At 38.6% G+C, this 72,089-nt stretch overlaps 1 protein-coding gene across 2 annotated transcripts; it reads right to left on the bottom strand.

Moving 5' to 3' along the window:
* Window positions 1–43,981: 43,981 nt before the first annotated feature.
* On the bottom strand, window positions 43,982–71,692 carry LOC136874985 (F-box/LRR-repeat protein fbxl-1). Of its 2 annotated transcripts, none has more exons than XM_067148707.2 (2): window positions 56,335–56,409; window positions 43,982–46,774 (listed from the first exon to the last, which is right to left on the bottom strand). In XM_067148707.2, the coding sequence occupies exon 2, from the start codon at window positions 46,757–46,759 to the stop codon at window positions 45,200–45,202; it is 1,560 nt and encodes a 519-aa protein (XP_067004808.1). In that variant the 5' UTR covers window positions 46,760–46,774; window positions 56,335–56,409; the 3' UTR covers window positions 43,982–45,199. The 2 variants fall into 2 exon arrangements, with proteins under 2 accessions (XP_067004808.1, XP_067004801.1); XM_067148700.2 differs by lacking the exon at window positions 56,335–56,409 and adding an exon at window positions 71,269–71,692 and having other exon boundaries at window positions 43,984–46,774.
* Window positions 71,693–72,089: the final 397 nt, after the last annotated feature.

The raw sequence follows: 72,089 nt of genomic DNA, 5'->3' as shown, positions 1-72,089 counted from the left end.
CTCGCTCTCCGAGTGTTAAGTTGGTCTGCTCGTGATGCCAACAATGGTCGGATCAAACGTGATAAGCAGGCTGGAACTTAAAATGCGCTTCTTGATCTGCGAATTGCTATTATCATGGATTTACTTGTTTCAAGGCTCGGTTCTCTGCTTGAAGTTATTATTTTGATTGAGGTATAGATTTCGAGACTCCTGATTGCTGCTCCCAGGTATTCATTCATTTTATTTCATTTTCATGCCAGTTACAAAAACTGTTCTGTGTGATTGTATTTCGGTAGTCTTATCACCTGTCTTTGCAGGCTCTTAATTACTTCATTTTATGTGTGTGTTTGTGGGTTTTGAGACCATGCATTTTGTTTTGTTACTCATCCACGTGAGGCAATTTGGATGTCCCGTGTAGCGGGTCGACGAGTGTTGTGATTGCTACGATTATATTTGGATCAGCCTTGCCTATATTTTGCGGCGGTCCAGCATTGTATCTGCGGTGTTCGAACCATGCTCGTGAGCCCATGACATCCTTCGCTATCCTGTGCGATAGTACCGGTATACGTCGCGTGCCTTTACACTCCGGCCTGATCTGGGTCGATTTTATATTGGGTCTCTCTTCTTGTTCATACGTGTGTGTGTGTGTGTGTGTGTGTGTGTGTGTGTGTGTGTGTGTGTGTGTGTGTGTGTGTGTGTGTGTGTGTGTGTGTGTGTGTGTGTGTGTGATCCTGTGCTGTCTGACTGTGTACGGTCTATAGTACTCTCCGTATCTCGTAATTTCAATTTTAATTTTTCTTTATTTTATTTTACTTTTCGTTTTAGTTGGCCGATTTGGGCCATGTGTAGTGTGCTATTTTAAATTTCTAGGCCGTTATTTGGTCCATTGTCGGCGATTAGTTTTGTTTTTGTAACTGTGGCAACATCTTCTTCTCCTTCGCTTCTGCTCCTTTTGGGAGGCTGTGCTTTGCTTTTGTTGGGACGCGCTGGCATCGAATGGACGCTCGCTTGGAGTGCGGATGCAAACTGTGATATGTGCGCGGCCCGTATTACCGCGACTGTATTATTCCTTTAGTGGTTCCATTTTCTGATTCCTTCGATGATGTGTTTCACGTCACATTATTTTTCTCAAACGAATTTGTAAATTCTATGTTGTCATACGTGTGTAGTGCGATCGTGTGTACTGGCGGCCTGTTACACGAAACTTACTATGTCATTGAACGGGATACTACTTGATGTTTCAATTTTCTACGGTTATGTAAGTAACTTTTAATGCAGCCTCACATTTCTGTTTTCATTCTTATATTATGTGTGTTTATAATAAACCCCAGTTTCCTTGATCCATTCTTTTATTCATGGGGGTTACGGGTTCATGCCTTTCTGTCCTTTCGCTTCGCTTTTGTCTACGCACGGATCCAGCTCCGAGCTGTTTTAGCTCGTTCCAGTCCATCCACGGCTATTTACGAAGAGAGGTAAGCGAGGTAAGTATCTGCGCGTATATGTCGTGTACTGTGTTGATGTGTAATGGTAACAGGGTATGGGGGTGGTAGACATCTCCATAACCAAGATACCCAATTTTCTCTTCTCAATAAATATTCATATCCCTTCACCCATCTTCTTCATTCAGCCACACCGCACTGCTCTCTTCACATCTCCCAGCCTGAGCGAGAGCGTCACTTTCTGGGGGGCCCACCCCGCCCTTCGGGTGGGGAACGAAAACAAAACAAAACAAAAAATACTGAACTACTAGTTCAGGTTCCATATCTTATCCATACTTCACATTACTTGTACCAAAATCTCCTAGTGTCTCCTGCAAATTTCTTAAAAGAGAACTCGTTAATCTGTCCAAGTTTTCCTTTCTAACTTTAATGCGGTGAGCCTTGCTGCTAGCTAAAATGCGCAATTGTCTTTCATGGAACCATTCCGGGTATTCAAAGATGGCGAATCTAGTAGCCGAATATGTTGGAAATGTGGGTTTGTTTTGGTTTGTAGTTATCGTATGTAGTCGGTGTAATTTCATTAAACTTGACGACAACTATTAGTTTCTTTGTATAGTATAAGTGTGCAAGTGTATTTACATGTGCCAATGGACACTTAGGATCTGTAATTACACGCAGTAATATGAGAATGAGTTTGTTTTGATCGTGCTGTGAACAAGGTGTAAGTCTAAAATTGGCAATGCCTCTTATACAACTATACCTAAGTTTTCGACGGAATAAGACATTAAGAGAGAAATGAATTACGAATATATATCGTTATTATTTTTAAGCCTATGACAAAACTCTAGTGTGCATACATCATTTTGAGAATAAGTCTGAGGTTAGGGAAGACGCTTCTCTAAGTTTTCGACGGAATAAGACATTAAGAGAGAAATGAATTACGAATATATATCGTTATTATTTTTAAGTCTATGACAAAACTCTAGTGTGCATACATCATTTTGAGAATAAGATTGAGGTTAGGGAAGACGCTTCTCTAATTCCAGATGGTGAACCTACTCGTGTTCCTCTAAAAATATTAATTTAGATAGAATATAATTAATATTGTGATATTCCGTCATTGTCTATGTGCTTGAAAGTGTCGAGTGATGTAGATGCAAGTGTATTTTGCAATAATCTGTGCTTGCCGGCGGAAATGTTTGGCTGGATCTTGGTGTATAACAAAACTTATAATTGTGACAGACGGAGCAATCAGTATATTGTTATACAGAAGAAATAGTGACTTTGAGGGATTAGGTGGGTTTGTAACGCAGGGGTTTATACTGCCAACACCTTCCAATTCACGCTGTGGTTATCTGTTATCAAGCAGACTACACCGAACTGAAGCTCGTCCATCTATTATATCTTGAGTGTCTGAACGTTTCATCATTAAGGTTACCATCATTGTATGAAGTGTTGCTATGCCATATGTCAACATTATGTTAGCGTTACCAGAGCCGTTCAATGTGTTAATATAATTATTTCGGGTGTACTTGGGCTGAATGACTCAGACGGTTAAAGCGCTGGCCTTCTGATCCCAAGTTGGCAGGTTCGATCCTGGCTCAGTCCGGTGCTATTTGAAGGTGCCCAAAAACCTCAGCATCGTGTCGGTAGATTTACTGTCACGTAAAAGAACTGCGGGACTAAATTCCGGCACTTCGGCGTCTCCAAAAACCGTAAACATGTTAGTGGGACGTAAAGCCAATAAAATTATTATTTCGGGTATTCTTCCCTTTCATTGGATGCTGAATATAAGAAACTGTCCACCACTTCAAAACTAAGGCAACAAATTATGTTTCATAGTTCTCATGAGGGCGAATAAATTGAGGAAATTCACACCTTAATTTATTTTGAAACATTCAAAATGATGTTATAAATATCATTTTAACAGTATTATAATGTATTTTTATCTATCCATCGAAGTGAAATCCAAGAGAAAACGTTATTTGAGTAATTTAATTTCTAAATAATCAGCTTGTTGTTCTCTTTTCTAGTAGAATATATGTGACTCTAGTTGATTATATGTGATTGGTAGTTGCTGCCGATGCGTTTTCGTACGTGAAACATAGTGGTTTTTCTTATGCTGTTACATTTTTCATGTTAAATTACCACCGTTGCATGTGATATTTTTGCGTTATCCAATCCCAGCAGTCCGGCTAATTCGGCCGGCATGTTTTTTTATATTACAGTCTAAGGACTGGAGTCGGTCTTGGCGCAGGAATGTTTCTCGCGAGAAATTTCGAGAGATCTCGAGAGCGTTGTCCTCACATGTGTGGCGAGCAGCGTGTTGTAGGCCTATAGGTAAACGGAACTGAATGTTGTTTGTGCCGAGTATGCGAATAGGCAACCACGTGCCTTCTCCACTCCGCAAATACGTGCCAACAAACGACTAGGACGTTCAATTCTTTCATTTCTACCGACATTTAGGAGTTTGTGAAAATGTAATAATCTTGAATAGATCCGTTATTATTGCACTGAGGGAAAATGAAATCCCAACAGCAAGGAGGAGTAGCGTTAGATAAACTAATTTCGGGAGACGTGTTTGCACATCTGAAAGATAACGCCTATTAAAATTTGCATGCTAATCGACGAAGAGTGTTGCCTGTAGCGCCACTATGACCTTGCAAAGCAAGTTTGCTTTAAATGCGCACTGTACACTTCGTGAGCGTTAGTCATCGTCCGGTGTTGACGTTGTGAGGTAAGTGTGAGTCAAGCATACCTTTAGGAAGACCAAGAAGACAGTATCAGCAACTTACTGAGTTTGAACGAGGCCGAATAATAAGGCTACGAGAAGGTGGATGTTTTTGATGCAGTACAACACATTATATGCATTATATGCATCGGTAAGTATACGAACGAGTAGGCTTAGTACAGAAACTGACGGCTACTACAGATGTACACTGTTATAAGACTCCACATTCAATATCCATATGACCAGTGCTTGTATCAGTGGCGTATACTGAGAGTTACCAAGACTATCGGTGAAGCCCAAACATCAAATGAGACAATGGAAATCCTAAAAGCAGATTATAATTTTAGCATCCGACTCATTGTTCCATTCACAAAACTTGAAAGCAACGAGAAAAAAACGTCGCTCGTAATTCTGAGTGCAAGGCATCGGAGACCGACATTGTAACTCTGGCGGTATATTCCTCTCCCCTCCACTCACCTCGAGCGGCTTGATGCTGTATATCAGATAGGTGAGGGGACCTAGGGGATAGGTAACAAAGTTTCGGTCCGTCAGATCGCCAATGCTAACCAGGGAGAGACAGAAAGCATGTGTTTCTTATCACATATACTTCCTCACCGCACATTTCAGACAATTATATACAATCATAGTCAAAAGTATTCCCACACTTAATACTGAAACAAAAATACGTACGTTGTATAACAAATAGGTTAGCTTTCTGTACAGTATCTAAATATATATAGGCTACAACCTACTTCAGCTGAGCTCATGCACACCCAAACTATTAAACAACCTCCACCATGTTTCACCGAAGGAAGCAGATGTTTTTCTTCGAGTTCTGCGTTCTTTTTCCTCCACATATTTCTGCCATATTTTTGAAAGGTAGTGAATTTATTTTCATCCGTAAAAATAACTCGATCCCAGAATTTTAGAGAAGTATGTTTATATCTGTAGCATATTATAGTATTGATAGACTCCTCTGCCATTAATACATGATTTCATACTCATAAAAAGTATTCGTACAGTCCGGTTTTACTTTCATCCCCCACTGATTTTAGTGGACATTTAGAATTTTGTTGGCAATACTTTTGAAGGTGAAGGTGGGCTCAATCTTACCTCTTTCTTTCAAAAGGGTCATTTTTAAAGCTAGCTTTGATGAAACATTTATTTTGCTCAGTTTCTTTTTAAGATAATCCACACATTTTCAATCGAATTCAGATCCTGGGATTGGGGTGTTACCATATATTTGGGTGTGTTGTATAAAATCCACAACCTTGTATAAAGGGCCGTATGCTTCGGATCATTATCATGCATGATTACGTAATGAACTCAACTGGTTCATGTCATGGGCATACAAATGTTGTAGTTGAAGAAGGGTAATATTATATGAGGTAGAGTCCCTATGTGAATCAGGATGTATGTCGCAATCCAGCTTGCTAAAATTATATCTTCAACAATGCACGTGTAAAGAACAGCGGATACTGCATCAGAAAGAGGGTAATGGAACTTTCCGCTCTAGAGAGAGAAACGAGAGATCAACATGCGACAGAGATACTAAATTAAGTTTGCAGAACTTTCAAACCAACGAATCACAAGAGAGCGCGCGAGGGAAGAAACGAGGCAGTAGCAGGGACACTAATGTGAAGGCACTGTGACATAAGTTTTAATCCAGAAGAAGTGAATATTAAAGACAAATAAGACTTTTACTTATTTATAAAGATGCAATTGCGATGTCCTGGCAAAACCTCTTTAGTTAGATATGTGGCTACTAAAGACAGGATATGATGAAACTGGTCTGGGGAATCCCGAGATGGTTTGTTCCACGAGGCACGCGGACGGATTGACGCCAAGCGGTGAAGAGGGGAACTCTACTCTTAGCTTCGTGTATTTTATACATATATTCTGCGTATGATAATGTTATTTTAATCCTTAGAATATATTCCTAAGTGTGTGTTATGTTACATTATCTTCTGAAATGATCAATGCGTGTGGTAATGATCTTCTGAAATAATATCACTATGTGTTAATATTCTAATAAGGATATATGGCATTTAGTACATTTTAAGTAGTTCTTGGTTAGTAATAGAGGCATGCTGCATGATTATTTTCAATCTTCAAGAGAAATTCATTTATATTGTGCTAAGGATTTGAACCAGCCACCATCAGTAAACATTACAGTGTATATTTAGATTCTTTGTTCATCGATAAGTGATTTGATATTTGTCAGGTTAATGAGATGTGCTGTGCGTTAATTCAGTTTTAAATATTTCATTATTGTGTTTATTCTTCTGCCTTGTTGAGATAGGATATTTTAACACGCAGAACGCTAGTGAGAGGAAGAGAACCAATGACAATGTGGAACGGAATATGTTGAAGTTGATTTGAGTGTAAAGAGTGTTCTCGATGAATAATAGTTGTGACTCCTGGTGAGGTTTGAACTAGTGAATATGGTAATTGAAGGCAACATATTGTGTGTTCCGAAATGTAGATTGCAAGGATTATTTTGTTACAAGCCCAGTGAAGGCTGGATTATTTGGAAGAGGCTGAATGAGCTTGCCGAGAGCACGAAGATATCGTCAAGTGATGACAGTTATATAGACGAGGCGCGAAGGAAATAAGTGTGTTTATGCTCAAAGTCGAGATTTCTCCACAGCATTGTGTTCTCGTGTTTAAGCCCCGTTGAAATACGGTCATCAAAGTCTAGTTACGATGTCATTTATTATATAATTCTAATTGATCAGGAAGACCACAGCACATAGATATTTAAAGATTTAACGTAATTTGTATCACTCTAATTAAAGGTAGAGATTTTCAACTCACTGTAATGAAACGTCTTGATGAACGTTGGGATTTACTAATGATAATCATAGCTGGATTTCTTGTTATGTGTGAATTATATTTATTATGTATTTTGGCAACACAAAGTTTGATTTGTGATTGTAGTAATGTTTGATTTGTGGAATCAGCTCCATGCGGTTGCTATGTTTGAGGCAGGGGTTCTATTTCGCTGCAGTAGAGTCAGTGTAGATGTACGTTTTGGGGGATTTTGTATTATTGGTATTACGTAGGGTCCATCACTACAGATTGTGTTTGTTTAGTGTGATTATAAATATAAAACATCTGATTATGTACGTGTGGAGTTAGTATTTCCTTTGTAAAAAAATCAGATATTCTCACGTAGTGGTCGTATCTTATGTACTCGTCCGTCCGCGTTCGTTTCATGATAGTTGTTGCAGATGGTATGTAGTAAACCACGATAGATGATGACTTAATGAACACGATTAATCAATAAAATAATGTAACTTAATGTGTTTAATGAAATGTCACTCAAATTAATTGATAAAGATAGCAGAGGTCAACTACATTTTGGAAATAACGTTAATGAATTAATAACGAAACAGAATAAGAGGTAATCAATATAAATTAAACTGACGTCGGCAAAATCTGGTTGTAACGAAGTAGTAAATTTGGATTTATCGAATAATGTAATGATGTTTCAACCACTCAAAATGTATTTCTTTGGAGTTGGAGTTTACGAAAGAGTGTTGTTTTTTGTCAGTAATTTAATGAGTGGAATTGGATTAAATTTGAAACAGGCCGACGTATTAAACTTAACAAATACAGCATTGGCGTTTAATGGAAATAATATTAAATGGATATAACTTAATCATTTCGTAACATCGATTAATTGATGTGGGTTTCAGTTGACCTAGTGAGAGTGAATGACTTTTTTGTGTTATCACTTTCATTTTTCGTATTCTTTTTGCCAAAGTTTTCAATAAATTTGTTTGCAAAAGGGTATTCATTCATATTTTTTTTATTTTTTCTCTCTCTTACCCTTCCTGCTTAGTAATTTAAGATTAGTTTACTTTACTCGAAGATATCACGTGGGATCACCCGTGCACGACCCTGGGATTATAGCCGGCACCCATAAGCATAGGCTGGAAGGGTAGAATAATTACCCAGAACCCCCATTTTCTGGCACTAGATGCCAAATGCTTCTTCAGTTTCAATATAGTATTTAAGGTCCATCTTTCCATCTACGAATTCTAAGGAACCTACCCCGGCTGAGCTCATGCACCCCCAAACTATTAAACAACTTCCAACATGCTTCACCGAAGGAATCAGATGTTTTTCTTCGAGTTCTGTGTTTTTTCCTCCACATATTTTGTCGTGTTTTTGAAAAACAGTGAATTTACTTTCATCCGTAAATATAACTTGATCCCAGAATTCTATAGAAGCGTGTTTATAGTCTGCAGTAGTGATGGGCAGTCTGAGACTAGGTCTCGAGATTTTCGGGATTTCTCGAGACTAGCGCAGGCACTGCTTTTCACGAAAAATTTCGAGATCTCGAGAGCGTTGTCCCCACATTGTGCGGCGAGCAGCGTGTCGTAGGCCTACAGGTAGTCGGAGCTGAATGTTGTTTGTGTCAAGTATGCGAATAGACAACCACGGGCCTTCTCCATTTCGTAAATACGTGTCAACAAGCGACTAGGGCGTTCATTTTTACCGAGTTCTATTTTGACGCAGTATAACATAATTATAAAGAATAAGCATTCTGGCACTGTATGCACTGGCAGGTACACGAATGAGTGATTTAAGTACAGAACCTAACGGCTACTGTAGATACACGTACCTGGATACTAGAGGCGTGCATTATTCGAACTCGAGACGAGGCAAGATGCACCTTGCTGCGTATGCAACCACGATTACGCATGAGTGGAATGTGTAATTTAAAGTGCTTCAGTTCGTTCCAGTTCTTTAGACAGATAGGTGTACATCGTTATCAGACCCCACATTCAATAACATATGACCAATGCTTGTGTTTACCGATATTTTGGTGACGAAGGATGTAATTCCTTACAATGTTATAAAGTATTCCCGGCATAATTAGGTACTTCGATATATGACGGTGCAATGTGAAATTGTACTAGTTGCACGCGACAACTTGAAGACGATATCCGAAATGCAACGTAAGTCGTGGATGTTGGTTATTTTGAAGAGATGTAACATAGCAGAGCCCACTGTGTCGCTTCTTCAAAAGAAGTAAAATACGTCGGCAGAAATAATACTTCTGGAATGACCCGGTACTAACAAGCGCATAATATTAATGAAGAGGAATAGTCACAGAACACCTCAGGCCCGGTCTGCATCACAAGAAGCTACCCTGTCGACTAGTGATGGGGCATCTGAGACGAGATTTCGAGATTTCCCGAGACTAGCGCAGACACTATTTCTCGCGAGAAGTTTCGAGAGATCTCGAGAGCGTTGTTTTCGCCGAGTATGCGAATAGCAAACCACGATCTTCTCCATTCCGTAAATACGTGTCAACAAGCTACTAGGGCGGTCATTTCTCTCATTTCTAGCGAGGTGTATTTTGACGCAGTATAACATAAAGGATACGCATTCTGGCATTGTATGCAGTGGTATGTACACCAATGAATAGGCTAAGTACAGAAACTGTCGACTACTGTAGGTACACGTACCTGGGTACTAGAGACGTGCATTATTCGAACTCGAGACGAGACAAGATGCGCCCTGCTGCATATGCAACCACCATTACACATGAGTGGAATGTGTCATCCAAAATGCATGAGTTCGTTCCAATTCTTTCGACAGGTAGGTGTACACCGTTATCAGACCCCACATTCAATATCATATTACAACCACTGCTTGTGTTTACCGATATTTTGGTGACGAAGGAAATAATTCCTACTCTAATCGCGTCATATGTAAAGTTAGCATAATTACCCAACAACAAGAGTGTAACAAGCAATTCCGTGGAAAGGAAATATTTCAAGAAGTACTGCTAATTTAACATTCTAAATCCATCATCATCATAAATAAATTCAGTATTTCCAGTGCTTAACACTACCGCTTACAATACTATAGGTTGAGCTTTCTACTAGCTTAACATCGCAAGTGATAATAAAGTGAAGTTAAACCATCATTACCCTACAACTATAACGAAAATAACAAGAAAATATGACAGTAAATACTACTAGTTTAAATGTCTAAATCCAGCATCATTATGCACAAATTCACACACTACTTAAGTATGTCCATTACTTAACACTATGGCTTACAATACTATAGGACACTACAAATGATATTAAAGTTAAAACATAACTACCGAACAACTACAACAACAAGAGTACAACAAGCAATTCTATGGAGAAAAAATATTAGAAGAAATATTACTAGTTTAACATTCTAAATCCAACAGAAAATCACAAATCAGTGTTCGTCGTTTACAGCTTTTACTTTTCACTAGCACTAATCATCATCTTAAAGGATTTGATACCGGAAGAGAATGTATCAAATACTGCTGCAGGTAATTTATTCCAATCCCTTATGGTTCCGTTGACGAAGAAGAACTTGCCCACATCAGTATGCTGGTTATTATTACACTACTGTAAGTGACCATTGCCAACGGGGTATTTTCCATTTGCGACGTATTTGTTAATAATAATAATTAGGTACTTCGGTATATGACAGTGCAATGTGTAATTGTGTGTAGTTTTACGCGACAACTTGAAGACGATGTCTGAAATGCAACGTAAGTCGTGGATGTCGGTTATTTTGAAGAGATGCAACATAGCACAGCCCGCTGTGTTATTTATTCAAAAGAAGTAAAATACATCGGCAGAAATATTTCTGGGATGATCCGACACTTAAAAACGCATAATATAAATGAAGAGGAATAGTCACAGAACACCTCCAGCCCGGTCTGAATCACAAGAAGCTACCCTGCCGACAACGATTGTGAGGCATCCAGGTAGGTTTACATCCTAATAACAGTTATTAACAAACTGTAGGAGTTATTCAGCTAAGGAGTCCACCTAAAATAACTCGTGAACAGTTTAAGATACTGGCATTTTGTATTCACTTTCGTTAATGGTATTAAGGAGCTCATAGCTCAACATGCAGAGCTTTCCTAGGATTTTGACAAAATTTATCGCCACACACGTTTCAATATGAGAACTGTTGATGATAACTACCAAGCTTACACTCGTAGTTCCTGGGACGTCGTGTCGCAAAGCTCGCAGCACACGAGAATCGGTCTCGAGAGCGTTGCCCATCACCCCTGCTGAAAGAATTGGAGCAAAGTCGGGCATTTTAAATTCCACGTTCCACTCGCATGTAATGAGGGTCGCATATGTAGCAAAGCACATCTTCCCCGTCTCAAGTTTGAATAATGCATGCCTCTAGTATCCAAGTAGGTGTACATCACATCTGCAGTTATTCACAAATTATGCAGGGCTATTCAGCTAAGATGTCTACCTCAAATTAGCCGTGAACTGCTTTAGATACTGACATTCGATAATCACTTTCGTTAATGGTATTAAGTGGTTCATAGTTGAACATGCAGTACTTTTCCAGGCTTTTGACAAAATGTATTTGTTCATAAGTTTTCGTATGAAAACAATATACTATCAAGTTTACAGTCGTGCTTACTGGTACGTAGCACAGCTTGCACTACAGGAGGATCGGTCTCGAGATTCTCGCGAGAGTCTCGAGATCTGCGACGTCAGTGGCAAGAGTCTCGAGCGAGAGCGTTGCCCACCACTAGTCTGTAGCATAAAGGCATTTGTTGAACATCTTCCACTAACTTTTTAAATACAAATGTTAAAAAGGTTTTAAAAACGTTGATATTATACCATGAAAAATATCCTTGCGCCTATTTCTTTTAACACTGTTGGAGATTGAATTTCAATTTTCAGAAAAATTGATTTGAAGGTTTCTTGAAAAATGTACATAAATTGGTATTCAAAATTGAAATTTCAATATAAACTTGAAATTTTTAGTTAGATATCTGAAAACTGCAGAACTTATAGCTAGTTGTACTAGCAATGGAACTATCAGTTTTCACGTGTATGTGAATTGTGGAGTGGGAGATATATGGTATTATCCGTGAACATGTATATTGGTTGACGTCCTCAATTAAAGGTTATCACCTGGCATTTCTACCATGATACCCATTCGTATATAAAAACTTCTCAATCATTGAAGCATAGATATTAAGTTTTAAATCATTTCCTGAGATTTGTAGCACTGATTCTAGGATTTTTCTTAACTTTCCTGAGGATTAGTCTTTTAGTTCGATTGTCTAGTTAGCATGGATGTCCACATCTACGTGCATTTTTGGAAGATTTTCTTTCACCATACCTGCCAATAATTCCCTGAATTGTACATCTTGGTCTCTTCACAAGTTTCGATATTTCCGAGAGCGATTTACAGGAATTATGAGCCCAGATTATAATCCTTCTCTTGTTTCTTTCATTTTCCGGCCCATCTTATTGATCGACTGTGTCACTTGTTTAGAACGGCTGAAGCACATTTAATATGGTACAAGGCGTGACCTTTACTGCTTACCTGCGTTGCAAGGGATGTCATCAAGGACTTGGATGTGTAGATAAACCATCTGTAAGAATACTTTTTATGCATCTATATTTCGAACTTACTGGATGATACGTTTATAAAACATTTCTAAAATACTATTGTTATTTCCGGTACCTATTCATATTCATGTTTTGCGAAATACCGAAACGTAGTGAAATTTCTAGCGGCCTATGGACAATGCGTCAACTACAAACGACAACATTGCTTAACGTTTAAGGTGTACGTATGCTTTTTCCCCATGATTGTAGATAACAGAGTGCTGGTATTTCACTTCCGTTAACTTCTATATCCTTCGAGGACCAGTTGCGGCGATTTGGAATTAAAAGTGGTCGGGTAAAAGAATGTACAGACACCAAAAACTACCCGGTTTGTGAAATATAACGGGCGGAGGGGGAGGAGGAGGGTATATACATCTAAGTCGAAAGGGAAAAAAGCTTCAAAATTGTAAGTTTCTTATGTTCTGTGAGCAAATTTCGATAGATAGGTAAAGGTCGACAGTTTACCAATTTAAGTGCGGTAATAATAGTTGTTTTTGAGAGTTTGATTCCATACCATACAATAAATCTTTCACCAAATGAACAATATTACACATGTATTACAATTAAATAGAAGTACGGCATGACTAAACAATTAAAAATAATTTAGTATTTGACTACAAACTAACAGACACTGAAGAGACTGCCAAACTGACGAATGCGCGCGGCAAGCGGTTGAATCATAAATCAGTATCCATGACTTAAGCAAAAAAATATACACCCGCTACTCTTCCTCAGCCGGTCTAGAAAGCCAAGAATAACGTCCAAGAGGATTCGTCGTGCTGTTCACACGACACCTCATAATCTGCAGACCTTCGGGCTGAGCAACGCTTGCTTGGCAGACCAAGGCCCCTCGGGGCTGTTGCACCATGGGGAGGTAGGTGCCCTTCCTCACAATACAGGCAAAGTCTCCACTACTTGCTGTGGCGCGTACAAATCGGTTAGCCGCGATGAACGATATTTTTTGCATATTTCCGCTAATAATTTTGTTAATAATTATTTGATAAGACAAGAGGGGTGACTGCCTCCTTCCGAATCGCCGCTACTGTGTACGAAGACACTGCAATGTCTGCTGGTATAGGAGTAATACTTTTCTTTTTATACGTAGATCTGCTGAAATGAAATGTAATCTTTCAGGCTCAGTATTCTCTTTTGTTATTTGGAATCGAACCCGTAATCACGGGTCGGGCATCACCACTGATCTACCGAGAAAGCTAATAAACCTGTGAACAGCGTGTAGGACTGCTTGTAACGCTGTAAAATTCCACACGTTCATTTGATAATGGTGATAATAATGTGGTGCATAGAGACTGAAAAGGCTTCGTAGTAACCCATAAAGTCATCAAGACTCAGTTCCGAAGCGAGGGAAATTGAGTACGAGGAGGTTGATTCTGAGAACTGAACCGGGGCCATCGGACCAAAGGCAAACATTCTACCCATTTAGACATAAAAGACTTTAATTTTTTTAAACGCGCAGCTACCGTTTCCACTGATCAGGTGTTGAGTACTGGCAGTGGCAGAGGCCAGGGCAGTAAGTTTTGAAACAGCATCGACAGCACAGCAAGATACTCGGTTGGCTCAAAACACTCAAGACTTGACGTTCACGAAAACAATTACCGAAAAGGAGTAACCTAAGTCTAGTAGTAGCCCACGTCTTGATCGCAACATACGCCACTCGGTTGTGTTTACCGATATTTTCGTGACGAAGGAAATAATTCCTTACAGTGTTATAGAATATTCGCAACATACTGTAAATAGGTACTTCGGTATATGTGCAATTCTGTCCAATTGTACGCGACAGGTTTAAGACGATGTCCGAAACGCAACCGAAGTCGTGGATATTTTGAAGAGATGCAACAGAGCACAGCCTGCTGTGTTGTTTGTTTAAAAGCAGAAATACTTCTGGGATTATCCAGCACTTAAAAACGCATATCAATGAAGGGAATCGTCACAGAGCACTTAGGCCTACGGTCCGGTCTGCATCACAAGAAGCTACCATGTCGACAACGATTGCGGGGTATCTAGGCAGGTATACATACTATCAACGGTTATTAACAAATTGTAAGGGTTATTCAGCGAAGACGTTCAACTCAAATAACTCGTGAACCGTGTAAGATACTGACATTCTGTTTTCCCTTTCGTTAATGGTATTGCAGTAGTTTCCTAGGCTTTTAATAAAAGTTATCGGCAAACACGTTTCCACATGAAAACGGCTGATGATATACTATCAAACTTATGCTCGTAGTTGCTGGGACGTCGCACAGCTTGCAGCACAGGAGAATCGGTCTCCAGAGCATTGCTCATCACCCCTGTCGAAAAACTGGAGCAAAATCAGGCATTTTAGAGCACACGTTCCACTCATGCGTTATGGTGGTTGCATATGGAGCAAAGCACATCATGCCCCGTCTCAAGTACGAATTTAAATCCACGCCTCTGGTACTCAGGTAGGTGTACACCATTCTACACTTATTCACAAACTAGCAAGATACCCGTGCTTCGCTACGGTATTATACTGAAATTTATAATTGAATGCTTATTGTTTTAGATATATAATCCGCCGAAATTCGCGATCTGACTCGTTTTCTGCGAGAATCCTCCAAAATTCCCGATCTGACTCGTTTTCTATTATTTTACAGCACGCTTCCTCCCATTTTTCAATATTCCTTTCCAACAATCAATTTCGTACTTCCCGGCTAGGCTCAGGTATTCCTCCTGGTCAGTTGGGTCCGTAAATCTTTGCCATCTTTTCCGTCAATCATTTTTAATATGGATAAAATCCATCAGGAGATCCGGCGTGGTGTCATATTGGGTGATTTGGCGGCACTGAACCCGCGGCCGGACTGCATTCTTAGTCATTACCCGTCCAGGAGCCGTTGTCAGCGCGGTCCGCACATTTGACGACGGTCCGGAACATTATTATTATTATTATTATTATTATTATTATGTGTTGCTCTAATGGCTGATGACAGGGAAAACCGGAGTATCCGGAGAAAAACCTGTCCCGCCTCCGTTTTGTCCAGCACGAATGACACATGTAGTGACCGGGATTTGAACCACGGAACCCAGCTGTGAGAGGCCGGTGCGCTGCCGCCTGAGCAACGGAGGATCCTTATAAGTACATTAAGAACAGTAAAATCAATAGGTTTCGCCTCCTTCTACACCCCACCACCGTTATGTTTATTTACCGCCATCCTCCCCCTCCCCCCCCCAAAAATTAAAAGAAGGCTTGTTTCTTTATGTTTAAAGGAGATTCCAAACACCAATGTTCACGTCTATTACCTTCAGTTTTGAGATATAAGTATCCCCATAAAAATAATTTTTTTTTTCACTTCATTTCACACTACTCCCCCCCGACCCCCACTAAGTGAATATTCCCGCAAAAAATACGTGTTTCTTTAATAGTAAAGGATCTTCTAAATACCAATTATCACGACTCTAACTTCTTCAGTTTTTGATTTATGTGTCCTCATGAAAGGAATTCAACTCCTTTACACTCCCGCCCTCCAAGATGGTTTCCCGCCCAAAACGCGTTTTTCTTTGTTTTTAAAGGAGATCCAAATACGAATTTTCACATCTGTAATAACTTTAGTTTTTATTAGATGTATGTATTCTCATACAATTAAGCCAATTAATTTTTCAATTCTTTCACACACCCTCCCCCCCCCCCCCCCCGCTTCATTGGATTTTTATAGAATACGTGTATTTTTACTTTTAAAGCAGATTGAAAATATCAAATTTCACGTCTGTAAAATCTGCATTTTTGATATATCAGTAGCCTAATTAAAAGAATTCAACACCATTTTCAGTCACTTTTACCCCCCCTCCACCCAGGTGATATTTCCGAAAACTAAAAATACACAATTCTTTATGTTTAATAGAGATAAAAAATACCATTTTTCACTTCTGTAACATGTTAAGTTTTTTAGATGTACTGTAAAAATTCTCATTTCAAAATTTCACCCCTTTTGAGTTCCCCTTAAGTGGAGTTTCCAAAAACAAATCACCTCTGTTTCTTTACATTTACAGGAGATTCCAAACACCCACTTTTTACGTCTGTAACATTTTACGATTCCAAGATATTCTGTAGATATAGTCTTTCAAAAAATTCACCCCAATTTGTCACTCCTGTTTAACCGCCATTAATTGGATTTTCCAAAAACAAAAAATACGTGTTTCTTTATTTGTAAAGGAGATCCCATATACAAATTTTCAGTTCTGTAATATCTTTCGTTTCTGAGATATATGTATCCTCATTAGAAGCATTCAACCCATTTTTCCCCCTTTTATACCCCTCCTATTGGGATTTACAGGAAACAAAAAAATATGCGTTCCTTTATTTTTAGAGGAGATTCTAACTACCAATTTTTACATCTGTAAATTTTAAAGTTTTAAGATGTAGACACACTCATTTTAAAAAATTCACCCCCCCTTTTCACCCCCAATATTTGGATTTTCCAAAAACGAAAAAATACGTGTTTCGTTACTTTTAAAGTAGATCCCAAATACCAATTTTCAAGTCTGTAATATCTGCAGGTTCTGAAATATATGTAGACTCATGAAAAGCATTCGACCCCTTCTTCAACCTTTTCTTCCCTTCTTATTAGGATTTTCCGAAAACAAAATATACGTGTTTCTTTATTTTTAAAGGAGATTCTAAATACCAATTTTCACATCTATAACCTTTAAAAGTTTTGAGATATAGATACCCTCATTTTAAAATATTACCCCCTTTTCACCCCCTCCCTTAATTGGATTTTCCAGAAACAAAAAATACGTGTTTCTTTATTTTTAAAGGAGATCCCAAACACCGATTTTCAGGTCTGTAATATCTTCAGTTTCTGAGATATAAGTAGCCTCATTAAAGGCATTCAACCCTTTTTCCACCCCTTTTCACTCCTCCTATTGTGATTTTCCGAAAACTAAAAAATACGTGTTTCTTTATTTTTAATGAAGATTCTAAATACCAATTTTTACATCTGCAAACTTTAAAAGTTTGGAGATATAGATTCACTCATTTTAAAAATTCACCCCCTTTTCACCCTCCCATTAACTGGATTTTCCAAAAACAAACAAATACGTGTTTCTTTATTTTTAAAAGAGATCAAAAGTACCAATTTTCAGGTCTGTAATATCTTCAGTTTCTGAGATATAAGTACCGGTATCCTGATTGAAGGCATTCAACCCATTTTTCCCCATTTTGACCCTTTTTCACCCCTGCTATTGGGGTTTTCAGAAAACAAAAAAATACGTGTATCCTTATTTTAAAAGAAGATTCTAAATACCAATTTTTACATCTGTAAACTTTTAAAGTTTTGAGATATAGATACATTCTTTTTAAAATTTCACCCCCCTTTGCACCCCCTTAGCGACGGAATATCAAAAAATCCTCTCTTAGCGAGCACCTACATCTTAATATGAATATATCCCCAAAATTTCATTTCTTTATGTCCGGTAGTTTTGGCTCGGCGATGATGAATCAGTCAGTCAGTCAGTCAGTCAGTCAGGACAAGTTATTTTATATATATAGATTATACACGGTTATTCAGCTAAGATCCCAACCTCAAATAAGTCGTGAACAGTTTAAGATACTGACATTCTGATTTCATTTTCGTTAATGGTATGGGGTTCATAATTGAACATGCAGTTCTTTTCCAGGCTTTTGCCAAAATTTATCGGCTCACAAGTTTCCATATGAAAACGTTATTTCACGCCGGCCGTCGTACAAATCGTAGAACAAGAGAATCGGTCTCGAGAGTATTGCCCATCATCCCTGTCGAAAGAATTGGAGCAAACTGGGGCATTTTAGATTACACAGTCCACTCATGCGTAATGCTGCTTGCATATACAGAAAAGCACATCTTGCCCCGTGTCGAGTTCGAATATGCCCGCCTCTAGTACCCAGGAATGTGTACATCCTATCTACTATCTACAATTATTCACAAATTATACAGTGTTATTCAACTAAGATGTCCACCTTAAAAAAGTCGTGAACAGTTTAAGGTACTTACATTCTATTTTCACTTTCGTTAATGGTATTCAGGAGTTCATAGTTGAACATGCAGTACTTTTCCAGGCTTTTGACAAAACTTATCAGCTCACACGTTCCCACATAAGAACGTTATTTCACGCAATAACTGCCTATGTTATACTACCAAGTTTACACTCGCTGTTACTTGAACGTCGCATAGATCGTAACACAGGAGAGTTGGTCTCTATTCTCGCGTCTCTAGATCTGTTATGTCAGTCTCGACTCGAGAGTATTGAGTGAGAGAGAGAGAGAGAGAGAGAGAGAGAGAGAGAGAGAGAGAGAGAGAGAGAGAGCAGTGCCCATCATTAATAAGGAGCGCAGCTACATGGGGTGATATGAATAAACATGAGTATTTAGTATATACTCAACATTTCTGAGTATATACTCCACTTCAATAGAATAAAAGTTCATGAGAATGTACTCACTATCTGAGTATAAACTCATGGCATCGAGGTGGTGTAGTATAAACTCACAATTGTAACAGTCTGAGAGTAGATTCTCATTTGTGGTATGAATAAAAGAGAGTACATTCTCAGATTGACGAGTTTAATCTCAGTCTGTTTTGAGTATGGCTGCTGTGTGTCTCAAGTATGAGCATTTACTGATTTATTGCCCTTAAAAGTATTATGCAAATGGTTGAGTTTATTAATAATGTGAGAACTGTTTCCAGGAGGGACATGGGCACGTGAATTCTAAGAATCTTACGTCTATATTAGTTTTCAAAATTGAATTTATTTGGGCAAGGAAAACAAGAGGTGCTATTTAGAATATAGTTAAATAAACGCATTTGTTAAGACTATTGAGTAACCCTGGATTTCAATGTGGCATATAGGACTTTGTATCCAACAAAAACTGAGTAAACTTATTGTTGAGGTTATGTACGGTACTTTGCGACTAAAGCTGCAGTGTGAATTGCATTTCCTCAAAATAATACAAAACTTGCTCTTACCAAACCACAGCGGCAGAAAGTATAAGTTATCCAGCAGCATCGACTGCTCTTGACTGCACTCATGTTAAGCCTACATATTAGGGTGGTGAGTCCGTAAACAAGAAAGGTAAATGTGTTTTCCTTCTAGACCTTTATGATCGCCCAGATGTCAAACAGATGTTTCATTTGGAACATTCATTACATAGACCCGTACATAACATACAAATTTATTTTTTACTCTCGCTTTCACACTGGGCCTATTTATCTACCGAGCGAGTTCGCTACGCGGTTCGGGTTACATATTCGTTAAATCCTGGATTCAGGATATAGGGATTTGATCCCAACTGTCGGCATCTCAGAAGATGGTTTTCTGTTGCTTATTTTCCCACTTGGCAAATCCTGGGGCTGTACCTTGATTAAGGCCACTTACCTATCCCATGTTCGCCGTAAGACCTATTGTGTCGGTGTGACATAAAACTAATAGGCCTAACAATAAATATTATTTATTTATTTATTTATTTATTTATTCATTCATTCTTTCATTCCTCCTGCACATTACTTGTAATGTGGATTGAGTTGGGCCTAGTCGCAAAGCCTCAGATATTTCCTTCCGAGATTTATAGTTGGGGACAAATCTTGACGACCTCGCCTCACAACTTTCCAGCGGCAGGTCGGCGTCTATTAGCGACTTATAGGATTTACTACCTCTACTGCAGCCAGAGTTGCCAAATCGGCTACTACACTCTACACGAAGAAAGGGTAAATACTACAGAGAGTGAGGAAGAAAGTGGTTTGGCAGCCTCTCCAAAACAAACAAGGATCACTTAGAACTCGTTAACTCAGCAGGGTGCAGGGAATGATTGACTACTGGCTTCCAGCTCGCTTCCAGGAACTGAGGTCGTCATGTTTTGTCCCCAACTATACTAAAATTATGATGAGTATAGCCTCCAAAGAAGGAAGATACCGATAATGAAAATAATGAACAAGTATGTGTGGTTAAAGCCACACATCTGTTTCACTCTAATTTTCGTTATTTATTATTTGAGCCATCGTGCACGTTTCTACATTCTGCCCACATGTGGTTTGTATTTTGGTTTAAACTATTTCAAAGCTTCGGATATTATGCTAATGCGGAAATACTATGAAACTGTTAATGTACAGTAGGCTACATGCTTTAAATTTACATTTTTTATCACACTCTCACTTTCGTATTACCGGTATTTATCTGTCACGTTATCACACATGTTTCTACCTTCTACAGTACGGTACCGGTACATTGCTTATAATTTGTTTTAAACGGACTCTGGAGCGTCGGACGTTAAGAACAGAAGATATTCCCGCGAGTATATACCCGTCTTACTAATAAACGGTGTATAACTTTTATACAAGGTTTATACACCGTTTATGTGAAATTCGTTACTAATAAACCGTGTATAAGCCTCCTGTGTATACATCTGTTATAGTTATTCATTGAATTGCTTATACAGACCAGGACCCTTGTATAAGCGTTGTATAGCAGCGAGTAGCGGTAAAAGAAACGAGTGAGCAGTTTATTTTCATGGTGTTTATTGTCTACAGTAATATAATCGTGGTGAAATATTCGACTTATCCATTTAATATTGAACACACATTGAAAGAATGGACGATAACGTTGATGATCTTCACGATATTTTAAACATAGAAGACATACACCATTCAGAGGTTATGGAGGCTAGATATCTTCGTAAAGTAAAACACTTTAAAGAGACGGAATGACAATGAATAACTATAAAAGAAATGATGGTTGGGCGTATTTTTGTGTAATAATGTGTTCTCATTTAGTGTTGCCACTGCCTTTTCGATATGCCGTGCTACTGTGCGACTTTCCGGAAAGTTTTGCTCGTAGATATCCAGCAGAAGCGATCATAAAGACGGTGAACGTGCGAAATACGTCAGTGAACTGCAGGAAGAGATTCCTACGCCTTGGAACGAGTGTATACGTGCTGTATAGTAATACTATGCGTACACCTCGTTTATTAGTAAGAAAAATGTAAAACGCTTATACAGGGTTTATTCACTGTATAACTAAACAAGAGTTAAACAACTGTATAAGGACTTTTTATTAGTAAGACGGTATTGGAGTATGAGCACTTAATAGGCGTATATTCTCAGCCCAAGTAGTATGTACTCCATTTGGTAAGAATAACAAGGTTCTCCTTCGATGTAGTAGGTACTCAAGCGCTCCGCCATGTGGATCATTTGAAACTGAGTAGGTACTCACGCTGCATAAGATTGTCATCATATATAACCTCAACTACTGAGATACGATTTCCGTACAGTCTGCATTCACATCAAGTTGTATTTCACACATAGCAATGGTAAATATTCCACCAAGAACATTTTGCGGGAATATTCTTTTCTGTTCTTACGGTCCGACGCTCCAGTCTGTTTAAAACAAATTACAGGCAATATACCGGTACTGTAGAACGTAGAAACGTGTGCGATAACGTAAAAGATAAATAATACGAAAATGTGTGATTAAAAATGTAAAATATTTTAAAGCATGTAGCCTGCGGTACGTTAACATTTTAATAGTATTTCCTCAGTATGATATCCGATACTTAGAACTAATTTAAACCAAAACACAAGCCATACGTGGGGAGAATGTAGAAACGTGCACGATGACTCAAATGATAAATAACATGATGAACCAATGTGCGGCTTTGACCACACGTGCATGTTAATACTTTCATTGCCGGTACCTTCCTTCTTTGTAGGCTATACTCATCATAATTTTAGTAAATCTCAGAAGGAAATGCTTTAGGCTTTGAAATTAGGCCTAACTCAAACCAAATTGCAAGTAATGCGCTGGAGGAAGGAATAAATAAATAAATAAATTTTATATATATTGTTGTTTGTTTTACGTCGCACCGACACAATAGGTCTTACGGTGAACATGGAATAAGAAAGTGGCCTTAAGGTACAGCCCTAAGATTTGCCAAGTGAGAAAATAAGCCACAGAAAACCATCTTCTGAGATGCTGACAGTTGGGATCGAACCCTTGTATCCTGAATCGAGGAATTAACCAGTATATGACCCAAACCACGTAGCGAACTCGCTCGGTAGATAAATAGGCCTAATGCTAAAGTGAGAGCAAAAAATAATTTTGTATTGGTCTGTGTACTAAATGTTTCAATGAAACATCTGTCTGGCATTCTGGGTGATCATAAAGATCCAGAAGGAAAAACATTTATTACCTTTCTTGTTTACGGACTAACCACCCTAATATGTAGGCCTAACATGAGTGCAGTCAAAAGCAGCCGTTGCTGCTGAATAATTATAATTTCTGCTGCTCCGGTTTGGTAACAGCAACTTTTGTACTATTTTGAGGAAATGCAGCTTTAGTCGCAAAGTACCGTACATAACCTCAACATTAAGTTTACACAGTTTTTGTTGGGTACCAAGTCCTCTATGCCACATTGAAATCCAGGGTCACCCAATAATCTTAAAAATGTGTTTAATTATATTCTGAATAGTACCTCTTGTTTTCCTTGTCCAAATAAATTCAATTTTGAAAAATTATTATTATTACCAAATGGAGTACCGGTACGTACTATTAAAAAAATACTTGGACTGAGAATATACTCCTACTAAGTGCTCATACTCGTGAGTATATACTTTGAGTAAGAACTGAGGTTTTATTCATACCACCCAATATTCCAGCTCCTGCTGGACAACAGCTAATACTGATATTTCTATTACCATCAAGCTATGGAAAAATAAATATGAAAAAATGCAGACGAAATGTTCTGTACAATACAAACCATAAGGACATCAAACTCGCCTCAAGACATACTTGTTTAAGTGGAAAATTTACAAACATTTGCCACATCACTTCTGCTTTCATGAAAGTAAAATTATCTCTTCTCTTTGACATTAATTATAAGTCCACTAACATATTTCTATCTTTTATTAATTCATTCTCAAAAATACTGCAACCTTTTACCAGCAGGAACCTACAAGTCATTTCTATGCCACACTTAACTAATTAATGAATGCCATCAGCACTGTCCTGTACTTAGTTGGGAATGGAGACAGCACGGTGCCACCAGTAAAATTTTCAGACCCGTGCATACCACCTATAAATAATCTACAAAATTGTGATGACACAGGTATTCATTCGTTGCAAGTTTCCGATATTGTTATACTCGATTGGTTGTTTGAGTCAGGAGCTAAACAGTCAGCAAAATCCCATTGGAATATATTGGTCAGCATAGAAAACAGCAGTGATTGCCTGCTTGGTGTCCTTGCCCAATGGGGAAATGTTCGTAAAAGAAGATTCCATCTCTGAGCCACTTGCAACAGATTGTGGAATAGAATCTTGACACAGCTGGTTAGAATTTAAATGTACTGAAATGAAAGAGGCCCTTATAAGTTAATTTACTGGTGCATTAAAGACCATTCATAATATTAGTAATATTTTATAGACGTAAACCTTCCAAACCAACAGATAAAGCAGCTATCTCTACAAATGAAATTTCAATGTTTATTTCAGGTTTATGCCATGATATACAAGACCAACTTCAAAATGATTGACTTTTTGCAAATATCTTTGCTCCGTGCCTTCTTTTCACATAGCACTGATCCAATAATAACAGGAACAATAATGCTATGTGTACACATTCCTTCAACTAACAGAAGTGTCAGATTCTCTAAAGTTAGGCGCATGTGGCAGTAATCAATCAATCAATCAATCAATCAATCAATGATCTGCATTGAAGGCTATTGCTCAGGTGGTAGATTCCCTATCAATTGTTTACCTAGCTTTTTCTTAAAATATTTAATATTTTCAAAGAACTTGGAAATTTATTGAACATTTCCCTTGACAATGTATTCCAATCCCTTACCTTACTCCTTGTCCTATAAATTAATATTTGCCCCAATTTGTCCTCTTGAATTCCAACTTTATCTTTTCCTACTTACTCGTCTACTTGTGCCATTCCACACCAACTCTCCACTGGCAGCTAGAAATGTACATCTACGGTACCAACACAGGTCTCTTGTATTTAAATACTCTGAAATGAACACATGAAATTTTATTTCCTATAATCATGTTCATAAAAACAGAACCTGATGATGATGCATGTTGTTTAAAGGGGCCTAACATCGAGGTCATCGGCCACTAATTGTACGAAATGAAATAACAAATTCAAATTCATCCACTGACTAAAATAAAATAAAAAATGTCATGAAGAATGAATGGATGGACATGAACCCTACAAAAAATACAAAAACAAACAAACACAGTGGATCAGACTCAAAAAGAAGGTAGTTAATTAGAGTATTACTGACTAAGGGACCATTTATAAAGCACAATGATGCTTGATGTCTGAAGGGGTGCTAAATTCACGTCTAAGGCCCCACAGAATGGTACATGTCGCGAGTAAAGTAGAACCATGGTATTTGTCATTTTGGAGTACTGATCAAAAGTAGCCAGGCTTTTTACTGCAACTAATCACAAACCTATTTCGTACCAATTTAGTGATACTACTCGCAAGTACATGCAACCCATGGTGTTCCCCGTATGATGGTACGAATCAAGAGTAGTTTCATGGTTCTAATTCAATCATCCCTTGGTCGCCTCTTACGACAGGCAGGGGATACCGCGGGTGTATTCTACATGTGCGTCCCCCACCCGCAGAGGGTAAAAACAGAACACCTTGAAAAACTAGAGATAGGAAGTTCATATTGACAAGACATGTTCATTAGTATGTTCTGCACAAAAGATTAGCATTTCAGTCACCTAGGTTCAGCATGTGTCTTGTTGACTACCTATAGAGCGTTCCAACCTTAAATTGCAGTCCAGCGTAGATGAAGCGCGCTGTTGCAAAATCGACTCGTGAAGATCACGCTCGAGTGTGACTCAAACACGGCGTCACAGTTCCACGTTTTTCGTTTGTAATTTTAAGTTCATTCATTCATTCATAAATTAATATTTGTAGGATGGTAAAATAAATACAACATACCTTAATCACTGGCGTTGCTCTCATACATTGGAGGTACATCTATCATTTCTGCAAGGCCTGATGTTCCCGATTTGAACTAAAGGATGATCCGGACGATGAAGAAAGTCGTATTAAAAATTTTTCATCGTCGACATCGTCCTGTAATTCGTCTGCTTTCCACAAATCTCTTTCATTTTTCTTTACTTCACGTAATTTGCCCAATTGTCTTATGTTTTTATGGCATAAAAATGTTAGTTCAGCATTTGGAACAAAACCGTGTTCGTTACCCGCGTGGACTAAGGCAAATCACGGTCCTCGCCTTTTCGGTGGCCTAAGTCCCGAACTCACTCCTTCAATGGCGGCCTGCCGTGCACTTTCCACTGTCGTATCCTTCCTTTCTTTTGTCACTGTCTGCCCAATATTTACCCACGATTCATCGGTGTAAATTATAGCTTTATTTTGTGCCCTCAAACAATTTATCTCCCTGAGATATCTGCGCCTCCAATTAATAATTTCATCGGTTTCAGTGAAAGCTGCTTTATTACCCCGTCTTAAATAACGGGAGCCTATATCATGTAAGAAGCGATACAACGTAGTTTTGGAAAATCGTAGCAAAGAATCTTCTCCATTTACCCGACTCAAAATCACGTCCAATGTCAGTGGTATGTTAGCAAATAAAAGAGAGTGAACCACCCGACGCACTCCGTTTCTAACAATTTCATCATATTTAATTTTTCTGCCGGCCTTCTATCTTTTTTTTTTTTTTTTTTTGGCGAGAGTTCGCAAGGGAACATGTGTGTGTTCCTTCCTTATAGCATAGATTGTTCTTTCGGAACAACCTGTAGCTTTAGCTGTTTCACTGATTGCGCTGCTCATATTCATAGTCTTTAAAAAATAATCCAGGACACTCATAATATTGCGTTATTTTCTCTTGAGTTTACCTACGGAACGTTTCTTAATTTGACGATCCATTATACATCCTTCTGCACTTTTTCTTCGAACTAAGAACCCCCCGCACGAGCACGAACTGACAACTACACAGACTACACAAACACAATCCACTTGTGCTCAAGAACTATACATTTATCACTGATCTTGTCCGGCTGCTGCATGGCTAAATAGTTAGCGTGCTGGCCTTTGGTCCAAAGGGCCCCGGGTTCGATTCTCGGCCGGGTCGGGGATTTTAACCTTCATTGGTTAATTCCAATAGCTCGGGGGCTGGGTGTGTGTGCCGTCTTCAACATTAGAATTCATCACATGTAGGGCCCCATTCTTATAGACGTATAGGTCGCCTATGCGGCGTCAACTGCAAGGACCTGCACTCGGCCTCTTCGGAGGCCACACGCCATTAAATATTATATATATATCACTGATATTTATTGAATCTTATAATACTGATTAAATGAACATCACTGCACACAGCTGTCAGTATATTTAAAAGCTCAGCCAGCCGAGTCACTCGTGAAACGTAAACAAACGAGACGTTCTCCGTCATAAATTAAGAGATAACGAGATAGGGACTTAAGGTATGATTTAAAAATAACTTCTATATTCGAAGAGCGTTTGCTTTGCTTTAACCACGCCATGATCCTTCTGCAAATTTTCTTCGAAATTAGATCCCCCACGCACGAGCACGAGCTCACGAACCACACAAACGAAATACACTTTCCCTCAGAATTGTACATATGTCACTAATATGTATTTAATCACTGTTATACATACTACTGACGAAATGAGCACGGCACTGCATGCGACTGTCTGGAAATGTTAAAAGCGCATGTTTGGGAGATCACTACCGGTACTTCAGCCAGCCGAGTCACGCGCGAAACCAAAATTAAGGAGATATTATTCCTGTCACGCATTAATAACTAAGCAAGATAAGAACTTCGGGATTGTTTTAAAAATAACTTCCACATCTGAAGACCATTTGTCTCGCTTTGACCCCCCCCCCCCCACCATGCAAATTCAATAGGAAAGACGCTGGCCAGCGACTGATTTTTTCGTGCCTACACATAACATTCCCTGAACATGACTGAAAATAATAGCATATACTGCATTTTGTTATCATTTAAATTTAAAAATAAACTTATCTACATCGAGCTGAAATGTTTCTTTACCAGCAGTGAAAAAATTAGGAAAATAATGAATATAAAATAGGAGTTATGACATGATAAGTTCTATGCAATGAAGATTTTGCATTTGGCGAAACTTTCCATTATATTACCATTTTTGCACTAACATTTTTTAAAATTTTTTTGTTGACGGCATCAAATGCGCCTTGAAATTCTGTACATAACACGATATTCACCCATTTTAATCGATAACATTCTGATTCACGGATATTTGGCAAACCCGCTGCATTAGAGTACGATAGCGCTACCCGCAAAACATGGGAGAAGGAAAGAGACGGAATTATCCCATTACTGCTTGTACTGCAATTTAAGGTTGGAACGCTCTACAGTGTGCACTGGGTTCTACACGGGCACTGATAACTTGTTCCACGAGTGATGGCATCGACACGTATAAGGCGCGAATGGCGTCCTGAGGTATAGCCATCCATGCTGCATTCATCTGGTTCTACAGTTCATCTTTGGTGGCTGGCAATGGGTCACAGCGCCTGCACCCGTAGTTTCACCATATCCCACACATTTTCGATTGGCAACAAGTCCGGTGATCGGGCAGGCCAGAGAAACAGTCTGACATCCTGTGGCAGCAAGAAGGCACGTGTTCGCGCAACATATGGACGCACATTGTTCTGCTAAAATACGGCCCCTGGGATGTCTTGCAGAAAGGGTATGGCTACGGGTTGCAGGATGTCATTTACGTACGTCAAACTGATCACAGTGCCCTGTGATTTGTGGTTGTACCCAATAGCACCCCACACCATAACGCCTTGAGTTGGTGCAGTATGTCTTATGCGAATGCAGTCAATGTGATGCCTCTCCCCCGTCTGCGGCAAACCAAAATGCGGCCATCATTTTCAAACAAACAGAACCTGGATTTGTCCAAAAACAGTACAGTGACGTAGTTCCATACACCATTGCAGCCTAACATGTTTATGCACGTTAGTCAAAGGTAGGCGGAGAAGTGGACGACGCGCCGGTAACCCAGACCGTAATAAACGGCGACGGACTGTCACTCCTGATAGTGTACCGATGTGTTACACTGGTCCACTGTTGCGCCAGAGCCGAGGAGGACGCATGTCTGTCCTGCAATGGCATTCGGATGAGGTGTCAAATTCTTGGGGGGAGGGGGGATCTGAGTGGTGCGACCAGACCCATCTCGTTGTATTCTATGGCCTTCTCTAAACCGTTCTGTACACACCCGCTGCACTGTCGACACACTTCATCCCGAACAAGCAGCAACTTTGGATGGATGCATCACGTTCTCTCATGCGAATAATCCGCCCTCTTTCAAACTCGCCCATTTGACGGTGTGGTTCTCGTATACGTCTGCGAGGTATCCTGCACGTCTGCTCAAGTTTATAGCGACAACGAGAGCCGCAGGCACATTTTACCAGTCGGTGGTGATACGCAGAGATATCGATATGGACCTTGAACCTGAGGGCCGACATAGTTCAAATGCTATAGCTCATTCCATGTTAAGAAAACAGTATTGCTCTTATGGACCTACAACGAATGAGCACACCCCCTTTGAGACACCAATAATTTCTCGTGATTAAGGGATATTATACTGTATTTTGTGATGTATTATGAATGACAGATAAAAATGATGAAATATTTTTGTCTGTGAGTTATTAAAATAACTACATAACATTTTCTTTTTCATAAATATATTCGTAGGGAGGAAGCACAATGGCAGGAACAGCCATCGCTTCGTTGCCTTCCTTCATTTCCCTTCATCTGTGTTGCTCTGGTACAAGCCTCGTGTAGTCCCACACTGTGAACCACCTGCAGCTCACTTCTGTAGTGAAGTCATCTGCAATATTAATTTGTTGCGTGTGTGTTTTTATGCTTGAAGTCAGTGAGTACTTTTCTTGCATTGAGTGAGTTGGTTGTATATTGCATTGTATTTGTGCGTGTTCCATTTTTTTTCGTACTGTACAGAAGCTGTTACTGAAGATGTTGGTGTTGCAGGGTGCAGCGATACGTCATGGCATAACTTGTACTGATTTAAGAAAATGCCGTGTGTTTTATTTGAGCTTGGTTTTGTTATTTAGCTGTTCTTTCTTAAGCGCATTTTAATTTTACCACTTTTTTATGACCGCATTTAATTTTTACTATTGTTTTTGTGAGCTATATGACAGCACAATAGAACCCCGCGTTGCCTGGGGAAATTTATTAAATGCAATTAAATGCCTCCCTCACCTGTCGATTACATAATATTATTATTTTTCTATTTTCTCCCCTAATTTACCTTAAACTTCAATGCTGAGTTTTTTATGTACCGTAGTTTACCTCCAATTTTGTACAAACCAAAAATAGCCCTTGTAAATTCTCTGTCCCCTTTAGTTTGTAAAAATAATTTACAGCTTAGTTTGTTCCGCTTTTTGTCATGAACTTAAACATTGAATTTCACAAATGTATGTACCGATGTTTTCCGTGATGGTGTTAAGCAGAGCTGTTCATTATGGCAACCCTGTTTTCTTAACATGGAATGAACTATAATCATTTCTTCAGAACATACCAATTCACATGTCCTGTGAATATGTACTTCCGATCTCTAGTCTTTCGAGGTGTTCTGGTTTTTATGAACATTAATGTGTGTGTGTGTGTGTGTGTGTGTGTGTGTGTGTGTGTGTGTGTGTGTGTAGCTAACAGCTGAGTGTGAAAAATGTGATACATTAGCTTGTTGAACTACTTCACTGTTGCAAGGTTACTCACAGAATATATAAGAAAATAATTGTATTAAAACATACACAGGTATATGTAGGATTTGAGAACCTTCAGCCAAAATTGAGGTTAATTTGATAACTACATCATACCCAGCATATCTATGATTAAAATAACAATCTATGAACACAACCACCAATTTCCCTTATAAATCACCAAGACACTAGTATAACAGCTTCACCTAGGCTCCTTGAAGTTACCAACTTCCCTCTCGTTCCTTTCAAATAAATTCAGCAGATAAATCAAAAAATGGTCAAAATTTATATCTGAATTCTTTACCATGACAAATGAAGTACGGTAACAGTTCAAGAGGATTTTTATGTAACGTAAGTCTTTAGAACTTTGTAAAAAAGAGAAAGTCATTATCAATCACAGCCACAACAGCACCACAAACACCAAGTATCTGTAAGTATCACACTACAATGTTATATACAATTATATTAATTATGCTCCCTGCTTATGCACAGACTTCCACAGCCAACATCAGTATCTGATACTGAATCTTCTGATGCAGATAACAAACAAATTGCATACATGTACATTTTCAAGTAGGCTACTTTAAATGAGATACCAAAAACTTTCCATGTACTTACAAGAACAAATTATACAGTTACAATTCAGATTATCATGATCAATTACATAGTAACTACAGTAAAATGCCTAAAGGGCTTGCACCATAAAAGTTTTGAAGAGGGAATTTGTACATATAAAAATTTGTCAGTAACAAAGGCCTACTTAAGATCAACTTGTCTTTGAAATTCAGCAAATGATTTTTCTCATATTTTTTGTAATTGTTGACTTTTTCTAGGCTGAAGTATGATTGTTATAAACATTTCCACATGCAATATGTGAATTAATTAGAGGAAACATTAACTTGCTCTTATTCATCTCTAATGGTTCATGGTGTGGGTTTCTGTAGTCAAGTCTGAGTTTGTGATCCATAGGCAACGGCTGAGTGGTCTAGTAAATGGTCCTGAGAGTCAAGATACCAGCTGTTAAGAAATGGGAGTGAACATCTCATACATATTCTGAACCATGACCTTCCTTGTGCTCAGGCAGCTAGGACTATACAATCCACGGGCAGTCCCTAACCTGTTAGAGGAGAGATCCTCACTTGGACTGTGTGTAAGTAAGGGCAACATTCTGCTTCACAGAATTTTCACTGAGCACCCTCGGAACGTTTTAAGCAAGCATCAGACCTATGGGAGTAACAGTCCCACTCCCATTTGACAGGCGAGTTGAAAACAACTTGGCAAACAAAATGGAATTCGATGGGGATCTTTCAATATTACTGGGGCTTACGGAAGAAGGCAGAACTGGCTGAGTCAGCAAAGAGGATGTATCTGGATATGTGACATTCGGGTAAAGAGAGAGAATAAGGAAGAGATAAACGATGATAAAGTGCACTTGACGGGTGTTAAAAAGGGGAAGACAGAGAGTGGGGTACGGCTTTTCATCAGGAATACTACTGCACACAACATAGTTTCTGTTAGGCACATAAATGAGCAAATGATGTGGGTAGATTTGGCAGTTGGAAGAATTAGGATGAGAATTATCTCAAGCGCCTTCACCATGTGAGGGTGCAGATGACAATGAAGTTGACTGAGCGACATCATAGTCAGGGTCAACAGCAAGGACAGGGTAGTACTAATGGGAGATTTCAATGCGAGAGTTGGAAATAGAACCGAGGATACGAAAGGGTAATTGGTAAGTGTGAGGAAAGTATGGAAGCTAATAAGAATGGTAAGCGTTTGCTGGACTTCTGTGCTAGTATGGGTTTAGCAGTTACAAATACATTCTTCAAGCATAAGGCTATTAACAGCTACACATGGGAAGGTAGGAGCACCAGATCCATAATAGACTATACCTTAACTGACTTTCAATTCAGGAAATCTGTTAGGATTGTGCGGGTTTTCCAGGGATTTTTCAATGATTTTGATCCCTGTCTGATCTGTAGTGAACTACTGTAAGTATCTCTAGGCCTAGGATAGAGAAAGTGAAATCTGTCTGCAGACGAACAAGGTAGAAAATCTCCAGGATAAGGAAATTAGATAGGAGTACATGGATATGATTAGTGAAAAGTTTAAAACAGTGGACAATAAGCAGGTTTAGGATATGCACAGTGCGCACAAAGTCCATATACCCCAATATTAAATTAAACTCAAACTAACATGATATAGAAGTACATTCATTATACTCATTATTTATTTATTTCTACTTACATCTTAGCAATCTAAAAACATCCATAGGTGTCCCTCGATGGTTTTTGCACAGCTGAATACGCTGCCATGTTCTGATGCTCATATTAAACAACATCCTTGGGGTCACGGTCAAGAAAGCTTCCCGAAACGCATTTTTCAGATCAGCAATTCCAACATATCGCTGCTTCCTCACCTGTTCCTTGATGTAACCCTAGAGTGCGCTATCGGTTGTTTTTAGATCAGAGCTCCTTGATGGCCATGGAAGAGGAGCTGGATCAATGTCTGATCTTCAACCAATCCAGCGATTCCCAAAAACTGTATTCAAACATTGTCGAACAGGCAATGTGAAGTAAGCCGGCACCCCATCATGTTGAAACCAAACAACGCAATAGATGCGTTTGTGTCATTCCAGCCCAGATCAAGAAGTGATGAAGGTTTCACTTTAATACTTGAAAAGGATGTGGATTTTCTTCTCCCCAAAATTAAACATTATGACTACAGGTGCTGTGATAAATCACACATTCGTCAGTGAACATGACTTGTGCATTCTGAGCCATTGTTTGCAATTGTTGCAGCATCCAACAGTAGCATCAACAAGTCTCTCCAAATCATCATCTGATAATTCATTGACTCACTCACTCAATGGACGCCAACATCTCACTTTCAGACCCACTTTGATGTGTTTCCTCATGGTTGATTCCGGTATCACCAACTCTGAAGTACGTTTCCGTATGGATTTGACCGTAGATTGTTTGACAGATTTTTTTCATGTCGGCACAAAGTTCAAGCCCAATGGATGGTCTGCCACTTTTTGACAAGCTGTGAACACTGCTCGTTAAAAAGGCTTTCTTTTCCCACGGTAACAGTGTCGACATTGTTGGTGCTCCTTTCACAAACCGTGCAACAAAATCCCTCCCTCACATTTTTGATTCGTCAATAATTTTATGCTCATGAATCCACACAGCGGCCGGCAAAAGTTCCTCAATCATATAGTCACTTGTATCTGCCATTCTTTCAATATCTTGGCACCAACTACTGTCAACAATCGAAGTCTATAACAACAGTGAGTATTTGACAAAATAAATAAATAATGAGTAGGGGTATACGGACTTTGTGCACACTCTGTACAAAGAGAATGGGTGGCATCAGGAATGCTGTAGTAGAAACAGCAAGGGAATGCCTAGGCACAACTGTGTACAAAGATGGGAAATGGTGGAATGATGAAGTGAGAGCAGCTTGCAACCATAAAAAGAGGGAGCATCAGAAATGGCTCTAAACAAGGACTGGCACAGAGAGGATATTGTATGTAGATGAAAGAAACTGAGAGAGAAACAAATAGTTGTTCAATCCAAAAATGAAGTCGTGGGAAAATTTTGGTAATAACTTGGAAAGGCTAGGTCAAGCAACATGGAAACCTTTTTGGACAGTAATAAATAATCTTAAGAAGGGAGGGGTAAAAAGGAAATGAATAGTGTTTTGGGTAATTCAGGTGAATTCCTAACACTGTAGATCCCAGGAAATCACTGAACACATGGAAGGAATATTTTGAAAATCTTCTGTGTAAAAGGAATTCCTTGTGATGTCGCAAACAGGGGAGCTCATGGGGAGAAGGACAATGATGGTGAAATTACACTTAATGAAATAGGAAGAATGGTACATGAACTCCATTGTCATAAAGCAGAAGGAATAGGTGTAATTAAACTTGAAATGGTGAAATAAAAGCAATAATTTTCATTTTTAGCCCATATTGATCGATGTAACTCACTTTTAACAATCTTAGTTTGTAACTTGATGTTTTATTCCACCTAATTAATAGATATATTTTATACAAATAGGACTAATTTTGACCGTATGACTCTGACACCTTCAGTTATTAATCAAATTTAAGCCTAAATCCAAACTGATTAGGGAGCTTAAACCTCAGAAGTAGTACACAGTTTTTACACAAAACAACAGCAACATTCATAGTTTAACCAACCCCTTGAAGAAATATAACATTCAGTTTGCTTTCAAGACCTCTAACAAAAACTTTCATAAAATTTACAACTCTAGTTCATTGAATTCTGTCAAATTTGCACGTTCAGGTATTTACAGACTGACAAGTTTTGACTGTAAAAGCATGTAGCCTACATCAGTCAAACAGGAAGATCTTTTAATATCCGGTATATGGAACATATAAACGCTGTCAAATAACAGATACTCCACTTTAGGTTTACACGTTAAAAAAGCTAATCATCATTTCTCCACAATACAACAGTACATGGACATTTTTTCTTTTAATCAACAAGGCCTTCTCAATGCCCTAGAATAATATTTTATATCATTAGATCAATATTCCAACCCTGCATTCTATCTGAATGAAATCTTTCTATTACAAAAAAAAAAAAAAAAATGTATTTACTGATTTAATTATCCCCATAATTTCAAGTATTATGCCCAAATGTCTACCCTTATCCTCTACCTGCATTTCCCCCTCCACCCAATCCTCTTCCCCTCAACCCCCCCCCCTCCTCATTCTTTGCCATGCTGCTACTAGCTCTAAGTTAGTGTGTCTTTGACAGCTGGGTGGGCCAGATATCACATAGTGACCTCTAAGGGCAAGTTCAATTCCTGTTATTTGTTTAAAAAGTTTTTTCCCGTGACTGTTAGTATTGATTAGTAAATATTTTTCCTATTCTTTCTTATTTCAGATATCCCCATTTAACGCCTTTAAGGATGGATGCAAACTCGCTTTTAAAACAATAGGATATCCTTCAAATATTCCATCTTTGATGATTGATCATTTTGGCTACTTAATTGTTTTATGAACTACATCAAATACACTATAGAGAATACTGGACACTTCCGCACTCTCCCATACTGCAAGACATGTTGACAGTGGCGCACCTGGCTGCCCGACCTTAAACGTTGGGTGATAAGTTTGAAACTACACAAGTTGCATGTCAAAATTGAAATAATGAAACTAAATAATTTTGTTTGCGTTGTTCTTCTAAGAAAGTTGAATGTTAATACTGATAGAAATAATGGAACGCAATAATGATTTCATTTTGTCCAAATTCTTGACTGAATGGTCAGCATTGAGGCCTTCTGTTCAGAAGGTCGTGGATTTGATTCTCGGCAGGATCCGATATTTTAATCGTGCTTAATTCTTCTGGTTCGGGGACTGGGTGTTTGTGTGTGTTCCAACACTTTCAACCATCACAGGAACATGCAATAGTGATTACTAGATCTCAGATTTTTAGGTGCTAAAATGTTATATAGATGCCTAAAATAGGCTCTCAAATAGGTTCTAAAATAGTTTTAGGCAGCTTCAATTTTACATATTTTAATAGGCATCAATTAAAATACCATGTCTATTGTGCTAAATTGATAATAACTCTTAGGGGGAAATATAACACGAGTTTCACTCACCTCTTTGCTGCAAACGTCACACAATATAATTTTATCATCCGATGTGCAATGGGGAAACTCACGAAACTTTTTAATTAAAGGCAACTTCGAACCTGGCACTTTTGGCATAACTCATACACTGAACAAATGGGAATACCGAAATGTTCTCACAGAATGGAGTTTTTATTCCAGCAGGTCAGTGGATAGTGTCTCCAGTCTCGTGACAGACTACGGAAGTATTCGTTGCGGGAGGTTCTTACGGCTTTCTGTGGTTGAGTGGTTTACAGCTTTCCGATTTTAAGATACTGAAAACGAGTCAGCAGATATTGTATTGTCTTGGAATATAGTAAAAGCATTTTAACCGATTTAGACAATAGGAATTATAGGAATAAAGGCAAATATAGGTTCTAACATCCATTCAGGCACTTTTAGGCACTATACAACTACCGTTTCTAACATTATAAATACATGAAACATGTAAACACAACTTCATTTTAAGTTCTGTCTTCAAGAACAAAATAGGCTTTTCCCTAAAATCTGAGGTTCTAGTGATACATCCCTATCTATAGGGTTGGCATGAGGAAGGGTATCCGGCCGTAAAATAGGGCCAAATCCACATGTGCAACACAGCTCGCACCCGCAACCATACAGCTCTGGGAAGAGTGTTAGAAAAAGATGAATTTTTGTTTTATGTATTTTGCTTTAATTTTCTTCATGCAATTAATCTAAGAATACTCGACAACTAAATGTTAACAATTAAACTGAAATAAGAAATTAAGTGGTTCAACCTATTCAATACAAGTAAATAAGAAATGTAGTGTTACATTCTTATTTGGTTAAAAGCGGTACCGGTTTCGACCACCAATCTGGGTCATCATCAGCCGATTAAAAATACAAAAACAATGCATAGGAAAACAAAGAATTAAAGGATAAGTCTTTCACAAAAGCAGTTCAAGAAGCAATATAAGACAATAGGGGTTAGCACTGCGCAATTATAAATCATAAAATCCAGAAGAAGTCTTAAGATCAGTCAGTTATATGTAGCAAGGCACAAGTCCCGGAAGAGTAGCACAACACATGCAATGTCCAGCACTGTGCCTTAAAATGTTTACGAGAAGAGGTGAACAGTTCATTAAACAAGCTTGCAAACAGTGCCAGGCGCGAAGTCGCAACACGATTTAATTTTGCTTTTAAATGCCGATGAAACTCAGTGAATAGCTTAAAGAACAAACCTGCAAATGCTTCAGTCGTGAAAATATATAGTACAAGTTAATATAATTGAAGTGTATATCAATGTTAATAGGATCATGTAGATTCGTTAGAGATGCGGAACAGTTGACATAAAAAACAATTATGAGGAGAAAAATGTTAAAGCGCAACATTGTAAACAAACGAAAAATGTATATGCATAGCGTGTTATTTCTTGAAGATAAGAATTCGGGTCGTAGTTGAGGTAGTGTAAGGTAGCGTAAGGTGGCGTAAGGTATGAGTTTAATTTTGAATGTTGCAATGATCTGAATTGCAGGTGGTATTATAGTATACAGTTCAATTCAGGAATTTTTTTTAAATCGAGAGGAGAGGTGAAAAGGAAAGACAAGAAAATAAGGGATAAGGTAATAAAGGAGCAGGATTAGTAGATATGAAAAGATTAAAAGAGAATTGGAAGTTAAAAGAAGATGGGAAAGTATAGAAACTATTGGGGTAGTTTAGGGTGGGTTAGGAGGATGGGTTATTGGAGGTAGAAAACGTGGGTAGGAACTGTGTAAGGCATGGAAAATTGAATTCGGGTTTAGAAATTTAGCATTTTTGAGAAGAATTAGGAAGTCAAATAGAATATTGGGTTTTTCAGAAATGTTGTTTAAATTGAAATTAGGGTTGAAGTATAGGTCAAGGTGAATAAAACAATTTTCAGTAGTGTTTAGAAGGGGGTTTTGTTAATGATTTTAAGTATTTTTATGTCTTTTTCAATATTGGTGAAATTATGTTTGGAGTCTTGTATGTGTTGTCCTATAGCAGAGAATCTGTTGTATTTAATTGCGTTGATATGTTCGGAGCATCTGATATTAAAGTTGCGTCCAGTCTGTCCAATGTACGAGGAGCTGCAGTTGTTAGTTACATTTGAATCTGTATACTCCAGATTTAGAAAAAGCATTAGATTTATTTAATGATTTAGAGTTGTGTAATATATCAAGATTTCTGTTATTGGTTCTAAAAGAAATTTTCATGTTGTGTCTTTTAAGAACATTGGTTATTTTATAAGCATCTTGAGTGAAAGTAAAAGTGGAAAAAGCAGCGAGTTTGGTTTTGTCTTTTGTTAAAGTGGTTTCAGGACGGTGTTTGAATTTGTTTATGATACGGTTTATGAAAGAGTTGTTAAAGCCATTAAGTTTAGCGATAGTACGGATGGTGTTCAATTCATTATTTAAATCTGTTTTAGACATAGGGGTGTTGAAGGCACGAAAAATTAGGCTGTTATAAGTGGCACGTTTATGTGCTTGAGGGTGTGAAGAATCCGTTTATGTGCTCGAGGGTGTGAAGAATCCTATACTTTCCCATTCTTTTTAACTTCCAGTTCTCTTTTAATCTTTTCCCGTCTACTAATCCTGCTCCTTTATTACCTTATCTTCTTTTCACCTCTCCTCTCGATTAAAAAAAAAAATTCCGAATGGAACTGTATACTATAATACCACCTACAATTCAGATCATTACAACATTCAAATTTAAACTCATACCTTACACTACCTCAAGTACGACCCGAATTCTTATCTTCAAGAAATAACACGCTATGCATATACGTTTTTCGTTTGTTTCCTATATTGCACTTTTTAACATTTTTCTCCTCACAATTGTTTTTTACGTCAACTGTTCCACATCTCCAACGAATCTACAAGATCCTATTAACATTGATATACACTTCAATTATATTAACTTGTACTATATATTTTCACGACTGAAGCATTTGCAGGTTTGTTCTTTAAACTATTCACTGAGTTTCATCAGCATTTAAAAGCAAAATTAAATTGTGTTGCGACTTTGCACCTGGCAGTGTTTGCAAGCTTGTTTAATGGACTGTTCATCTCTTCTCGTAAACACTTTACGGCACAGTGCCGGACATTGCGTGTGTTGTGCTAATCTTCAGGGACTTGTGCCTTGCTACATATAAGTGAGTGATCTTCAACTTCTTCTGGATTTTATGATTTACAATCGCGCAGTGCTAACCCCTATTGTCTTATATTGCTTCTTGAACTGCTTTTACGAAAGACATCCTTTAATTGAATGCGTGCTCGCAAAAACGGGCTAACCAACATTTTGTCAGAACAGAGATAAATCAACTTTTGCAAATGTCAAAAAACAAAAATTATACCATAAAAATAATATTTGTTTCATTATTTTATCTTGATGTAGTAGGCCTACCTTTAAATTATCAATACCATATATTGGAACTGTATTAAAAATGAAAAGTGCTTGGAAAAATTAGGAATATAAAAAATGGACGAAAATTGACTTCTGCATTGACCTAGCTATAGTTAATAGTTTACCTTAGATTCATAACCAAACTTTATTTTATGATCGTACAAAACAAAAAAGGTGTTTTATACAGTAAACTAGACACAAAGATGCTGGCCCCCGTGGTATAGAGGTAGCGTGCCTGCCTCTCGCCCGGAGGCCCCGGGTTCGATTTCCAGCCAGGTCAGCGATTTTTCTCTCGACCTGAGGGCTGATTCGAGGTCCACTCAGCCTACATGATTAGAACTGAGGAGCTATCTGACGGTGAGATGGCGGCCCCGGTCTCGAAAACCCAGAATAACGGCTGACCACACGACCCCTCGTAATCTGCAGGATTTCGGGCTGAGTAGCGGTCGCTGGGCAGGCCAGAGCCCTTCCAAGGGCGTAAGTGCTGTGGGTTTTTTTAGACATAAAGATGCTTCAGACTTATTTTGAAATATGACATAACTTTCCCTCATGGGACAATCATCAGTCACATGGGTCATATTCTAATGCATTGGAAAATGATTCCTCAGTCACCTCTTGGCCATTGCCAGGTGTCAGTTCTCTGTAATACTGGTGATATATTGCAGGAACATATTCAAGTAGCTCAAGCAAGTCCTTAAGCTTTGCTGGCTTTATTGGCCTTGTAACACTGTACTTTGGTGATAGCTGAAAACTAGCAAGTGATGGCCGACCACCATTACTGTTCCTTTTGTGAAGGTCAACACAATTATATTCCTCAACAATACCATATAAATAGTATGCATGAAACTTTACTAATTAGTACTCTTTGCTTATTTACAGATACCATTCTCTTGGTTAATTTTTCTAGCAAAGGTTGAGTGGTCACAAACTTATCACTTGTCATTTTTACTACTTGAAATGGCTTTCTTACTCTAGCTCTTTTTACTAAATCCTTCCATTCATCTGGCACAAAAACACAAGAAAAACCCACAGCCTCTAGTATACATGGGGATAAGGTTTGCTAACCTACACATACAGCAACGCCATCTTTACGGCCTGCTCCGTAAACGTCTGTTAGCACGATTTTGCAAGAACAAAATTGGCCTAAATGGCATAAAATTCAAAGCGTTGTATCTCATCACACAGGATTTCCTCATGTTAGCCCAACTCACAGAAGATACTTTGAACCTTCCGTAATTGATGGCAGCACATAACTAATTTTTTCCAAATTTGTTGGTTAGCCCGTTTTTGCGAGCACCCATTCAATCTTTGTTTTCCTATGCATTGTTTTTGTATTTTTAATCGACTGATGATGACCCAGATTGGCGGTCGAAACCGGTACCGCTTTTAACCAAATAAGAATGTAACACTACATTTCTTATTTACTTGTATTGAATAAGGTGAACCACTTAATTTCTTATTCGAATTTAATTGTGATACAGTTCAATACGATAAATTATGAAATTTTTATCTTTAAACTAAATGTTAAACCTAATGTGATGTGTACACTAATATTTTACAATATTGGAATTTGTCTCGAGGAAAGCAGAAGAAAGATTTCTATAGCTGAACAAGTTCAAAGTTATTGCAGCCAAAAACAGCACAAACCTTACCAAACATGGTTCAGTGCTTGTATTATTGTAATTCCAAGAGCTTTTGTCAGCGGATAAATTAAATTTTCATGAAAATCTTCTTTTTTAACGCAAATCCAAGATCAAAATTTCACACTGCATAAGCTGACCGGTATTACTATCACATTCAGTTTTGAACCCACTCAGAGCCGCGCATATTTGTTAGGTACTAGCCAAGAGCGCCACCCACTTTTTGTCCGATTTGCAACTCTCTAGAAAAAAATTTGTCACTCTCTCTATTTATACCCATTCTCAGATGAAATTTTTTATATTACATAAAAGGAATGTTCCTTTGAGTTAATAGCACTTTATACCTAAAATCATTTACAGTTAAAATTAAAATAAATCATAAATTAAAAATTTTGTAATACAATTAACGAAAATCCACATTTTAAGGCAAATCTAAAAATCAGTATGACACCCTAACTGATGGTATTTATTGTAGTACAGACTCTTGAATGTCGTTCTGGATAAAATTATGTTATTTGAAGTGGCAATACATCATAAAAATCAAAATATAAGCTATAGGTCCAGTATCATAAGGAGGGGCATGTTTCAGTCCAGGTAATTCGGGGAAAGGGTGTGGTGGTTGGTATGGTAAATCAATGTCACAGGTATCTTCACTTAATAATGGCAATGCGAGATATTGTTAACACCAAGATTATCGTGGAAATCTTTGTTACTTTCCTAATTACATCAAACCTCAGCAATTGGCGGTGTACCACTTACAAAATTCTCAGAATCACTCTCACTGACTATAACCTATAACCAGTTCACTTTTTGACTCAACATAATCGTCATTCCCTAAACTATGTATGTAATCAGTTAGACCATCATTGTTTGTAAATATGTGTTCCCGTAAGTCCACCATCACTGTTGACATGTGCACGTTTTTAAATGTTCATCACACGAAAACAAATAACTTTATGGGCTCCTAGTGGTAAATTTGGAGACCATGCACCTTCCTTGATAAGAATTTACTGATATGTGCTACCATCTAATGGAAAAGGAAGAACTACGATGGTTTCTCAACGAGTCTGCATGAGGGATGAAATATAATTCCTGGCACTTTCAGCAAGTTGACGGAGGAGTGAAAAATCATCCCTTGGCAGTCGAAGAGTTATGGAGGTCCCGCTAGGTGTGCTGGCAATCAATGTCTTGTGATATCACACAAAGTGTCGCGAATTCTCTATAGTGTATTTGACTACATACATCAGATTCATACTATGGATCATCAATAGTGATATACATGTTACTTCCATAGGACTCGATGTGTTCCAGGTGAAATAATTCCTTTATGGTCCAATTTAAACTATTTGTTTTGAACTTCTTAGCCATTATCAGGTTGTTTTGCCTGTAATTTGTACATAATATTTTTAATATTTTAAAACATTGGTAATTTGCATCATGCATCCTTACACAGTTAGAACATTCCTATCAAGTTTTTAAAATGAGAGTATTCTCATTATTTTAGAAGACCAGTGTCAAGTGAAACTTCAAGAATTTCAATGTGGACTAAAGTGTTTTACACTGTATTTATACTTGTAGCTCAGGGTTTACAAACTCTGATTTATTTAATAACTGTGTCCTCATTTTAATTTAACTTGTTTAAATGAATTAGCTGCAGATGACCGATTCATACGGTCGAAACTAGTCCTATTCGTATAAAATATATTTATTGTTTAGGAGAAATAAAACATCAAGTTACAAATTAAGATTGTTAAAACTGAGTGAAATGGTGAAATACAGTGGGAAAGCAGGGATGAGATGGCTTCATAGTGACAAAATTAGCATAGAGTGTTATTAAAATACCTTCTGACTGGACAAAAGCAGTAATTGCACCTGTCTATAAGCAAGAAAACAGGAAGGATTGCAACGGCTACCAAGGTATCTCATTGATCGGTATACCAGGCAAAGTGTTCACCGGTATTTTGGAAGGGAGGGTGCGATCAGTGGTTGAAACCAGTGTGGTTTCAGACCACAGAGGGGCTATCAGGATCAGATTTTCAGTATGCACCAGGTAATTAACAAATGCTAGAAGAGGAATAGAGTTATGTTTATGTTTCGTAGACCTAGAGATAGCATATGACAGAGTACCGAGGGAAAAGATGTTCGCCATACTGGAGGGGCTATGGGATTACGGGTAGATTATTAAAAATAAATCAAAGGCATTTATGTGGATGATTGGGCTATGATGAGAATTCATGGTAGAATGAGTTCCTGGTTCAAGGTACTTACAGGGTTTAGACAAGGCTGTAATCTTTCACCTTTGTTGTTCATAGTTTACATGGATCATCTGCTGAAAAGTATAGAGTGATAGGGAGGAATTCAGTTAGGTGGAAATATATTAAGCAGTCTTAATAGCAGATTGTGCCAAAAGCCTTCAGTCTATTAACTTGAAACTTGAAAATAGACGCAATGAGTATGGTATTAAAATTAGCCTTTCCAAGACTAAATTGATGTCAGTAGGTAAGAAATTCAGGAGAACTGACTGTCAGATTGGGGATACAAAGCTGGAACAGGTACATAATTTCAAGTATTTAGGATGTGTATTCTCCCAGGGCAGCCTCCGTAGCTCAGGCGGCAGCCTCTCACTGCTGGGTTCCGTGGTTCAAATCCCGGTCACTCCATGTGAGATTTGTGCTGGACAAAGCGGAGGCAGGACAGGTTTCACTCCGGGCACTCCAGTTTTCCCTGTCTTCTTTCATTACAGCAACACTCTCCATTATAATTTCATTTCATCTGTCAGTCATTAATCATTGCCCCAGAGGAGTGCAACGCCTCAGCAGCCAGCACAATTCCTATCCTTGCCGCAAGATGAGGGCTTCATTCATTCCATCCCAGACTCGGTCAATGACTGGAAAACAGGTTGTAGGTTTTCATTTTTCATTCTCCCAGGATGGTATTATAGTAAGATTGAATCAAGGTGCAGTAAAGCCAATGCTGTGAGCTTGCAGTTGTGATCAACAGTATTCTGTAGGTAGAAAGTCAGCTCCTCGACAAAACAATCTTTACATCAGTCTGTTTTTAGACCAACTTTGCTTTATGGGAGGAAAAGCTGGGTGGACTCACGATATCTTATTCATAAGTTAGAAGTAAGACATGAAAGTAGCAAGAATGTTTGCTGGTATAAGCAGGTGGCAACAACAGAAGGGTACTCTAAATGAGGAGATAAAGGCTAGAAATGAACTCGAATGATGAAGCTGTACGCATAAACCGGTTTCAGTGGTGGGGTCATATGAGGTGAATGGAGGAGGATAGGTTACCTAAGAGAATAATGGTCACCATTATGGAGAGTAAGAGGAGTAGAGGGAGATCAAAATGAAAAAGGTATAAAACTAAACGAGGCCACAGAACTAGTTACAAACAGAGGATCGTGGCAGTGTTTAATAAAATCACAGAGGCATGCAGACTCAATGCTGAAAGACATAACTGTCTATAATGAAGATGTATGTGTTTATTTATTCATTTCTGCTTTATGAGAAAATGATCATTTAGTCAATTCGGAAGAATTTTCAATTAAATAAATTGGGAAAAAAAGCCATTTAAATCAAAGAGCTCCATCATGGCCTTCGAGGTAATGAATGGCCTTTATACGTATATAAACTTTCACTGTTCTGATATGCTTGCAAGCTTTGACTGATATGAAGAGATCATTATATTCATCAAAAATATTTTTAACAACCACCAACACCACAACAAGAACGATAAAGAAACAATATGTTGCCGGGTACTGAAGTTAAAACTTTGATATATATATATATATAGTTATTTTAAATAAGATATGACTAATAATCCCAGTAATATCAATAACAAGATATACCCTTTAACGATAGGTCAATCAGTTTTAAATATGCCTTGTACATATATTATTTGATGTGATCTACATCAAAAAATTGTTATTAAATATAATTCTAATTATCATCATCACAAATCTGCATCAACAAATTTAGGATAAGAACAATGATTTTTCTTAACAAGAGCTTGTTAACATATATTTAACACTGCTCCATATGATAAAATGTTAAAGACACAGCATGAATTATATACACTACTTATCCTCTGTCAATAATATTTAACATCAATAATCATACGACACATTCTATGGTACATGGACTAGAGCGCAATAGAAATAGCTATGCTTGTCCTAATGTTTCCAGACTTCCTTCTCAACGCCAATGTCAAACAAGCTTTCAACCCCTAGCAATAATTCAAGATCTTCATCTTCTATAGAATTTGCTTCATCAGCCACAGGTTCGACAGCTTCTATAATAACAACCTGCCCTTCGATATACATCTGCTGTGCTTCAGCCATGGGCTCTTCATCCACAGGATCTACCCCGACAATGGGCTCATCATCATAGTCTTCTTCGCCGGAATCATATGCATCAAAATAATCATAAACAACCAACTGAGGCTTCTTAGTCTTAAGAAGTGCCAAAGCCTCTTGATCAATGTTTCTACAAAAATTGATGCTGAATAGTGTGAGACATGGGAGGTGAGATGAGAAGAGGTTGATGGGCAGTCCTTTGATGTTACAGGAGTCCAATTTAAGAATTCGCAAGTTACTAAACTCAATCATCAGCTTCATACTAGTTTCTGTTAAAAAGCCACAATGTTTTAGGCTAAGATACTTTAATTTTGTACACTTTGTGAGTGATGCTACACCTGCATCGGTAATACCTGCAGAACTTAAATTAACACTCTCCAAGTGGTGAAGAAGGTGAAAATTCTTCACACTTTGGTCAGACAAATTGAAACAGTCCTTAAGAAATAACAGCTTCAATTTTGAACAATTTTTGACTATCACATCAGCCAGTCTATCATCGTAACTATCGTAACCAATTATACGGAGTTCTTCTAATTGCTTTAAACCGTTCTTCTTGAATACACTAGTAACACAATTTATGTCTGCATCATTGACATAATTTAATGTCAAAGATGTTATAAAATGTAAACTACCAAGTGCTTGAAATCCAGCCTCAATGTTCAAATGAGAGTAGTCAATAATTAGTAACTTCCTAAGCCTAGTACAGAGGGTAAGAGGAGGAATCAAACACTTCCAGTCAGCACTTCCCCATTTAATATCCAAGGATTCTAGTTGATCTTTCTTCTTAAGCAAGAAGTATGCAAAGTCATCATACATGACCATTTTACCTTTCAGGTCTAATCTTTGAAGAGAAGGACATCCATCTGCCAAAGGTTTCAATACTACTGGTTTTTCCCTATCAGCCCATCCTCCTAAACAAACATCCTTCAGATTAGAAAACCGCCCTATCACCTTCATTTTTGTTAAATTACTAGATTCCATGTGGGGGATACTCAAGCTTTCAATGTTCGGGCATTTTGAGACTAGCACCTTGAGAAATTTAACAGATAATCTCTGATGTTCAAAGAAAATAAGTTTTCTGAGATGTGGACAATGCTGAGCAAGTGCTCTTAGCACCATCGAACGAACTCCACGTTCATTAATTATAAGAGTTCGTAACTTGGGAGTTTGCTCTAGAACACCTGCTATATTAACATCACTTTCTCCATATGCAGGACTGTAAACTCTGTTTCTCCACAACATTATATCTCCAGACACTTCTCTCCATCGTGTACAGACATGTTGAACAGAATGAATTAGATCGTTAAAGCTGACATACGACAGGATTTCTACCAACACGTCATTGGGTAAGTCTTCAATGCTTTTTGACGACTCCATTCTTCGTTGCTGGAGCTGTAATTAAAGAAATATTCTATAAACAACAAAATAAGAAAAACAGTACATTCAACAAAAAGTATGGTTACAATTTTTGTCAAGAGTTGATTTACACAGAACACGAATACCATTAATTTTTCTTATAGTACTAGTAAATATCGTGACATAAGTTTATATTTAAGCACTCATGGTCTCGAGTTAATAGCATAACATTAGGTGAAACTTGAGCACTTGTGAAAAGTACGAGCCAACAATTTTATTGTGACAATGAAAAGAAAAAAAAGAAGAAAAAACCTACTAAAGAAGGCAGTGCAGAAAGCAGTTGAAGGCTCTCCAGTGAGGTAATTCATTTACCAGACCACATCACATACTACCCCTGAGTGTTGATATCAGAAAAAAACTACAGTCTAGAAAGTAGATGATTATGGGAAGCTAAAACTCCCCAGATATTCAAAAGCTGGGGACCAATCTTTGACAAATCCAGTTTGTTCAGCTGCAATTTGCATCTTCATGGCATGTGACACAAGGACTAGAGTCCCACATCTTGGCACTCAAAACTTCTTGCAAAGGCAATGCAACCAACAGGACTGGCTGGCTTAGCTGAACATCCATTCTGACATAATTCAAAGAGCCAGTAAAATAATACAGGGGATTAACCCTCCAAGTGGCAAACGTCTGATATCAGGCGTTTTATGCGTTTGCCCAGTGGCAACGCCTGATATCAGGCGTTTTGACATGATAATTTTATTTCGATAATCGAATTATTATTTATCGAAATGTGCTAATTACGAATCAATTGAAGGAGAAATGTTCGGTCATAATCATGAAATAGTTTGTATAATAGTATCTTGCACTAATCTAGTGTAAATCGTTGCCAAAGTAACGTCATAATTCCGCTGTCTTGTGCTAGCTGCTACATACTCAGCGGCCGGTCACACGTATGTCTCAGCTGAGCCAGCTAAATTTAGTCGCCAGTTTTCCTTCTGATATCAATCTGTTGATATGCACTCATTTCAGCAATACTGAATTATTTCCTTACAGGAAAAGTGAATAAATCTTCAAAGGGATTGTTTTAGGTACAAAACTTGAACCTAGGCAAATCGTTTACTTTAGGCAAGGTGACGTTCTACTGGTTGCTTATAAAGAGGAGAAAACACGGAAACCAGTTTGTCTCACAACGGGATGTCACGCTGAGGCCAAAGTTGTAAGGAGTCGAAAGGGAAATGAAGGGTTGAAACCACTACTGATTCATAGTTACAATATCTTCATGGGAGGTGTAGATAATAAAGATAAGTGCATTTTCCATGCCACTCGTTCCAGACCTACTAGAAGGTACTGGAAGCAATATTTTTTTCAAATTTTCTAGATATTACAATATTTGACGCATACATTCTGTACATAAAGAACACTAATAAGCCTTTAGCAAGATGAGACTTCATGATCAGTATAGTTAGGGGATTGCTAAATGAACAGTTCCCAATTCAAGTTGTGAGGCCAATAGGTCATGCAGGAGGCCCCTCTCATGCTCTCGAAAAATTGCCACAGAATAACAATCGCGTATGTGTTGTGTGCTTGCAAGAAAAGAAGAAGAAGTCTACATTCTGGTGTCCAGGATGTAATGGTGGTATTCACCAGGGGTGTTATAAACTAGTGCACTTCTCGAGGCCACACAATCATGGAGTAAAAATAAAGACCCATCCAAGTGACTGAGTGAAATGTACACGTGGTAGCATACAATTGTTGTATACATTGTTGTATAATTTTTCCAGCTAAGAACAGTATTATAAACTATATACCGGTACACACCTATTTACTATGAACTGGTGCTCCTTCTGTATATGTAATTTTTTTAAATTTACCTAAATATAAACATATTATACATAGCAAAACTTTTGCAAAAATTAATATAAACAATTTCAATATATTTTTGGTCTTACACTTTGGGGATGATAAATAACAGCTTTAGTATCATCGTCATATTATTCCTTGTACTTTTGAGGATAAAAGGGTGTGCTGTTTATGTACATATAACATGTCAACGATTTTTAACACAATTTATACTAAGGGTCTGCAACACCGCTAAAATATCGCTGCCACTACAGGATAAATGACCGCCACTTCAAGGGTTAAAAGAGCAAGAAGAGGGAATAAGACTTCCATCCTTTTTTATTTTATTTTTAGAATTGGCTTTACGTCGCACTAACACAGATGGGTCTTATGGCGATGATGAGATAGGAAAGGCCTAGGAGAGGAAAGGAAGTGGCTGTAGCCTTAATTAAGGTACAGCCCCAGCATTTGCCTGGTGCAAAAATGGGAAACAATGGAAAACATCTTCAGGGCTGCCAACATTGGGGCTCGAACCCACTATCTCCCAGATGCAAGTCTTTATTGTCAATATTCTAAAATTTTATTAAAAACATGTATACCATCAACTTGCATGAAAGCTCTACACATATACAATACACTTTTAAAAATTTTTCCTCAATTCCACACAGATATTTTTTTATTTTTTATTTTTTAATGCAATAACCGTGAACCAATTCTTAGATATCCTTTTAGAATGTTAGTAAGTTTTTTTCTGAGGTCGATTTTGTTGTACCATCACAGTCTAATATACACAGTCGCGAAGCTCGGCTTATTTTTTTCATCCATGCGACTGCAGCGCTCCACGTGGCCAGCAAGCTGCCGGTCTTCTGGGATGTGTAAGTTGTATACGTTTTGCGAGGTAAGCGTGAGGTAATTACATTATAGATGATCGGTTTACTATTAAATTGACATGGTATGTACGAAAGGAGGTGTGTGTGGCGCAATAAATTGCTCAGTTACAAGAAGACACCAGAGCTATCATTCTTTAGGCTGTCTAAAGATCTTGAACATTAAAGCCTTAATTACTGTTTAAATTTTCGGATAAGAGAACAATATTGTGAAGATTCAGAAATTAACTTCAGATAAGTAGGCATTTCGTTCATCACTGATTCAGGAATGTAACTCGTAGTGAAATCCATCCAACGATATGAACTTAAATAACGTTTTAATACAACCGTAACCTCTAACACGTAGCGGTGTTTTGATTTTCAATGTGTAGAAAATTGCTTGTCGCTTCTGTGTAGTGGTTAATGTGATTAGCTACCACCACCCGGAGGCACGGGTTTGATTCCCGGCTCTACCACGAAATTTGAAAAGTGGTACGAGGGCTGGAACGCGGTCTACTCATCCTCGAGAGGTTAACTGAGTAGAAGGGAGTTCGGTTCCCACCTTAGCCATCTTCGAAGTCGTTTTCCGTGGTTTCCCACTTGTCCCGACAAATGCCGGGATGGTACGTAAGTTAAGGCCACGGTCGCTTCCCTCCATCTCCCTTGTCTATCCCTTCCAATCTTTCCATCCCCCACAAGGCCCCTCTTCAGCATAGCTGGTGAGGCCGCCTGGGCGAGCTACTGGCCCTCCTCCCTAGTTTTATCGCCCAAACCAAAGTCTCACGCTCCAGGACACTGCCCTAGAGGCGGTACAGGTGGGATCCCTCACTCAGTCCGAAGGAAAAACCAACCCTGGAGGGTAAACGGATTAAGAAAGGAAGAAAGGCAAGAAAATTGCTTGTAAATAGTAGGGGGGATGATTTATTGAAGAAAAATACGAACTATTTGTACAATAACATCACGTTATGTTCCAATCATTTTGGAGACAGCCAGTTTATGTCAGCAGAGAAGAAGAAATTAGTATGGAATCTCCGCAGATTTCTTCGAACCGAAAGTTATTGATAAGAGATGATTAGCCCGTCTCAAAGGAGCACAACACACAGTCATAGGTTGCACCGACTCAGGTAGGTCTTTTGGCAACAGTGGGATAGGAAAGGGCTTGGAGCGAGAAGGAAGAAACCATGGCCTTAATTAAGGTACAGACTATTTTGACAATGGGAAACCACGGAAACCCATCTTCAGGGCTGGCGACAGTGGAGTTCGAACCCACTATCTCCGAAATGTAAGCTGATAAGCCGCCCAGCCACTTGCGCGTTTGTCAGAGGAGCCGAGAGAACATGGGCTGTATGCTCACTAACTTCGATGTAGTATACTATTAATTCCCTAATGTTAACACCTGATTTTCCACATTAATGCTGTGAAGGTACTAAGTCATTAGTGTTGAAATTATTTGTGAAACTAAGATTAGATTACCTCGTGATATTTTGCAATGAAAGTTTTCAGTGTCATAAAACAAAAAAGCTCAAAATCCAGCCATTTAGGTTCCTGAGATGTTTGAATATTATTTAAATTGTTTTATAGTTCATTACTATTTTTATGATGTATGTGAAATTACCAAATTCAGTTCAATAATAGGATTTCAAAAATGGCTAAGACCTTAATTACAGTGGTATGATAAGCTGTTCCTTCGAAAATAAACTATTGTTGTTTTCCTTCGGTATTATTACCACGCTGTAGTCTAGTGTATCAACGTATTTTATTAAAATGTACGATTAATATAGTTGTCGAGGTGGTTACAGTTTATAATTTATGTGGGAAAGTGCATTCAACTGTTGGGTAGAGAATTGTTCCGGACAGTTAGAGCTTGCTGGCCGCTACGAGCGCTAGTGTCGTTCCGCCTGACAACAGGATGCCATTTCATTACTAAGGAGCTTCGCGACTGTGTATATTAGACTGTGGTACCATCACAAGTGTAGACTACTAGCAATTCCTGCAACTTTGCTTGCATAGATTTAGTCATTTGATAAAAGTAATCATTCCCTGGTACTGTACTAACACATAATCTAAAAATCCGTAAAATTGAGTTTCATTTACCCCCAGAAACCCTCTGTATACCACGTTTATGGTTTTGCCTTTTGGGACTAAGATGACCATTTAACATAGAACTGTACATGTGAGAAACAGTCTTCTCTCAAGTCATTCGTCAGGTTGCTTCTAACATGGAGAACAGATGGCTTCTGTAGCCATTCCACTGGAGGCCAGATGCTACAACTGATGGGTTGCCACATCTGCAATCTCTGCTGTAATGCAGCCTATCTTCTCTGCCTTTGATGTTGTTGAGGTCTTCACTCGTACCTGAGCTGAGACCCATACCACATAGTTTATATCCGGTCACTGTGCCACACGCTATGATAATCTGCGTCTAAAGAGTGTCCCTACCTGCTAACAGACCTGTTTGTCTACAATGGCTGTATAGACTGATAAAATGCATAAACATATGGATACAGAAATTAGTGCCCGAGGATAGGAGACTGGAATAATACAGTAATACCAGTATTTAAGGAGGGGGGGGGGGGGGGTAAGAAAGTCTGCGATAACTAGCGAGAATCACACTCTTATCATAAGTTACAAAAACAATGGAAAGGAAATTGAGAGGAAAGATGGAAGGACAGTAAGAAGAAGAGCAATATGGCTTTTTGAATGGCAGATCAGCAGTGGACCCCTTCTTTAGTATAAAACAGTTAATGCAAAGACATTGGGAATATGGCAATGATCTAGAGATGAAATTTCTTGATACAGTAAAAGCATATGATAGTGTACCAAGGGATAAGGTATGGGGAATTAATAGTAAGAAAGGGAGTTCACAAACAAATGATGGAAAATTCTACATGCAATATACGGCAAATGCTTTAGCTACAGTATGTCCATAGACCCAAGTTGGGAGAACAGAATGGTTTAGAAATTAAGGGCTAAGACAGGGAAGCATGCAGTCACCACTATTTATAATGGTAATGGATAAAACTGTAATGATGATCATGTTGTTTTTATATCCCACTAACTACTTTTCGGTTTTCGGAGATATGAAGGTGCTGGAATATTGTCCCGCAGAAGTTTAATTGTGAATAAGTCTACCAACACGAGGCTGACATATTTGATCATTTTCAAATACCACCGGACAGAGCCAGGATCGAACTTGCCATGTTGAGCACTCTACCGTCCAAACTACTCAGCCCGGCAGATGAAATTGTAAAAGAGCCAAAGGAAGCACTAGGTGAAAGAGAGAGGAAGATAATGTCATTTGCTGATACTGCTGTATGCGGAACAGACAATAAGGAAGTAGTAACTTACAAGAACACCTGGACTTACTGAATGAGAAAATTGTGAAATGGTATGAAACTCAACGTAGAGAAGAGCAAGAAGATGGTGATAACAAGAAGTGACAGAGTAGGAAAACGAATAATAAATACTGGAGGTCATAACCTTGAAATTATGGACAACTTCAAATATATATATCGATTAGCAAAAAGGTGCAACAGACAAATACATTCACAACCAGAATGTATGGAATCTAGTTTGGATGGAGGTAACCCAGGAAGACCAAAAAGATGATATACAAAATGTAAATTACACCAAAATCGGCATATGCAGAACAGCAGAGACCTGGGCAATGACAAGAAGAGAGAAAAATAAAATTCAAGCCAGTGAAATGATATTACTAAGAAGTGTGATAGGAGAGATAAAGAGTGATGGAGGAGGGAAGGATACCAAAACAGATGATGGAAGCAAAGTTTGAGAGAAAGCATGAGTGAGACCCAGAGAAGATTGATGGACATGATCAACACCAGTATAAGAAGAAACCGGGAATGGAACAGAATTACAGAAGGAGAGAGGAAGGTAGAGGAGTACGATCAATGCCCCAACCCACTTGAAGCAGGATAAGGGGAAATGATGATGATTATTCAATTTTTGATAACCACCTCTGTTGAAGTTTTTTGTTTCTTGCTTTCTATTAAAAAATTACTTTAACCTTGTTATTAATTATGGTAATCACATTGGTTGAAAATATATCTCTATTTCCCCTTCTCAATTTTGACAGGATTACCTCTCCACAAATTGTCACTTGATGCGCGTCTGTGCACTGGCTACAATTCAACCCACAGCCACCTTGTTGGGAATATTACAACTGGTCAGAATCTCAATAGAAGAAGAAATTGATGATTTCACAAATTTGAAGAGAGCTTTGGCAAGTATGAAGAAGGTTATACAAACCATGAAGAGGCTGTTGAAAGTGCTGAACATAATGAGGAAAAAATACAATAAAAAGGACTATAGCGGATCAGTGATTCTAAATCTAACAACTTTTAAACAATATTAATGGGATGATAACATTATTGAAAATGCAAGAATCTTCATTTGTTGCATCTCTTCAGTATGCACATACACAAAAAGCTATGAGTACAATACCACATTTTGATCAGTCAAGAGTTCATTAATGAATTGTAAATTACAACACAGGTAGGTCTTAATGGCAACAATGGGATAGGAAAGAGATAGGAGTGAAAAGGAAGTGGCCAAGGCCTTAATTAAGGTACAGCCTGGTGCAAAAATGGGAAACCAGGTTTTGAACCCACTATCTCCCAAAATACAAGCTCACAGCTGCGTGACCCTAACTGCACAGCCAACTCACTCAGTAATTGTAAAATGTAGCTATAGTATTTTTATTGCTTACAAATTTAAATATATTGCAATACTGCACCATAAATTTATGTTATTTCACACCTTCTCGGACAGCATGACAATGGAGGTCTACACGCTGTTGTCCAACATCTACTGCAGTAGAATTTTGGGTCCTTGTTATAGCCTGAATCAGTCTTGAACATGTACTTCATATAGTTCAGAAAATAAAGTGCTCATTAGCCTATGTTAAAAAGAACATGCACTGAAGTTCAATTAGGAGTATCCCTTTTGTCATTGCATGATATCGCTAAAAATATGAAGGAAATGAGATGAGGAGGAATAACCTCCCATCTTAAGAGAAACACATTATTTCAGTGCTTCATGGAAGCATATTCTATCCCCTTCCAATCCCATTATCACCATAAGACTTAGAGGCTTAAGACTCATTATACAACATGATGTGACAATGGTTAGTTTGAAATAAGGGATGGAAAGTTAGAAGAGGTGTTCTGAGTGCGCTCAATCTCTTTATTAGGTTTCATGTTATTTCCTGTGATCCATTCTTCACAAAGGAATAATTGAACCTCTTCATCGTTATTTTGCTACTGAAATCCAGTCCTGGAACTTATTTATTTCTGTACCTGGAATACACTCAATAGCTAAACTCTCCACAGAGATAACTGCCAATTCTGTGATTGTCTTAGGTATTGAAAAAGTTTCTTTAAGGCTTCAAGATAAGTAATAAATTATGCAATTCATAGATGAACTTGTTCTCTTTAATAATAGTGTAATTTATCATCCTCACAAGTGCAAGAAGAATGACAAATACAGTACAAACCCGTTCACCCAAGGAAACTGGGACGGAGGGTACCTCGGAATAAAGTAAAAAACTTGGATAAGGCAGAATGTGTAGTATATTATGGTTTTAGGTAAGAAATGACGAAGTTGTTACAACTGATGTACCAAAAATCAAGTTAAACTTCCTTCGCAGGAGACAATGACTGTTTGCATCCATAGTATTCCTTAACCTCCAGGTGCTCATGTATGCGGCATTTGGACCGCACATTTTAAATTTTTGATACTGCTGCTTCATGGCAGTAGGCAGACCAATGAGAGCCACTACTAATCCTCAACTACAATTTGAGCCATCTGATCGTGCAATCAGCGAATCTCTCTGTCTTTACAGCATTCAGTGTGAAAGTCAGTGATCTCATGGGTGGACGCTAAGTGCGGTCCGGAAGCTGCTGCACGAGTGCAATTGTTCCACAATCCACAGTGCGAGCGACAATGTAATTATATACATTTTACTAATTCCTTTTCCTCTGTGTTTTTGTTCTTATCATTTTGCTGTTTGGATGAAAAGTACATTGGTGGTAGGGCATAGAGAGGGGAAAGTATTCAAAAACAGCATTGCTCCATCTCTACAGGGAACAATTATCAGATCCTGATGGAATATTGCAGACTCTCCAAGAGTTGTCAGATGAAGAGAGGGAATGACATGACTGACATGATTTTGATTTCTGTCAAGAAAGGAAACCATGCTAACAGCTAAGAATATTTAGGCTCTGATAGACCAGTATGACAATTCTTTCTGCTAATTTCAGAAATGTGACCACGGATAATTATTTCAGCAGTTATCCTTTGGCCAAATACCTGTTGGAAAATGTGCTGATTTCCTTGGGAACTTTGAGGGAAAAATTAAAAAAAGAGATACCACATTCTTCCAGGACAAATCGTGTGAAGTTGAGGCGAGTATGTTTGGCTTCCAGTTTAAGTGTCTTTCATCGCCAAGAAGAAAACGAAACAGAAGAAGAAGAAGGCTGTTCTTTTATTATTTTCAATTCTTGATGAATCACAGCCAACATCGATTTATCTGTGAGAAGTGCGACAGTAATATCGAGGAAGATGCTTAGTTCTTGTTTCTTCTATGATGCTGTACTACTCTGTTGTTTGAATTCAGGAATAAGACGTTTCATTGCAGTGTTGACATTACTTTGTTGCGAACTGTTTATATTTTCAACAGTTCGTTGTGAAGCTGAGTCAGGTTTATATTTTCCTTGATTAAATTACTTATTCTGGTTCTATTATTCTGTTTTATTTTACTATTTCCAGTTCAATAATTAAACATACTTTCATATCTGCCTAATATTTTTATAACTTATCCAATTTACACCGTAATAAAACATTTTAACACTGAAAAATGCCAACCTTTCTTGTGTAGTCCAACTGCCACAGCCTGAGTGCTTTCGGGACTTCTATAGGTGCAAGCGCCTGGAGGTTAAGTTACATGTGTCTCCTGGGTGGTACTAAAGAACTATCACTGCAGGTGCAAAGAAGTGCTATCACCTGTTCCAAAAGGCACTGTGTAGCACTGGTTATGCAGGATCCGTCTCTTGACCTCCCACACACTTAAAGGCTCTTATGAAAGCCACACAAAGGCTTGCTCAAAGGCTAGATTTCCTGGAGAAGCTCTCTGTACCTGACACATCAAAGGCATCAGCAGACCAAAATGTAAAATATTTCACAAGATTCTCAAAGAACACAATGTAGAAGTAGTCGCACTGCAGGAGATGGAAGTGGGCAGGGCAGATCAGCTTCAGATGCATGGTTCAATCCATGGATATCACATGATAGGTGTCGCTTACCATGACCCGTATGGCACAGCTACCTATGTCTGAAAATCAATACCTAACATCGAACTCATAGCAATAAGCTCTCACAATTACTCCACAGCTATCACAATTAGAATGGGCAACTTCAACATTATAAATATCAACAAGCCACCAAATGCATCATGACCTGATAATTTTCTGCCAACTGCCAAACATACAGTATCATTTTTGAAGATTTCAACAGTCATATCAACCAGAGATACAGACAAGCTAATGCACATGGTACTGAAGTGATCAACTGCACCAAAGCACACAATCGACACTGCATGTATTATTCTAAAGGTAAACGTAAATTCCGTTCAGCCAGACGAAACAGTGAAATGAATCAAGACTTGAGCTTTGTCACTAGTGACGATGCAGGTTTACCTCTGCTGGCCACCAGATTCATGGTTAATAAATTTCCACACAGTCAGCACCAGCCCATCAGCCTAGAAATAGGAATGCAGATACCAGTCATTGAAAATACACCATAACCGCAATGGAATTTTTTCACAGCTAACTCGAACCAACAATCTCAAGATCCCGACAGCAATATTCAATGGATTACTCCCACATAACTACCACAGGTTTTAAAATTATTATTTTACAATTTGCTTTATGTCGCACCGACACATAGATCTTATGGCGAATCAACCGTGGCCTTGATTAAGGTACAGCCCCAGTATTTGCTTGGCATGAAAATTGGTACCAAAGGTTCATCTGGATGGTAATCTTAACTGCCAAAAAACACATACCACAGGCATTTGAAAACAATATGTACCATGCTGGAGCAATGCCAATGAGATTCCATATAAAGATTTTCTACAGAGTGGTCAGACAGAAGTAGCAGATGATCTCATAGCAGTCTGGATAAGGACAGAAGGGAGAGATGGACAAAAACAATTGAGAAATTAGATTTCAAGCACTCTAGTAAAAAACCCTGGAGCCTTCTAGAGAAGCTAGGAGGCCATTCCCACAAATCACAGGCACCTCAAGAAGTCAAACGTGATAGAGTAGCAGAGTGAACTGTACTAATGTCCACAGTTAAATCGAACAAGGCACATTCCAAAGTAATCAGAAGAAATCTGTACAAGCTGTACAAGCTCTTCTATACCAAAGCTAGCTTCACCATTCACTGCAGATAAAGTTACAATGGCTCTCCAGACCTGCAAAACAGGTAAGGTACCAGACTTCAAAGAAATTCACAATGAGTTTCTTGTTTGTTGACTGTGGTAAAAATGCCATGAAATGGCTAACTGACTTTTTGCATCCATCCAACACACAGGACAACTCTCACCGGAGAGATCAAAGTTAATTGCTTTCCTGAAACCTGGAAAACTGCCCAATACTCCTGTAAGATACAGACTCAGTAGTATTAAGGTTAACTTAAAAGCTACTGGAAAGACTGATCTACAACAACATCAGTTCAGTCATTTTGAATATCCTCCCTACAAAACAAGCAGGTTTTGGATAAGGACGATGTTGTGAGGACCAAGAACTTGCTCTAACACCATTTGCTGAAGCTCAATTTGAAGAGAAGCTAAAAATCAGCACAGTGTTTATATACTTTACAGCTGCTTTTGACACTGCGTGGAGAGATGGGTTGAACTCCAAAAACTTTACAATCCAAAAACACTGCAAATCTAATCAATTGCATGCCTTCAGACAGAATAAACAATGGACTCCTGTAAGGTTTCATAGTAGCCCCTCTTGTATCCCCAGTATTTATCTCATGGACATCCCAGAAACAATGTTGAGACAACCTGCCTATGCCAATGATCTTTGCATAGCCACCCCATAGCCACACAACACAAAATTGAAACTTGAAAGCACACTAACAGCAGATCTCTACTTATAGACCAATTTCTTTTAGAAGTGGTTCCTGACACCAAACACAACTAAAACAGAAACATCTTGCTTTTACCTAAGTAACACACTGGCCCAAAGCATCCTGAAAGTGACTTCATGACAAAGTTTACAGTAAAACCCAAATCCAAAATATTTTTATGTAACACTAGACCGGACACTATCATACTGTAAACATCTCTTCAGCTATGCAGCCAAACTACGTACAAGAAATAACATACTACCTAAGCTCTCCGGCGGCATAAAGGGATCCACAATGACAACTTTACGAACTTCTGCTTCAAATCTGTTGTATACAACAGCTGAATACTCCTCTTCCATATGGCTGAACAGCACCCACCACAAGAAAACAAGAAGGTATTAAGTGGCACAAAGGGATTCAGTTAGGTGAAAATTTAATAAGCAGTTTGGCCTATGCCGACGACTGGGTCTTAATGGCAGATTGTACCAAAAGCCTGCAGTCTAATATCTTGGAACATGACAATATGTGCAATGAGTATGGAATGAAAATTAGCCTTTCCAAGAATAAACTGATGTCAGTAGGCAAGAAATCCAAGAGAAGTGAATGTCAGATTGGGGATATAAAATGAACAGTCAGATAATTTCAAGTATTGTTGCAAACGAGAACATATACTTGACTTTCTCTTTCGCTATATTGTGGTAGAGTATTTTACAGCTGTTTGAACTTTGCATGGAGGCCAGGGTTTTGATAAAGCCCATTGTTTCCATATTGCTTCACAAATCCATAACAGCATTTGTGTCCAACCCCAGGGTCGGATATGAAGTGAGATGAATCTTCGTAGAGAGTTTTATTTTACAAGATGCCCTTCTTAACATCAGTCATCAGAGGAGGTAACAAGATGAAATAAATTTGATAAATGACAGTTGGAAGGGAAAGAGTGAAACCCCGTATTGGCACCTAGCCTACTTCTATCAAATTAACACAAGGCTAGACAGAAAATGACACTGAGTAAGATCTGTTGCTTTGTTGCCCACTGACTCAAGTGTGTGTGTGTTTTATTTTTTAAAATATTTTTTTGCTATTGGCTTTACATCGCACCGACACAGATAGGTCTTATGGCGACGATGGGACAGGAAAGGGCTAGGACTGGGAAGGAAGCAGCCGTGGCCTTAATTAAGGTACAGCCCCAGCATTTGCCTGGCGTGAAAATGGGAAACCACGGAAAACCATCTTCACGGCTGTCGACAGTGGGGTTCGAACCTACTATCTCCCGAACACTGGATACTGGCCGCACTTAAGCGACTGCAGCTATCGAGCTCGGTAACTTAAGTGTTAACATCCCTATCAGACAATCGCCATCAACAGTTAGTCATATGACCTCACGCCATAGGAACACTGTGGACAGGTTTGGAAATGAATCCAGGTTTTGGCACGCAATCTAGAGAGTTTAAAACAATAATCACTACCACCATCTAGAGAGTAGAAATTGTACACCACAAATCTCCAACAAGACTCAAAACGGCTAACCACAGTATTGGACTATATACTGAAAACTACATAATGATGATCGTGTTCCCTTTGTCTGCTTTTGTAATGATGAGGCTATTATCCTAGATTTTCTTTTAAAGCATGAGGACCTGTTCCTGTTCGACGAAGGAACTTTATTATTGTTATGATTAGGGGTTGTCGTTTTATTTTTGAAGGTATATATTTTACTCAGTTTCCTTTTTACGTCTACTCTTACTTCCTGTTGTAAATCTAAAGGCATTTTATTAATGGTAACTTCTGATTCTATGCCTAAGTTGGATGCTGTGTTGACTATATTTAAATTGGGCCATTTGTGTTTAGAGCCTTTTGCAAGGATCGCGTTTTCCTCATCATTTAATTGTTTTTGATAAGTTAACTACCGGGGGATGAAACTGATCAATGAGGTTGTAAGGGATAGAGGGCTTTTTAGTAACTCTTGCATTGTTATTAAATGCTGAATTATTCTTCAGTGTGTTAAGCTTCCTCTCAAGAGTGAGCTGTTTTTTAGATTTAAGACCTCAAATAATCTACAGGGTCTTTTTTATGGCTTGTTCCGTGTGTCAGGGGACACGCACAGAAGGCGATAGCGTGGCCGGGTGACTCATTTGCCGAGAGATATATTGCTTCATGACCGGCTAAGATGATCTAATGCAGTACGGCAGCAATAACCATCGCTTCACAGCAAGAGATCAGTTCATCTGCGGTATTGGTAGCGTGTCCAATGTGTTCGCTTTAAAATAGTGTAGTTTCTGTAGGAATCCTAATCGTGTGTTAACGAGGGATGTATACTGTAGAACAGCGTGTATTCATTGTGTTGTGCTATGCGAAGCACTCTTCTTATACAGAGTGCCGCTTTCGATTCATTCGCAAATTTCCTGGCATCCTCCCTCCCCATAGGAGTATGGTACGTAAATTAGTAAAGAAGTTCCGCACCACCAGGTCCATTCTTAACAAGAAATCACGCAGGAGACGAACCATTTTAGCAAAGTAAAAACTTGACGAAATAGGAGCTCTCTTGGAAAGAACTCCAACAAAATTCCTGTTGCGTCTCGCCGTACAAACTAATGTGTCATTATGTTTTGCCCACAAAGCAACAAAAGTGTTAAAAGCAAAACCGTATAAACCCCCCTCTGCCCAATATTTAAGAGGGCCTGACAGTTTCGCTAGGGTTCGGTACTGTAACTGGTTGATTCAGTCAGTTCACGATGGGTAAGTTGACCCAGAACTTTTATTTTATAGTGATGAAGCATGGCTACACTTAAGTGGCTATGTAAATAATCAAAACAATCGCTACTGTCGTGCAGAAAATCCACCAGCTGCATGTCCGTATACTTTATGATGTAAAAATAGGAGTTTGGTGCGCAGTAAATGCTCACAGAATTATAGGGCCTATATTTTTCCGCGAAACAATAAATGCTGATCGATATATAGGCCTCATTCTCAGACCATTCTTTCAAGAGCTGATGGAAGAAGAAAGGAGTAATTGTTACTTTATGCAAGATAATGCAATGACAATGGAGGTAATACAGGAAGTTTCCGAAGATCATGTGGTTAATTATCCCCCTAGATCTCCTGATTTAAATCCCTGTGATTATTACCTTGGGGGATGCTGAAGGGAAAAGTGTATGTGAACAACCCTCACACAAGAGAAATTACACAAGTTATTTCGAACATTACACTGGCTGAGATTCGCCCAGTGTCTGCAAACCTATTTACGAGGTGTCAGGCATGTTTGACAGCTGAGGGACAACATTTTGAACATCAAATGTAATGCCGGGTAGGTTTTAGACTAATAGTTTCACTAGAAATGGATTTGTATAAGTGTGAATTGCCGTGAGTAGTGGGGAGGAAAAGTGCACATTATACTGGCTGGCGTCCAAGTGTTATTGCGCCAGCCGTGCCGTGCTCTGAGTGGTGCTGTGAAAAGAGCTTTAAAAAAAAGGCCCCGTATTATTAACTTGGGTCTGAAACAAGTTCCATTGAGCGCTGGTAAGCAAGCAAGCTTTCTCTAGGCTTCACATTCCGCTTGAACTGAGGAACCTTGGTCCTATGTATCATCCTAGGACCTACATGTACACTGAAACCCACCTTTCAACGCACCAGCACAATTTTAATCTAAGAAGACTATGTCACCAACAGCGCTCAGACTATTCCTCAGTGCCGCATTTTACTATGAATAAGATACCCATCAAGATTTTAACGTGTTCAATAAGCTTTATCATACCAAACCTCAACTTTATAGCAAGTGCCTCAACTTACGTACCAAGACAATTTAAGACTATTACGCCATCAACGCATAGCAATCCTCATATATTTTATATAAACTATTTTAAATGTGTGTTGTTACACGAATCTTACCACTGTATGTAAATTGTTGCTATGTGTGAATTTATTCTTTTGCTTGGTTTTCCGAAAGGCTGATGATGACATCGAAAACATGTCAAACCGGTACCTTCATAATAATAAAAATGTTGTAGTATAATTTAAGTGCAACAGTTTTGTATGTATTGAATAGGTGGATTTCCTTATACAGTATTAAAATACTTTTGTGATTCTCAGTTCAATATGGAACAGCTAGGAAGTTTTTAACTTTAGATCATAGTAATTGTTCAAAGTGACAACCGCCAGTCTCAATGCATGCATGGCAATGGTGCATGAAGTTCTGCTGCAGTCCCTCAAAGATCTCTGGTGTCTGCTGTACCAAGAGATAGGAAGCTTGGAACCTAGCAAGCAGGTCTTCATCCATTTCTGTGGGGGTTTTATATACCGATGACTTGACGTAACCCCGGATGAAGAAGTCCAGAAATTGTAGATCCAGTGATCGCGCTGGCCATGGGACAGGACCTCCTCTTCCAATCCAACAAGGAGCGTATGCGGTGTTCAGGTGCTTGCGGACATTAGCATCGAAGTGGGCTGGTGCTCCGTCGTGTTGACACCACATCCTTTCACAGACAACAGTGTTACAATTTTCAGGAATTGTGGCAGCACATCTTGCAGATACACCAGGTAACATGGACCAGTCAAACGGAGAGGCAGCAAACAATGTCCTATTATGTGATCTCGGACAATGCCAGGGAGGATCTTTGCAAGAGTGTGGCAGAACTGTTTGTGTCACTGCAATACATGCATGGGGACTGGCGGTCATCACTTTGAACAATTACTTTTTTTTTTAATTGGCTTTACGTCACACTGACACAGATAGGTCTTATGGCGACGATGGGATAGGAAAGGCCTAGGAATGGGAATGGGAAGGAAGCGGCCATGGCCTTCATAAAGATACAGCCCCAGCCTTTGCCTAGTATGAAAATGGGAAACCATGGAAAACCACCTTCAGGGATGCTGACAGTGGGGCTCAAACCCACTATCTCCTGGATGCAAGCTCACAGCTGCAGACCCCTAACCGCACAGCCAACTTGCCTAGTGAACAATTAAGTTACTATGAGCTACGTTGTTGTTATGCGGTGTAAGTTGTGTATGTCCATAACGCAATAAATAAGCATTTCTGGCCATTGGTTCCCTATCTCAATATAATCGGTTGTGGACCGATTATCATATGATTCAATTTGACCTAAAAGGCTTGAGACACCCTGTATATTTAGTTCAACAGGATATTCTTCCCTTTTATATGTTATATAAATTATAGCTCCACCAAGGATTGATCCCCAATTCCTGTCGGAAAATAAAGAACGTTTTGTAACTGACATCTTGCAAAAAAAGATATGAAAGACTGGAACCAACTGAAGTCCACCATATGCGAAACGACCAAGAACCTCGGACATCCTCGAAGGAAGAGACGACATAGATGGTGGAATACTGAATGCGATCTTGCGGTTGATGAGCGCGCCGCAGCCTGGACAAAGTGGTACTCGACTAAACGAAAGGAAGACCGGAAAAATTTCAGAATGATGCGGAAACTGTCAAGTAAGACCATCAGACGTGTGAAAAGATCTTACGATCGGTCAAGACTGGAGAAGTTAGATGAATTCAAAATGTACAACACCATAAACTTTTATCGGGCCTTCAAAGAGGAACTCTCGGGTTATAAACTACAATGTCTTCACTTTAAGAATACAGATGGGGAGTTGGTCTCCTGTAACCGCCAGAACGTGGAACGTTTGGAAAACTACTTTGAGCAGTTGCTCAATTGCGAAGAGCCCACGGAAAGATTATCTGTTGAAGATCCTCCATAGATACACCTCCCATCTAACCCACCAACAATGCAGCAAGTTGCTAATGCCATCGGGCATCTTAAGAACTGCAAGACACCCGGGGAAAATGGCATCATTGTGGAAGCTCTAAAAGCAGGTGGAAATAAGATCACAGAGGCCATACACCAGATCTTGATCGACTGCTGGGAGACTGGCAGGATCCCTGATGACTGGAAATCAGCTATCATACACACTTTACATTAAAAAAGGTGACCGGAGTGATGTCAACAACTATCGAGGAATATCTCTGCTGTCAGTAGCATACAAAGTGCTATCAAGGATTTTACTGGACAATGTAGAAAGCCAATGTGATCGAACGTTTAGTGAATATCAAGGAGGATTTTGGCGGGGACGGTCCTGTACCAAGCAGATCTTCAACCTAAAAACCATTCTCCAACTAAACAAGTAAGGGGTATGAACATCGCTGTGGTTTTCATCGACTTTAAAAAAGCTTACGATTCCATCGACTGCCAGACACTCTTCTCCGTACTGCAAGAACGAGGTGTCGATTACAACACACGCACCCTCATCCAACAGACTATTACGGATACAACATCTAAAGTGAAGTTCAGGGGAGAACTATCTCAGAGTTTCAAGATAAAAACTGAAGTACGACAGGGTGATGGCCTCTCACCCATTTTGTTTAATCTAGTGCTTGATAAAGTAATCAAGAACTGGGAATGTACACTGAGGAATCTAGAAATCAAACCAGTTGCCATTGGAGCCGGGACCCGAAAGATTGAGATCAGGTGCCTAGTATTCGCAGATGACATTGCAATCCTAAACAACAACTCTAAGGATGCTGTCATTGCTATCAAAGCACTGTACGAAATAGCAGTGAAGGCAGGATTACACATATCGTACGACAAAACTAAGTACTTTGAGACTAAGCATCGCGGGAACCCCCCTTTGACGACCATACATGGAACGATTGGGAGAGTCAAACGCTTTCACTACCTTGGTGAATGAGTCCACCCCAATGGTACATCCATCTTACAAAGATGTAACAAACTCAATGCAGCATACCAACTATCCCACAACCATTATAATAAGAGGTGCATTTTGAAAAAAGCTAAGATCTGTCATTACAAAACTGTTGTCAGACCACAGTTTTTGTACGCCTCAGAGGCCCTCTTGATGACAAAAAAAGGCACCATGGATGATCTAGAGAAAGCCAAAAGACGTATCCTTAGGAAAATACATGGACCGAGATTGCTCCCAGATGGAACCTACAGACTTAAATCGAACTCTGAGCTGTATCGACAGTTAGAATCAGCCAATATCAGCATGCGACAAAGGAGGCTTAAGTTCTACAGACACCTACAACGAATGGACAGCAACAGGCTTACCAAGAAGAAAAGCTATAAGACTGGAGGCTTGTGGCTTAATGAAGTACAGAAGGACTTTGATTTGGCTGGGATTTCAGACACTGATATATAGTTCAGTTATTATGAGTTTCGACTTGACGTTTGAGCGCTGCTTTTTGGCGGAGGGTAAGTGAATTAATCAACAGCCAATCATAGACAGCCGATCGCTCCGATAGACCGCGTTAGACTCCAGTTGCGGTTAGCAGTGTTGTCGATTTGTTGTTTACTGTAACCACGTGCTATCAGCTGTGTGTTGTATTGTGCTCAGTTCTTTTCGCGGTCTTTGTGTGTCTTTGTGCTAGGTTGTTGTTCGTTTATATTTAGCAGTGTAGAGTTTATAAATGTATTGTTTAGTATTTTTAATAGTATAGCGCGTTATATTGTAGTATATAGTGTGTAACAGGTGATCTATTTTATATAGTAGTTTAGTTTAACATTTTGTTCGGTAGTTATATAGTAGGTTAATTTTAGGCCCGTGTGTGAATTTGATGTTCTGTCATGTCGATGCCTACGTCTAAGGATGAAGTTCCCAAGAGAAGAAAGCCCTTCGGACGAGGTACTCCACTAAGGAGCCAGGACCGGGAAATTGTTTGTAATGTTAGGGAGTCATTCTTGACAAAGCACCAACAACGGCGGCTAGAAAGAATGAGTTGGTTAAGTGGTTGAAGAAGCACAATATTTCGGTTCGCAATGACATGGGGAAGGGGGATCTTATGCATCTCTTGAAACAAAACAAGCCCCAGTACCCAGTTTATGTGGTGGATAGCCAGAAGGAATGGACATAAAGTAGTTCAGACGATTATGTTGAAGACTTTATTATCTCTTTAGGGTCAAGTGAGAGTGAAACCTCAACAGACGATGACAATGCCGATAGTGACTGAGAAATGAGTGGTATATTCGCTTTGTAGGATTATTTCCTTCGTTATGGGAAACTGAATCTAACAGCAACGTGAGATCTTCTACATGGTGAGTAGAAATTTAATTTAATTTTCTCACGATTATCTGTTCGAGCATTGACATATTTTTATCTTGTAGCCTTATCCTAAATGTGTTGTGCATTATTGATCTTACGTGAATCATGTATGTTGCTACAAAGAATAACCGATTATGGACTTATATTCCAGTATTTACATTTCTGTTCGTGTTTTGTATCGTAAATCAGCTGTTTGTATTCATGACAATTTGGCACCACTGGCTGACTTCCGGCTAACTGTCAAGTCGAAACTCATAAAAACGGAACTATAGAAGATCGTTCCAAATTTTGTGCTATGGTACAGTCTTGGACCCCACCACCTAGAATCCCTAGAAGTCTGAAATCCCTTTCACAGGAGAGAAAGGAGAAATTATCATCAGGGCTCAAGAGAGATTGGGAACAAAGAAGAGCATCAAGGAAGAACTAGTCATCAGTGCTCCTTAGTGGGCTTAAATCAATAATAATAATAATAATAATAATAAATTATATCAGTGGTTCTCAAACTGTGGTATGCATACCCCGAGGGGTATGTCTGAGACTTAGTACGGTACGCAGGCAGACTTCAAAGGATAGTTTGCAGAAATGTAAATATATTTACTTTCAAAACTCCTATGTTTTTAATCATATTGTTGACCATGCCATAGAGTTTACAATCTGTTTTCCAATAATGTATCTGTGCAAGAGTGGGTTTTCATGCATAGTGTAAATTACCTAAAAAATAAGTACCATTCAGTACCAAAATAACCTAAATTTGGAACCAGACCTCTCTTGGAAGATTCACCTGGAGTGCCACACATCATAAAACAATCATGCTATGCAGACACAACCGTCCCATTGAAATTTTGATGATTTGTAATATCTGAATTCCAGAATTAAAATCAAATGTATCCATTCTTGGTTATTTATTATCTTGATATAGTATTTTGTGAAACTTTCATACAATCAGGGAATGCTCAGTTATTTTATCATCATTGTATTATACTTGACCACCGCATCCTGGAAACTGGAGCAGGTTCAAGATGATGATGTATTATACCTGATGCAGACACAAACTCTTAAATGTCTTATGATGTGTTATGCTTCATTTCACGATATTGTCTTATTTACAAAGAGTATTTAAAAGAACTGTTTTTAATCAAATATTTAGCAGGCAAGTCCTACTCATATTTTTAAACCTATCTTTTAGGAATTTTTTCATGGCAGTACACTATAGTCTTGAGTGAGGGATACAATCTTATAGAAGTTTCAGAACTTTTGAATTACTGAGAAGATGCTTTAAAATTATTACATAAGACAGCAGTTCCTCGGCCCAAAGGCTGGTTAGATCCCCAGCAGCTCCATCATCGGCTGTCACAGATAGACTAAGTGTTACTGAAGAGGTGTACTAGGGAAATGAGAAGTGAGGTAGCTTTTCTGTTTAGTGCTGTTTAGTTCTTTTTAGAGCCAGAAGGTGCTATAGCCCGTAAGTCTGCCAAGCTCATTTAAATGCATAGGGGCCTACACAATCATCTCTACAAGTGACAACTTCACACCACTCATCACAGGAACTGGTTGGGAAGGCTACTCACTGCCCTTTCTGGCATGAAGTGGTTATTCTACTACAGTACTATTGAAATGTGCAAGAAGGAACATTTTGTGATGTCCAAGAAAGCAATTAGTCTGCTAATGAATAAAAATGGAAAGACTAGCACACAATTAATTCCAAAAGAGAAAGAAAAAACAGGTAAACCCACGATCTGCTACTAGTCGTACCCTAGATGTGATCAATCAATCACTACTGATCTGCATTTAGGGCAGTCGCTCAGGTGGCAGATTCCCTATCTGTTGTTTTCCTACCCTTTTCTTAAATGATTGCAAAGAAATTGGAAATTTATTGAACATCGCCCTTGGTGAGTTATTCCACTCCCTTACTCCCCTCCCTATAAACGAATATTTGCCCCAATTTGTCCTCTTGAATTCCAACTAAATTCCGTGATGATAGTAAAGATCAAGATCCTTGTCTCTGGCATTAACCCAGCCACACAGAGTCACTGCAAGCAAAGTAGGAATATCTTCAAAAACTGTAAATACCATTATAAACAAGGATTTGAACTAAGATAAACATCACAGGAGTAGAGTTCATAAATTATTGCCACGTTGTACGAACAGCAAACTGTAGGAAAATCATATCAGGCAGGAGGAAAAATTAAATTTGTGGTCCCATTAGATAAGGCATATGTTTACCTAAGTAACTGCTACAAACTCTGCACAATATACTACCTTCAAGGGGTGAACCCATTTTCAAACATGGTAGGCTATATAAAAAGTTCTCAAAGAGGTTTATGGACATTGCCAGTTACTGTTGCTATTCGCCGTGTTCCTAAACATTAACTTCTTGTATTATGCGGATGAAATACTGACTCCAATTTATCACACAAATCCTGGCTCTGTACAGGAGAGTTATTGAGTTATTAATTATTAAGACCATGCCAGAGTACACTCCATTAGGAACACAGAACAATGGTCTTTTGTTTTTAGCACCTGCATCACTTGCTTGGACAATGCTATCACCTGTTCAGGTGAATCCCAGGCGCAGCTCCTTGGCGCGTATAAAATGGAGCACAGCAGCACATTCTATGTTCCGAGAGTGGACAAAACTCGAATTAATTTCTTGTCCATGTACAACACTCTCACAGATTGGCCTGAACCCTCCTACAAAATGAGTCACTAGAAACAGCTATGAAGTTATTCCTTATCAAGATATCCCCAACTTTGGAGGAAATTTGGGAATATCTTACAAAGAGGAACCTTGAGAAGACAGAAAAGGCCAAAACACTGTTCATCAAAAGAATAATGAGCTAATCAAAGTCCACCCGTTAACAACTGGCATTGTTGGACAAGGGAGCCTTTCTCTGTGACAGGACCACCATTGGCTTCCCATGAGGCATATAAATCAGTGATGCAAGAACTTCAGACAAAAAGAGAAGAAATATGGCCACGGTTCTACTCCATGGATGCACTGGTTTACAGATTGTTGATCCAGGCAAACTACAACCTGAAACATTTGGGCAGGTCACAGCTTCCACCACCGTGTACACGACAGAGAAATTCCACGAGCCACGTGAGATCTGTGTGCAAACTGTACCAGAAACAGTGTGAATGTTATCATGTACTATGTAAGCCGAACCAAAAGGAAATTATCATTAAGAAAGTTATGTGAAACTGAATGCAACTCCTACTATTTAAAGAAGTCAGAGAAGGTACATGAAAGAGACAATCCTAGCACAGATGGGAAGGTCAGAATTACCATGAATGTCTCAAAAATGTAATTCTCTGAAGACGGAATTCCCACCTTTAAGGGCCAGAAAGGAGTACCAAACAATTAACAAAGCAAAGATAACCATGTAGGGCTATTGGCAGAATTGTCTAATTTCCGATAAATAATACTTTTAAACAACATATGGTAGTACTAAAATGCAAAGGATCCATAACATTAAATAAGCACAATAATTTTGTTTTTTGCAAGTTGCTTTACGTTGCACCAAGACAGATAGGTTTATGGCAACAATGGGACAGGAAAGGGCTAGAAGTGGGAAGGAAGTGGCTGGGACTTTATTTAAGGTACAGCCCCAGCATTTGCCTGGTGTGAAAATAGGGAAACTCGGAAAAACATCTTCAGGGCTGCCGACAGTGGGGGCTCGAACCCACTATCTTCCGAATACTGCTCACAATTAAGCGATTGCATCTATCGAGCTCGATCGCAAGAAATCTAGTGTGTACTCAATACACTTAAAACTATGTGGGGGCTAAATTATAGGCCTAATCTTAAAAATCTAGTAAGCATGTTAAACACTAAATAGTCAATTGCAATTGGTTTTACATTGCACCGACACAAGTCTCATGGTGACAATAGGGCAGGAAAGGGTTAGGATTGGGAAGGACGCAGCTGTGACCTTAAATAGGATATAGCCTGGTATGAAAATGGGAAACCACAGAAAACCATCTTCAAGACTGCCGACAGTGGGGTTCGAATCCAATGTCTCCCGAATGTAAGCTCACAGATGCTTAATATAAATTATGGACTCAAACGTTACAATATTCAAATGCTACGTTCTGATGGGTGGAAAGCTCAAGTCACTGGAATTGTCACACAATACTAAAAATTATTTCAAAAGTATAGCTGAAGATATTACTAAAGCCTAAAGACAATTAAACATACGACATCTGCCAACAAAAGCATAAATGATACTCGTTAAGTCATTAACTTGAAACCAAGACCATATCAAGTAAACTCAGTCATGCGATTTTAATTATAGTTCACAATAGAATTAAGTTAACTGAATTATTTATTTATTTATTTTTATTATTATTATTAGCGAAAAAGTTCACCGAAACTTCACAAAAATAACTTTATACGGTCGAATACCTAACCGATTTGTCCATCAAAGGGAATAACTATCGTGTAGTTTGTTCGTATTGTGTGTATTCATTCAGATTATTACTAAGACAAAAAGGTAAAATATAACCAATTCCACCTGCGAAAGTTGCTTGATCGAACATCCTTCACTACAATCTGAACTTAACCTACAAGATATCAACTGGCGATTACCGGCAGCAATCCACACTTTCTTTGTAGCTGAACCTTCAGTCATCTGATACAGTTTGCTCCTGTTCTTCTGTTCGAACCATTCACCAACCGTAATTTCAACTGACTGAATTATAACAATGGGAAGCAGCAGTTTTCGTTTAACCTGAACGATGCACGATTGCACAACATGAATCATTCAAAGGTAAGACCGGCATGGCCCATATGATTCACTCAAATCGTGTTGTCCTGAGGCGAGCTGTCAAACATTTCAAGTTGTTGCACAATATTTCTCACTATACCCCACTGCTCATGTTTACAAATAACTCATTACACTTGGATTTGTTGATCGTAAGTTCCGAAATGCATCTGTGGATCATGCATGGCTGTAATATACTTTTAAAGCACTCTTGACACCTTTCTGTGTTATATCGTAGAAGTATGGCATATGGATGGGAATCATGGACGTACGGTAAGCCTATCACCGTATCAATCGTTACGGAAACCTTGAACAAGTACCTACTAAAAATTGGACTCCATTCAAATTGAATCACTATTAATAAGTTTACTTGCAAGATGACACATCAATGTACATTAGCAAACCATAGATATATTCTACAAAGTTATTGTGCTATTTAAATTCCCTGAAAATGAAAATCTACAACCTATTTCCCAGCCTTGGGGGGTCAGGGGTGAAATGAATGAATGAGGGTCGAATTCATAGTCAGCACTTAAATATAAGTGGAACCCTTAAGTAATAAGCGATCATTTATAATAAGTATTCACTTATATGAGTTTACGTTTTATAGACAGCACTTAAAGAGCACACTCATTGATATAGTAAA

This window comes from Anabrus simplex, chromosome 1 (genome assembly GCF_040414725.1).
Source record: "Anabrus simplex isolate iqAnaSimp1 chromosome 1, ASM4041472v1, whole genome shotgun sequence".
Classification (NCBI taxonomy): Eukaryota; Metazoa; Arthropoda; class Insecta; order Orthoptera; family Tettigoniidae; genus Anabrus; species Anabrus simplex.
The sequence above is the reverse complement of the archived record's forward strand: the minus strand, read 5'-3'. Positions and strand labels throughout refer to the sequence as shown.

What these genes read in the sequence shown, in the direction of transcription:
- LOC136874985 (XM_067148700.2), bottom strand. Translation starts at nt 46,759, where the DNA reads ATGGAGTCGTCAAAAAGCATTGAAGACTTACCCAATGACGTGTTGGTA.